General features: G+C 45.4%; 1 protein-coding gene across 4 annotated transcripts; it reads left to right on the forward strand.

The window, feature by feature from the left end:
* Positions 1-10,209: 10,209 nt before the first annotated feature.
* On the forward strand, positions 10,210-39,204 carry Pxdc1 (PX domain containing 1). 4 transcript variants are annotated; one of them, XR_010058897.1, is made up of 6 exons: positions 10,210-11,148; positions 26,643-26,734; positions 27,486-27,603; positions 28,431-28,620; positions 35,802-35,913; positions 38,153-38,190. XR_010058897.1 is itself a non-coding variant. In XM_063276584.1 (6 exons), exons 1-6 carry the CDS (start codon positions 10,893-10,895, stop codon positions 38,268-38,270), a joined length of 792 nt encoding a protein of 263 aa, XP_063132654.1. In that variant the 5' UTR covers positions 10,232-10,892; the 3' UTR covers positions 38,271-39,196. The 4 variants fall into 4 exon arrangements, 3 of the variants coding, with proteins under 3 accessions (XP_063132654.1, XP_006253903.1, NP_001020890.1); XM_063276584.1 differs by having other exon boundaries at positions 10,232-11,148; positions 28,431-28,526; positions 38,153-39,196; XM_006253841.5 differs by having other exon boundaries at positions 10,234-11,148; positions 28,467-28,526; positions 38,153-39,196.
* Positions 39,205-72,089: the final 32,885 nt, after the last annotated feature.

Raw genomic sequence — 72,089 nt, forward strand, 5'->3', positions numbered from 1 at the left:
GTCTGTGAGGGCCATACCTATTCAAACCACATTAATGCTCATACTGTAACACCCCTGAACCATGTGTTCCCTGACATGTGTTCCAGGTCCTGTCACCAAATGATTTCTGCCAGGCAGACTTGACATGTATTAAGGAAGGCATGAATATTGTAAGACCAAGATTAGCAGACAACTGGCAATTAGCTGGAATGTTTGTAACTCAAGACAACTAAGAGGACAATAGAAACACACAGGCCAATTAGAGAGAAGAAAAGGCAGAATTGGAGTCTTCAGTGCTATAGGCACACCTGCACTGAGCGAAGCTGAGTGTAAGTGCAGTAGTCCACACCCCAATACCTGCAGCTTTGCATTTCTCAGTTTCACTTGTGCACAATTAGCTGTGCATCTAAAAATAATAAATCGAGAAGTTCAGAAATAAAAATCCACAAGTTTAAATTTGCATGCCATTCTGATTCTCCCACCCTCCCACCCAGGGTGAACTCTACCTTTCCTCACTGTGTCTGTGATGTGTATGCTGCTCACCCATTGTCACTCAGGAGCCCTCTCAGTCATCAGACCAACTTTAGCTGGGCTCAGTACTTCTTATTTATTTAGAAATGCCACAAGAGTAGTGGTGCTGGCAAATTAATCACAGTGCATTGTTACGCTTGCCTGCTCTTATGATTACAACACTGTTAATGTCTTCCTATCTGTTGTTCATAAATTAAACCTTATGATAGGTAAGTATGTATAGGAAAAATATAGCGATATATAGGGTTGAATACTACTCATGGCTTCAGGTTTCCACTGGGAGTCTGGAGATAATGGGGGATTCCTATACATACACAAACCAAACAGGAAATGACTATCATTTACGTTAAAAGGAAGCATCACCCAGAACTCTAAAGTTCTTTTGATCTGTAAGTAGTAACATCTTCAAGCATTACCTTGTTATGAATGCCCCCCTTTTGTCAAACAAAGGAGAACAAGCATCAAGAATTCAAAGAGGAAAAAATTCCTGTAGCTCTGTGCTCGAGATTCTAGAGACGTGGTCACAGGAAAGACAGGAAGTGAAAGACCTCAACCCGATGTGTGCAGCAGGAAATGCGGTGTCTTGGAAGTGGGTAGGAAGGACTTGAGAATGAAGAGAGCTGACTGGCAGTCATCCATCCTGCTGTGTGCGTGCCAGTCCATGTTTAATGCATGGATCCTGGCCTTTGTGAACACTTGCTTGCCCACTGCCTAACACCTCAATTCACATAACCTGATGGGCACTTAGAAGCGGTCTATGACCTCTCTTGAATGGTCCATTTCCATAGTTCCTCCCAAACCAGAGTAGGTCTTTGAGATCCTCCCAGTGATTGTTTGAGGACATATAGCTTAAAAGGAAGCATCACCCAGAACTCTTAAGTTCTTTTGATCTGTAAGTAGTAACATCTTCAAGCATTACCTTGTTATGAATGGCCCCCTACTTTTGTTAGACCATTTCTCTCCTGAAATGGTGAGATTCCATGGTAAAACACACCACCTATTACACCGCCATGGCTATTTTAATAAATGTAGGCATCTACATTGAATCTACCCATGCCTTGAACTTCAGCCTTGATTTTCTGAACCAAAAGCATTTGCTTAGTTGGTCTCAAGAGATGAGATGAAAAATTAAAACTTCACACAGCCCATACAATATGGGGCATACATATATAAGCAGGTACTGATGAAGAAAACATCGTGCCAAACACTTCTATACAGCTCCTTAAACAACCCTGGAGGACCTCCATCACCTTTTGTTCCCTCAAAGAATAAAACGTTTACTGGGTACCAGTCTAGAAAGTCCATTACGGTTTCAATGAGAAATGTCCCTCACAGCCTCAGATATGTAAATACTCGATTCCCAGTTGGTACCTGTTTGAGAATGTGAGGGAACCTTGCTGGAGGAGGCGTGTCACTAGGGGCAGGTTTAGAGAGTTTACTGCTTCACTCTAATTCCAGTTTGGTCTCTTTGCTTCGTGTTCATAGGTAAAGATGCTTCCTTCTCTGGCCACTATGCCTGCCACTTGCTGCCACCTCTCCCTGACATGGTGGCTCTTAGCCCTCTGGAACCATAAACCTAAAATAAACTTTGTGGCAACTCCACTGAGCCTGCATCATGTTACAATGGATGTTGACTACAGTTCAGTGATCTTAACCATCACTTTCAGTGGCCACGTGAAATGAATCCGTGATTGTTTCATTAAAGATCTCCTTGGGGGATTTAGGTATAAAAAACAATACTCTAGACTGAACTTGCTGAAGGCTCTTGGGCCTTTTGGTAAGCCTGATGTCCCTTAAACTTCGACTTTCCAGGACTACAGAGGCTTTCAACAGAGCAACCACAGCCTTTTTACCTTGTGGATAACTCCAGAAAATTGTCTTGCATGCTCCATGGATGGCCTAGGAAATTGTCTCCCACAATCCACACAACTCTATGGAGCTGTCTCACACATTACACTCCTTGTAGTTCTTTATGCACACTTGGTGAGCACTGCAAGGTTATCACACAGACTGTATGAATCCTTTGTGACATTTTGTAACAGGTTCACAACTCTGTGAACTTGTATTACTTAAAAGATAACGTTGATCGTCTTCCTTGACCCTTCAATCTTTGAATGGTGATATTAATTTTAATGCGCTCCATAAAATCTCAGACATATACATGCCATGTGTTGCAAAGAAACATAGCTTGAATGTGTCTCCCAAATGCTCATTTGTTGAAAATTTAGTTGCCTGACTTAGTTCACATGCTGATGGTATTTGAATGGGGTCCTGGGAAGAGATCTGTTTCAGATGATGAAGGTAGGTCCTATCATGGCTTCTGTGCTTAATAAGAGAGAGCAAGACTGGAGACGGTCTGTTCTCATTTCCTTGTTATATGATACCTTCTACCATGTCATGATGCAGCAAGAGGGCCCTTGCCAGCTTCCAACTATACTGTTGGACTTCCAACTGCTATAATGATATGAAATAATCTTTTTGTCTTTATAAAGTACCATGTCTCTCGTGTTTTGTTACAAGAGCAGAAAACAGATGAGGTCACACCGTACCAAGAAATGGTGGGCAAAGTGTATTTGTCTTGGGAAACGCTCAAGGGTGACATTCTGAAGAGGTGCTAGATTTGAGCTGCAGTAAGGGAGGGAGGAATTCGAGAACCTAGAAAACAGTACCATCTGGAGTAACTGTTGAACTTAGCAGTGTATCTATAGAAGAATGGATCACGAAAGTGTCAGAGTGTCAGGGGATGGAATGGAAGACAGAGAGGTCTGTATGACTAGTGTAGGCCATTCAGACATCTGGGAGCAGGGCTAAATTTTAGAATTTACTTTAGACTCAGGAAGCCACTGGAGCAAGACCACTGTACATCCACAATGATCAGGTGGATAAGCTTCCATGGACTACTTATCTATGTACCAACTTCCCTCGGCTCCTTATTTTTCTACACATTCAGTCTCAAATTCTAATGTATGCACTGTTTTGTACGTCAGTGTGGGCAAGTGATCTTACATCCTTTGGAAGAATCAAACATATCTGTATTATCTTTATATATCCACATCTCTCCTCCTCTATCAACTTAACTTGGTAAAAGATTTAAATTTATCTTGCTTTGTTTCACACTTATATTGCTGTTTAATGAAGCATTATATTAGCTCAAAACAAGACACACATTCAGGCCTGAAGACTTTAGCTCTATAAGGAAATGCTGAATCCTTGTAGGAAGGGTGATATCGGAATAATTCTAACCACACAAAACACAGGCAGTCCCAGTAGCAATACGACGATTCAGCTTGACGTCACTGTTTTCCGACACAGTGTTGATCCATAAACATTTCCAGGTTAAACTTTAGACTTGGTTATTTTCCCTACAGTTTCCACAAACAGACTCACTAGCTCACCTGCTCAAGATGAACTCTGGCAGCCCATGGAAAGTGGGTCAAGCAGTTGCTTCTACCAGGAAGAAACATGAACCCCAAAGATAACACTCATGAGCTCCTGCCAGTGAGGGCTAGGAGAGAGCGGGTGGGGGGAGGGGTACCAACACTGTGTGACCACAGGCTGCTTGCTGAATGACTTTACAGGTTAAATATTAGGAAAAGTCCAAATAAAACTCCAAGTGTCCCTTCCCAATGCAGCTGCAAAGAGTGTCCCATAGTCTTGTACCCTGGACTTCCTGCATGTCCGGCAAGCACTTCATTCTCGAGCTGTATATTCTTACCTGTTTTTAAATTACCATCATTGACACAGGTCTTTTAAAACTGCCTATATTGGCCTTAAACTTGCTCCAGTTTAGGCAGGCCTTCCTGCTTTCTTCGGATATTAGGAATCTCAGTGTTTAAGCGTGGTGATTATATACAAATCTTCACCAAAGCCAGATAATAGTTAGACCTCCATATCCACAGATTCAACCAACCACAAAGGCAAAAAAATAGTGTTTGTATTGAATATTTACAGATATTTCCTTGTGCAATTATTTTCTGAACACTTTGTACAATTATTTAAACACAGTGGCCATCTTATAAATCATTACACGTGGTTTAAAGCACACGGGAGGAGTGCGTACATTCTGTGCACACACTATACCATTTGGTTGAAGAGATCTGGGCATCTTGGGATCCATCTTTGATTGCTTTCTGTTGCTGTGATAAATAAACTCTGTGACCAAGGGCTATGTGGGGTGGAGTTGATTTCGGTTTACAGTTGTCATCCAGCAGGAAGAAATTTCAGACACTTGGAAGAATGCTGCTTACTGAGTTGTTCCTCGTAGCTTGCTCAGTCTGCTTTTTTTAAACAACCCAGGACCACCTGTCCAGGGGTGGTTCCACATGCAATGGGCTGGACCCTTGCACGTCAAACATTAAAACCAAACCAAACCAAACCAAATCAAATCAAACCAAACCAAACCAAACCCATAGACTTGCCCATAGCCTGATCTCAATTGCTTTCCTCTTCCCAAGTGACTAGCCTGCGTCAAGTTTACAAAACAAACAAAACAACAATAACAAACAAAACAACAACAAACAAACAAAAAAACCCTAACCAACATGAAGCATGGGAAGTACGGCGTTTCTCAAAGTACTGTAGGGTGACTGCAGTAATAGAAGAAATTAAGTCATTGTTTCATTCTAATGTCCTCAATCCAAATTTTGAGCATGGAAGTTTTCACTCTTTGATTTTAGGCTTACTTTTCACAGAAAATTTTAAAAAAAAATCTGACCATAATTCCTTAAAAAAAAAATAGGGTCCACCTATGTAACCCTGGTCAGCCTGAAATTCACTATGCAGAAACACTACGCTGGCCTCAAACTCACAGAGATCGGCTGTTTCTGCCTCTTGAGGGCTGGAATCAAAGATGTGTACCACCATGCAACCATTGCACACACTAAGCTTACACTCTAAGACCCCACTCTTGAGGGACAGTAACCATGAACATTGTCCTTTTTCAAGGTGGTTCAATACAGAGGACTTACGCTTCCAGTACAACTCAGGGCTGACAATGAGTTGTGAAAAGGGCGGTTTCTATGTGAAGGTCAGATTGTCCGTCCGTCTCATTCAGTTCTTTGTGCCATTGGCTCACTTGTTCAGCAGATGGACAGTGAGCCTTCAGCAGGTGCCAGGCCCTGTGAACTGGTGGCCCCAAAATGGTTACCAGATGTGGTTGAAGCAAGCCCTTGACCTGTAAAAAAGTCCATTTTAGCCAGATAAATGTGGTAGCTACTTCATGATGACTATGAACCCATGTAGACACCACCGCATCTCCTGGCACCTTCCTGAGTAGGAGAGGCTGTGCCGTGATCAGCTATGCTACCTACACAGAGCAGCTTATAGATGACCAAGAAACTCTAGGTCCCCATCAGCAATGCAGAAGCTCAAGCTCCATCCAGGTTCCCAGGACCTGCTTTGTATTGAGGTCCTGGGAAATTCACCGGCCCACTGCGGTTGAGATGCGCTTGTGGGAAGAGTGCATAGGAACACATAGTTTAGGCAGTGGAGGAAGACCATTCCACTGGGAGAGCCTGCCAGCTCTGAGTGTGGCCCTGAATGGGACGATACTTAGTGTTTTGGGACAACGAAGGAAGGTCAATATTTTGGGAACGTTGAGGAGGATAGTGAGTGAGTAGTCTGCATCAAGTAGGTCCTCAGAGGTCCTTGGTTTGGGGCTAGGTCCCTGCTCTGGAGCCCCACTCTCCCAACTCCACCCCAGCCACTTCCCCCTCCGTCAAGGGGTAATGATCTCTTCCATGTGCCCTTGGGCTGCCGAGACCTGCTTGCGCCTGAAACCTGTCCACAACTCTGAGGTCGCATTACCTCTGTTTTGAGGAGAAACAGATGAGCTGCAGGCTGCCTGTGTACACATCCTACTGCTGCCAGAGTAACCAGCGAGGCAAAAGTCTCCAAACTCCCCAAACAAGGGATGGAATAGGCTGTCTCTGCTCTGCTCCGACTTTGAATGCTGGGAAGATGGGCTACAGAGGTGGGTAGGTGGGGTTACAAAAGCTGGCTTTACAGGATCCCAGGTTTTCCTGGGAAAACATACTCTGGCTCATCCTCACTCCCTAATCTCAGTTGAGCACCCAGGCTTATTTTGCACCTTGGTTTTGGGCTAGGTCCCTGCTCCGGAGGGACCGCAGGCTGCTGAAACTCATACCTGTCAATCCCTGAAACCTGTTTACAACTCTGTGGTCCCTGCTATTAGGCAGTTGCCAAATATATGGGTCACTCAGGGTTAGATGGAATCTGTGGGTCACTCAGGGATAGGTGAACTCTGTAGGTCATTCAGGGTTAAGTGGAATCTATAGGTCACTCAGGGTCAGGTGGGATATATGGGTCACTAGGGGTCAGGTGTGATATATGGGTCACTCAGAGTCAGGTGGGGGGAAAACTTGCAAGCTTTGTGTTTTCTTTCTCTTCACTCTGAAAGATAAGGGAGAAAGAAAGAAGGAAAAAGAACCCGAGGGGGAAAAAATAAATAAAGTAAGACAATCACGGAAGAAATGCACTTGACTATTCAAGCACCCCTCCCGAATCCCGGCTTTGAGCTCTGTGCAGACCTGTGTGCAGGCCTACTCCTTATTCCTGTGGATGGAACTGAAGTATCTGGTCACAAAGCTCCGCCCTGGATGCAGCTCTGTAATCATAAACTTGGCTTGGCTGTGGAGCAGGCAACCCAGAGAGCTCCTGTCTGCTCTCCATTTTCACATCTCTATTATGTAGCTCCCAGCCCGGAATCAGCCAGTAAGCATGACTTAGAACCCGAAACCATGCCGTGTGCTGTGTATCTGTTACTGACATTTATGTAACACAGGCCCTCAAAGCTGTTCGCTACAGTAATGGAGAGCTTTGGAATTCTTGCTTTAAAATCCCAACTTAATTTGAGATGCTATTCAAAATGTTCCAGATTTCAACTCATGTTGGTTTCAAATGGTCAGCCTGGTACTGTCTATCAGAAAATACCTTTGGTTCTAAGCATTGACTAGTGCCAGACTACATCCCCTATAAATTGAGGTGTACAACAGCCATGTCCTGTCCAGAAGTCAGCATACATACCCATGGCTCCTCCCCACCCACCAACTTACATTCTTTCTTCTCCCTTTTCTATGATGTACCCCGAGTCTTAGAAGAGGGGGTGGGGATTAATACAGATGGCTCATCCAGAGCTGAGCACTCACGGCTACTTATATGTGGCACTTAGACCAGCTATCAGTCTCTACATCAACCATTACCCCCTGCAAAAAAAGACTTCTCTAACTAAAGTTGAGGGCAACACGAATCCACAGGCATGACCATACTATTTAGAAGGCAGTTTGGCAACGCAACCCTTTAGTGAGAAAATTATCACCTTTCCCAGGGCCTGTGATCTCCCCAGTAATGAATGGGCTTTGGACCAGGTTTCTAGCACCAGTCATGAAGTCCCTGCAGTGGAACAGGCCTCTCACATGCTTGCATTACCCAGGAATCCATTATTTTACTAATGGGTACATCTCGCCATGTAGGTCAGCATTGTAGCAGTCAGAGCTGTAATTGATTCATGTTTGCAGCCATAGGGTAGACCCCTGTGCTTACCTACCAGTAGTTTACCCACTCCCTCTGGATGCGCATCTACACACTACCAAACAGTACAACCACACGTCTCTTAGTGTGCACACCGAATCTAGAATCGGGAAACATACTCCCTGGAGGACCTGTTGGGCCATTAGTTATACATATTTTTAGTTTTAGCCAAGTCCTGCCAGCTGCCTACCAAAGGCTTATTTCAGGGGAAGCAGCATTATCAATCTCTACAAGTCCACACTTCCCTTAGAAGCAGACACTTTTGTTCTTGTCAAACTCATCCAATTTTCAAAGGTTAGAAATGCAGGTCTCAAATGTTTCTGTGGAATGCACTTATTCCAGAAATTATTCCATTTATTAATCAAGTGGGAAAAATTGAGATATGAAAAAAAAAAAAGACCATTTCAGAGTGGCACATGCCGCCAAACTCAGCACTCTAGAGTCTAAAGCAGAAGGATCAGTGGTTTGAGTCAGCCTGGGCTACAAAGTGAGATCTTAGATCACAAAGAATAGGGAAGAGGGGCTTGGTGTTTATTCTTGTTCTGAGGTGAGAGAGAGAGAGAGACAGAGAGACAGAGAAACATAGAGAGACAGAGAGAGAGACAGAGACAGAGAGACAGAGACAGAGAGACAGAGAAACATAGAGAGACAGAGAGAGACAGAGAGACAAAGGAAGAGAGAGTAAGAGAGAGACAGAGAGACAAAGACACACACACAGAGACAGAGAGACAGAGACAGAGACTGAGAGACAAAGAGACAGAGAAAGAGAGAGAGACAGAGACAGAGAGACAGAGAAACATAGAGAGACAGAGAGACAAAGGAAGAGAGAGTAAGAGAGAGACAAAGAGAGACAAAGACACACACACAGAGACAGAGAGACAGAGACAGGGACTGAGAGACAAAGAGACAGAGAGACAGAGAAAGAGAGAGACAGAAAGATAAAGGAAGAGAGTAAGAAAGAAACAAAGAGAGACAAACACACAGAGAGAGAGACAGAGACAGAGACACAGAGAGAGACAGAGAAAAGGGGGGGAGGGGAGGGGAGGGGAAAGCACTGTGGAACCTTGACTTCCAGTTTCAGAAGGTCTTCTGTCCCTGCCTGGGTTACTTGAATTACATATGTGAGCCACTCCAGACCCGTGCTATCTTTTTTTTTTTAAGTGAAGTTTCTAGGCTGTATAGAAAAGTGATTAATGGATGCTCTACGCGGCATAAAAGATAGTGTGTTCAACCAGTGACGCTCCAACTGTGACTACTGTTCCTTTGCCATCTAGCTTTACTCCCAGAACTCTTTAAGCATCTACTGTTAATATAAAAACACTTTCTTCAGCGCTCAGGAATGACAGGCTCAAAGAGGAGGCCAGCTTCACCCAGCTAGGTCACTTGAGCAGCAGCGAATTGAAGACTTGATTGTTCCCAGCAAACTCTACCCTAAAGATGGGGCGTTTGAAGAGCTGCTTCTGGGGGATCCTGGGGATGGTGCTGGGGGAGGGGACAGCTTCAGAAGGGACAGGGTTCCAGGTAGGAGTGGAGGCTGGCCCAGGAATGCCTCAGCAGAACTTTTTGGTAAATAGGAGGGGTACTCCCTTGTCCAGGAGGTTTCTGCAGCGACAAAAGCGACCTAAATACCAGCCCGCTGCCGGTGTTGACAAGTCAACGGATATCAGGGTCACTGAGGTCCAGAGAAGGAATACCTGTCGCTAGTTTCTAATGTCTCTGTTCCACACTGGGCTTCGCTGACTCTCTATAACCCAAAAGGCAGAGTCTTTTTCCTCTGTTTTAGGCAGAAGAATGTGTCTGGAACCAACTTAAAATTTTTAATGCTAGACACTGTTTTTCAATTGGGCGCAGTGCGGTGCATTCGTTCTCAGTGGGCAGCTCTGCCAAGGGGGACTTCCTAAGCTCCTCCCGAGTTTCTCTCTCCAGGGAGACCCGTGTCCCCTACAGTTCTGCCCCATATCCTTTTAGCAGACGACCCCACGGGTGGCCGGCCGGCCGATCTCCTGGGGGCTCCTCTTCTAAGAACCACACGGTCTTGCCTTCTGGTGGGTCTGTCCCGCCGCGTCCCGGGCCTCCAACAAGCTAAGGCACGACCGGAATGCGCGGGAGGACCCGGGGCGGAGACGCCGGTAACCGATGGGACACTGGGCGGGCCAGCCTGAGTCCCGGCCCAGGCCGGGCGGGTCGAGGGCGGCGCGGGGACCAGCACCAGTCCCACTGTCCGGATCCCCGTGCGGTATGAGCCCGCGTCCCCGCCCCGTGCGGCGCCGCCTCGGGACTCTGGACTTCAGCGACGTGTCAATCCCACCCCCGCGAGTGCCGGGCAGAGTGCTCAACTCCAGGCAGAATCCCGAGGATTCAGAGTAGGAACGAGCAGAAAGTCGCCCTGCGCTCCGGGAGAGCGCAGGACCCGCCCCGCTTAGCAGCGGGCAGACTGGGGAGGCGGCGCCTTGCGTGGAGCCTGGGCCGGGACCGCCCGCGGCGGGTCAGCGGGAGGCAGGAGGGAGGTGCTGCAGCCCGGACTCGACGTCGACGCCCGCACCGCCCGCGATGGGAAGTGCCTTATAAAGCCGCAGCCGGAGCAGTCAGACAGACTCTTGGCGACGCCGCCCAGAGCGCGGGCCGCACGTAGCCGCCCCAGAGTGCGCGAAGAGCTAGAGCACATCCGCGGGGCATCAACTTCTACCCACCGGGACTCTTAACGGCCGTTGCGAGGATCGACCGCGTCCCACAGAGAATTCCTGATCGCCCTTGCCCAGACCCACTCTGCCCAGGCGGACCCCAGTCGGGGGCCGAGGGCGCCCCCGGCGGCAGGGGCATGCGCCTCCCGCGGCATGGCCTCGGCGGTGTTTGAGGGCACGTCGCTCGTGAACATGTTCGTGCGCGGCTGCTGGGTGAACGGGATCCGCAGGCTCATCGTCAGCCGGCGTGGCGATGAGGAGGAGTTCTTCGAGATCCGCACCGAGTGGTCGGACCGCAGTGTGCTCTACCTGCACCGCAGCTTCGCGGACCTGGGCCGCCTGTGCAAGCGCCTCCGTGACGCCTTCCCGGAGGACCGGTCTGAACTGGCGCGTGCGCCGCTGCGGCAAGGTGCGGGGCTGCGGGGCTGAAGGGTTGGGGCATCAGGGGGCTGAGGGAGGGGCTCTGGGGAAGGAACATTGCGACGAGATCGCGTCTAAGTGCAGTGAAATCGGCGGGAAGAGTTTCCTAAAACTCTACCGGGCAACTGACCGAGGACATCTAGACCCTGTCTTCCCTGACTGGGAGCCGGCACGGAGCCTGGGGCGCACACTCTTGGAGGATAAATGAGATGGGTGGGGAAGGGGACAAGGTCAGCAGAACTGTCGCCTGACTGTCCCAAAGAGCGAGCCACTTGTGAAGAAGCGGAGCTCTGCTTTGCCGAGGCGACATCCAGATCTGACAGCTACTGGGTCCCAGCCACCTCCGGAGAACCAGTGGCGGCTGGATTGGGTTTGCTGGAAAGCGTAGAGACAGTTATAGAGTATCAGAATTGGGAAATCTCAGCGGTTATGATCGCTGCCCAGGTCCTGCCCGGTTGGGCCCCATTCGTATTCGAAGATAGTGAGCCTGAAAGCGAGGTGCCACGCAGCAATCTTTTCCACCTCTCCTGGAGGGAGCCGCCCCGCCTGCATCTGTCCGGCCAACCCCAGGGTCCCCACCCCTGAGCTGGGTCCACATTCGGATTTGATTAGCCACAGCCGCCTCCTCCCTGGCCTTGTGACGGTCCTGGTTGGCCCTGACTGTTGTTTTCTCAAACAGCAGTGGCTTCCCCTTTCCCACTGCCAGCAAAAGGACTGGAAGAGTGGAGGAAACTGGAGAGGGATCTTGATAGAGATGGGGAAGAATAAAGTGTGGGGCAGTTAGCTAGTAGGCGGTGGGACAGGAGGGATCAATAGAGCTTCTGAGCAGTGCCTGGCCTTCCAGGGCTTGGAGACCCATGGAACCAAGCCCTCATTTTGGCAGAGTTCTCAAAGCAGCCAGCCTGTGACAGCTTGGGGCGAAGTTACTCAAGGTTAGCCAGTACATGCCTCCTTGGCCGCCTGTCTGGCTAAGGGCTTGAGATAACCTCCGTTTCCCTCCGGTGATAGGTTCCACCAATGTGTGGATTATGGGGATAATTAGCTCCATTCTCATGACACATCCCCTGGCAGACACATCAATTGGATAGATTCCCAAAACCAAGTGAGTGTGGAAGCCGGGAGTGACAAGCCTGGCTTAGATCTCCGTCCCAGCCCCTCCCAGTGCCTGAGCACCATTTTGAGATTAGACCTATTTTTATTGTTTTAAATTTGATATTTTTTTTTAATTTAACAAATGCATGTCTGAGTCAGGAAAGCATAAGGAAGGGGTAGTGATTTACTCAGTGGCTTCTTCTGGAACAAGGCAGGCCATAAACAAGTTGAATTTCCCGACTCTCCCTCTGAGCAGGTCCCAGAGCTCTGCTGTGGCCACAGACAAACTAGAATCATTCATCGTCTATGAGAGTACCTATTGCCCGTGGGGTTTTGTGAGGGGTGAAATGCCTGGTTGTATCTGGTGACAGTGTCTGTAAATGCCACTTGCTTACTGTCAGCACCTTCTTTCTGGCCGGGGGTGCTGGTTGTGGAGAGTGTGGGAAGGGGTGTGGCGTTGGTGTGGAGTCACAGGTGAAAAGGCCTTCCCTGGAGCAGAAGGGAGGAAACCATCTTACCTCTGTTCACCTGGCCTCTTTTGCATTTATGCAACTGTCTGGAGTCGAGTCACAGGCCCTGCAGCGTAGCTGCACAGGCTCCAAAGAGTAAAGTATTTAAAAGTGGTTAGAAGTGGGTGACTATCGTGGAGAAAACCACGGGCTATGAGAGCTGCCTTCAAGTATCTGAAGGGTAGAAAGATGCAGAAGTGGGGGTCAGATGTTCTGACAGAGCTGGCAGGGGCAGCTAGGGTGAGACACAGTGGCTGACAACCTGCTGTGGGACCAGTAGAACTGCCCATCACTGGTGCCAGGTCCTAGCTGATGTAAACCTATTAAGAGGGTCCAGCTAATACTCCCTACATGAAGACGAACCCTGAGAGCAGTAGAGAGGAAACCGTGGATCATGACCCATTCTGGTTCTCCTTTCTCTGCTTCATTCTTCCTTAGTACCACCCCCAGTTTCTTCCGCAAAATCACGAAGGACCCTTTTCTTTCACTGATCCTTTCAAGTCTAGAGGAATCGTGTGCCAAGTAAAATACCCCATAAAACACAAAAGAGGATTCTACCTCTTTTCCATGCAAACTTGTTGTTTGCATTAAAAATCATATCTTCAAACTATCAACAGGAAAGGTGTCAGCCGTGTGGAGTGCTGGCAATTTGATTTCTGTCCATCAGTTTCCCAAATCTGTATTTATTGAAATTTCTGGACTGGATTTGATTTATGTTATCTGGTTTTCATTGGAACATCTTCCCTGGGAAGAGGCTGGTGGTAGACGCTTGACAAGCAGAAGAGTGGGGAGGCCATGGCTCTACCTCATAGTCCCTAATCTTCATGCTGTTGAAGAGGCACTGAGCCCTCTGTCTTGGCTCCTGCAGTATTGCCATGAGAGAGATTTTAGATGGGGAGAATCAGGCTTTCTTCTTCTGTGGTGTTATACTTGGTGGACGTCCACAGCCTTTTTATGTGTCTGACACACAGGCAAGGATAATGGTACCCCTGTGTGGGGTGGAGGCACGGCGCTCAATACCTTACCTCTCTGGCCTTCTGCTTGGCTGAGATCGGGTAGTGCTGATCTCAGCCTTGCTTCTCTCCTGTATGTTTTCTTTATGGAACCAGGTCTCTCCAGTCACTAACTTGCAACAGGTTGGTAGAGAGGAGCTGATGGAGCCACTTCTTGCTGTATTGTCTGTCCTCCTGCCCTGGGAGGGGGAGGTGGCTGCTTCCTGTGGACATTGTGCCTGAGTTGCCACGGCGTCCACCCCCTCTTACTTTTCTGTTCCTTCCACACGGGGCCACGTCTTGTGTCTAAGTGCCCTGTGCTGTGTGATACCTACTGCTTCAGATTGTGAGCAAGACCTCTTCATGTGTTTACCTCTCGCATGTATGGGAAGGCATGTGCTTAAAAGAAGAACGGTGCAAATGTTTCCTGCTGACCAAGATTTGAGACTCCTGGAGTATTTTGATCCTCTTTGTAGTAAGCTCTCATTGCAGGGTGGTGACGTCTGAGGTGGCCTGGTTATCTCTGCTGCTACAGATTCTATTTCAAAGTGGCCACGTGAGCTCAGACTTCCGATGACTGCATTTTGAGTTTACATTCATTTATGTGGTCACATGTCGGCTGCCAGGCACCGTGCGGGTGCTGGGGTCAAGGTAGAGAGTAGCCAGCAACAGCTAAAACTGTTCACTATCCTTTTGGTTCCTGCATTTTGGTTAGGAGAAATGCATTAGTAAGCAGGATTGATACCCAATAAAGTATGCTAGATACTGATAAATATTCAGAAGAAACTACATAAGCCACAAAAGAGGGGATGACTTTAGGGGCTGGGGACATATTTTGTTTTTAGACAAGGGGGTCAAGGATGATCTTACTGAGTTAGAGATTCAAAGGAAAAAAACCAAAGCAGTGGGCACCTGGGGCTTCCAGACAGATAGAGAACACTCTGGGGTTGGGGGCTGGCAGTGGAGAGATCAGTATAGTTGCAGTGGAAAGTGTAGGTTAGGGAGCTGGAGAGGCAGATGGCGGTCAGTCACGATCTCCGTCCTCACTGAGGATTCCGAGCCAGGCAGTTGATTGAACCCCAGCTGATGTGCTGAGATAGACAGAGAGAGATCATGGAGGAAGCGCGGAGGGCTGCTGGGACCAGGGGTGATGGAACAGGCGTGAGAAGGGGCTGCACCCTGGCCTGGAAGGGAATGCCGTGGAGATTCTGAGGGACTAGAATCCTGGCACACTGTGTTGCAATGGAACCACGTCAGGGGTTATGGAGTAGGAAGGGCTGGCTGAGGGGCCAGCCTGGAACCTGGCATTTAGCAGGCCAGATTGTAACGTGAACCCGCGCGTGGTGTTCCTGTGCTTGCTGTGTTCGGTTTCGTCACCAATGCTGAGCACCTTCGGTGTATAGGACACTGTGTCTCCCTGGACTCGAGAGCCTCACCTGATACAGCATGGCTCCACATCCCAGACATGGGCTCTGTTCTCCGGGTCTGCCCCAGCTCCCCATCGTGTCATCCTCACCTGGAGAAGTGTGACGTCACCGGCAGACGGGAGAACGGTGCCTGGTGGACTGACCAGCTGCGGTTCAGAGGCTCTAAGTTGTTTTCTTAGCGAGCGTGCTGTAGGCGGGTCTGGACCTGGACAGCAGAGCAGGGTGAGCCTGGCCAATGATGTTGGGGTGTCAGGATACTTACTGCCTGTGGCGTTTGCTGCACCCTCATCCCCATGTAGAGCTTCCCAGGCACATCTGCCCTCCTATCTGGGCAGCTTTTGCTTCTTGGATTTGGCCATTTCCTCTGACTCACCATTTATTAATTGATTGATTGATTGATTGATTGATTCTTTCATGTATAGAGCCCCCCTGACCCATCCCGTCCTGGGGTGCCTGCTCCTCCTCCTTCTTTCTTGTTTTGTAATTGTTCCCAGATCCCTACCCTGCTGCCCACCCCAGGCTCCACTCTGACACCCTTGACTCCCTTCTTCCATACATGATTTCTTGGCTGCACTTGGTTTCTGATTCCCTGACTTCATGCCCTAGGTCTTGTATTATGACTTGGCCACCAAGACACATGGGCTGCCTTTCCTAGCTATAGATGGAACCAGTTAGAACGTACATAGCTGGCAGCTTGTACCTATATCACAGCTTCTCCCATGGGATGCTGGAGGGAGAAGCTTGTCCCTTCTTCTCCACCAGGCCTCCCTGTGAGCCTGCAGGTAAGGCACCCCTGACCCTGTGGAGTACTCAAGTGGCTCTGCAGAAACTTAGGTCCCTTCCATTTCAAAAACCACTTTGGGCCTGATATTTCTCTGCTGCTTTGGCAGACACTTCCCAGAAGTAAAAGGAGATCTATCCCTGCAGTGTGCATAGTTGACAGAGTAGCATGTGGACAGTAAGGCAGAGAGAATCAGAGATGAGGTACCTCGCCACAGAGCTCAGATTGCAGCAAGTGAGGAGTGTGGGTTTGAACTTGGGAGGATGGGAGCTGGCAGGGAGGTACAAGCCAGCCTGTGTTTTGCCTGAGTGTCTTTGAAGGTCAAAGTCGGGCCACTGCACCTTCCCCTGGGCCAGCAGCAGGCTGGGGACAATCGATTGAAGGCACTGGCTGTCATGGGTTGGCACTGCCATGGCACAGGAAGATAGTTATAGTATTTTTATATGTTGCATGCTGGGAATTGGACCCAGGACATCCCCGTACCTACTCTGCTTCTGAACTAAACTCCCAGCCCCACGGCAATGCTGTTTTTGACATCTTTGGGTCCCAGTATGCATGTACTGTCTGTTTTCAGTTGTCATCACTTAAAAGGTTGTGTTTTGTCACTTCTCGTTCCGGAGAAGACCTTGAGAGCCCCTTGATCTGACTTTTGTCCCTGCTGCTGGGAAGACAAGAGGGGGCAGAGTATGTGCTGTTCATTCCCAGCAGCCACGGTATCCCCCGAATAGGGGGTCTGTGTGCTCCTGCACTGCCAACTGTTCTGATGACACCGAGGGCTGGTGCCTGTCCTTATCCCACCCCTGAGCGAGCAATGATGGCCACAAGCTATTTCTTGGAACTTACACATGCAAACTCCCTTTTCCCATTTGTTTGGAGAACAGACGTCTGCTTACCCTTCGCTGATGAGGAAAACATGTCGCTGTACTTGGACAGAACAGGGAAAGGAAGGGAGTGGAAGGGACTCTGCTTGTAGTGTCCCATTGTTACCTTTCCTGTGTGAGGACATCGAGGGCCTGACAGATTGGGTGGCAAAGCAGGAGACACAGCCAGGTCACCATAGGAGGGCACTGCCTTTGCTCCCAGACAGGTGGGAGCTGCTCTGTGCCTTGTGGCTGTCAGCCAAGTAGCCTAATCCTCAGGGTTTGGGATTTCTGCCTTCCTCCTCCCCTTCCTACTCTTCTCCCTCCTCCCCTTCCTCCTCCTCCTCCTATTTTCTAGTAAGCATATAAAGGAATAGGTTTCATGGTGACAGTACATACACGTATTTTATTCTAACTTGCCGACTAAACTGCCCTCGCCTGTCTTCCCTCCTAGCTGGTGGCTCATTCTTGATATGATAGCAATAATAACATCTGCATGGCAAGGTGATGAGTCCTACTGAGTGACTGTAGCCACAAAGTGCCCAGCACCAAGCTAGACACATGGAGTTGCTGGCTTCCTCAAGATGTCTGTCCTATAACCCCAGGAAAGGGGTTCAGGCAGGAGAATGTGGAGACCGCAGCATCCTAGAAGGCTGACACACCTAAGAAACTTCTCACTGCTCCCAACAGTGCCCTTTGCAGGTGCGACCCCACCCTCCCACTGACTCCCTGCCCTGGCTGAGAGAGCATAGCATTTACCACAGTGGGACTGATTGGGCCTACGTTTATTGCTTGGTGTGGGTCAGACTTGAGTGACTGGGGAATCCTGGATCAGTGTGTGTGTGTGTGTGTGTGTGTGTGTGTGTGTGTGTCACTCTAAGAAATAGAATCTCCAGGCATGTGGCTTGCTTGCTGCCAGAACCTGCCTGGGAGGTCATGGTCTCCTTAAACTCTGTGGGACTTGCCTTTCTCTCCACCTCAGTTCTCACCACTGCACACTCTCCCAGCTTCAGGGCCTTTTGTGGGCCTTTACACTTCCATACTTGTTCGTCCTTCAGACCTCAAGTGAGTAGGGGCATACTCTGTGTAGTCCTAGGGCCTGAGCCCTGCCCACCATGTGCGGTCAGTGTATGCCTCCTGAACACCTTGTGGACAGCACAAATATCCAGGAGAGGCAGGGTTTCTGCCCAGGTTTGAGCTATGACATCCATTCACCAACACGTGGTTTGTGAACTTTAGACAGTGTGCCTTTCCTGTGTGGAGAGGTGAAGACGGGCAGGTATCTTGTGCCTTTTGTTTAAGCCCAACTGTCAGGGGCAAGGGGGGTAGCTTCGTGGTAGACCATACGCTTAGAATGAAAGATTTTAGGATTGATTCCCAGTACAATAGGAAAAGAATGGCAAAATGAATGGGGTTTTTGTTTGTTTTGTCAAATAGGGTCTCATCTTGTAGCCTGGGCCAGCTTCCTGAATGCTAGAATTACGGGCTTGTGCCACTGTGCCTGGCTTGTGAATGGCTTCTGAAAACTGAGTTCTAGAAAGGGAATTTTGCTTAAGGTGGGAGAAAATAATGAGCAGAGAGGAGGGATTAGGAAACTGGGAGAAATCAGAACGTTCAGTTCAGATGCATTCTTATTTCCCACTTGGAGAAAACAGCTCGGCCCCTTTTGGAGGCCTCTGCTGGGAGCAGGATGTTAGAAGAGGAAGGAAGAATGGTTTCCTCCTGTGGATTCCAGGGAAGTCTCTTCCTGGCCCCACCTCTTCTGCCTCTCCTTTCAGCTTATCATCCCTGGGAGAGAAGTGAACAGGGCGGGGGACAGTTCTTACCTCTGTCTCTGTGATCTCTGCAAACCTGGTTATGCTCTGCTCAACGGGACAGAAGGGAGGGGCAGGCCAACCAGCCAGAGTCCTCTGGCACGTGGTAGGACCCAAAGGAACGTTGTGTGTTCCTCGATGTTCTATCCGGTGTCAACACACACTTGCACACGTGCATGATGTGCTACAACACTGAGCAAAAGACTCACTTGGGGTTTTCTAGGACTTTAGAACCTCCACTGGAGGACCTGACCTCTGCCTCTGCTCTGTGAGCAGACAGGAGTGCCTGTTTAGAGGCTGGGGTTCCTGCTCAGTATTGAGAGCACTTGTCTTAGCAGTTCAGGGCCCAGGTTCTATCCCCAGCAGGCCAGCCTACAAGGAAGAAGGAGGGAGGAGATATTTAGAAATTATGGGAATACGTTGTGTCCAGAATCTGAGGTTTACTCAGCCTTTCAGTAACAAACCTCTCTCACAGCACACAAATAAATACGGTCAGCTTTTCCGAGCCCTGTGTTTTTGTGCACAGCCTGTTGATGGACGCATTTGTTAAATGGGCAAGAAGCCATTTCAATGAGGTTTGTTATCTGGCCCCATCAAGAAGTTTCCCCAGGGCTGTCCTTTGTCGGGGAGCCAGAAAGCTTCCTCCCTCTTAAGAGAGGCAGGTGCTGTGAGCCGTACACAACCATTAATACATTTCTTCTCCATTATCCTCTGCTTCATCTGGCCTTTATTAACCAGAATTCCTCTGCAGAGGAAGCACTAATGTTAGAAGGGCTCCGCCAGCCCCCCCCCCCACCTCACCCTAACCAGCCCAAGTCTTCTGCAGAGGAAGCCTGGGGCATTTGTCAAAAGTATTGAAACCAAACTCTGTTTAACAGAAACACAGGACTTCAGACCCAGGTTTCTGAGACGATGAAACTATTTTGTTTATGCTTGCTTCATTGAGTTTTGGTTCCAGGAATAAAGCAGGTGTTTACTTTTGCTAAAAGCAGCTAATTATGAAACAACCACAAACTATGTTCTTGTGAGGCTAAAGCCACACCCCTGGAGTGGAGGGGGGCAGCTCTGGGCTGACTTTGTTTTGAAATAGGGTCTCCCTATGACGTAGCTCTACCGTGTGGAACTCCCTGTGTGAACGAGGCCTGCCTCTGTCTCCTAAATGCCAGGATTTGAGTAATGCACCACCATGACCAAGCAGGCTGGCATTTAGTCCCCCAGTATTTATGTATTTGGGTTGCTGAAATATATATGATATTGTTAATAATTTGTTAAGCTTTTAACTTAACTGCTTGTACTAAGCTTGGATAAAATCCTTTTGCACAAACTGTGTGTTGGGAAATTTTAGAAGTTGAGGTTATATGAATAATTTTTCAGAAACCAGAAAATTTTCAGGGAGAATGAAGACTTCTGGGTCAAATTCTTCCCATGTTGAGTAGTGGGCAAAATTATTTTGTTTGCAAGAGGAAATCCTTAGGCTTATGTGATGTGTTGGCACCCTCTGCTGGTCACCACTGGAACTACAGCCTCCCAGTAACACTTGAGCGCATCTGTTCAGTCATCATTATCTTGTCCACCTGCAGTATCGTTCATTACAATCTCAGATAACAAAATTATGTTATACACTACTTGGAAATCACAGCTCTTATGCCTGCTTCATTCAGGTTTGGTTCCAAGAATAAAGCAGGTGTTTGCTTTTGACAAAACCAGTTAAACACACACAAATTCTCTGTTCTTTTCTTTCAAGGCAAGAAAGGACCCCTGGGCAGCTCCAGGCTGACTTTTCTTAAATCACTAGTGATATTTGGAATATCAAAACCAGAAGCTCTGGGTACTCTAAGGTTATTGTATTTAAATACATTAAAAAATAAAGTTGAAAATTGTGGTTTATGATAGGCAAGTGATATTTGGAAAAGCTGGTTCAAGCCTTTAAGAGCTAAATGACTTGAGTCCCAAGGGAAAATTTAGCAGGTGCAATAGGAAAGGGTGTGAATGTGAACAAGTAGGGCACTGTGCTAGTAGCCCTCCTGCTTGAACCTATGGCTCCTGTCACCTGTTCCTGAAAAATTAAAGCAGACCCATATGTGGACTGCCCTCAGAGCTCTGCCTTTCACAGCTGGTGCTTGGAAAGCCTGATTATCAGTAGTATAGTGACATCGGAAATTTGGGGATCCCACCAGCTGTGAAACTAAGAAACCCCAGGGGTGTGAAACAATCAGAAGTTTCCAGAGGAAAATTTATTTCATTTTCTGCATTGTAGTCCTGGAATAGTGGGAGGTAGGTATGTGTGTGTGTGTGTGTGTGTGTGTGTGTGTGTGTGTGTGTGTGTGTGTGTACGCACTCATGGATGTGTTCATTTCATGTCAAGATACTTTTTGATAGAAAACATTTTATAATTGATTGAAGGGAAGTGATGTCCAGGACCCCAAGGAAATGGCCCTGTGAGCTTTGGGGTTTGGGGCTGTCAGAAGCCAGGTGGACTGGTGGACTCATCTGTGCCTTGTTGGCCTGGAGGTTGATAGAGATTAAGATCAGGGATGCTGGATGCTGGCTTTTCCTGCTTCTTGAGGCTCGCTCCTTAGCCCAGGAGCTGTAACTACAGCGATGGTCATCAGGTTGTAGTGCTGTTAGGAAAATGTCAGAGAAATCCACCGTTTCGCAAAGCTGCTGTACCACCTGGGGAAGGCACAAGTGCTCTTTGTCACTCAGCGAGAGAGGTTCTTGGAGACAGGATGTGGCTCCTTAAGAAAACTGACCTAGACAGTCAGCTTGATTGTCACCAGAGAGCCGGCACGCAGAAGTAATGGCCGAAAGCACCTGTCTCACAGCTTGAGAGAATCACCTGCTGCCTCTTTGCTCACATGTGAGGGTCCCACAGGCTTCCTTCCCAATTCAGATGCTTCCCGTTTCAGGTCTCAAACACACTTGCTTTTCCAAAGAACACCACTTGGCTTTCATTCAGAAGCACAAAGACTGGTCTAAGGAAGCAGATGCAATCAAACCAAATCAGACTTGTAGTCTGAATGCCCCTGTGTCCCGGATAGTGCTCTCCTGGCCGCCTGTGCCAGACACAGGCTGCACTGTGGGCATGGGAGACCTGTTGGCCAGCAGGATCTGTTTTCTCAGTGCTTTCCCAGAGCTGTGAGAAATGGCATGGAACCAGTAAGGTATTCTGGGATCACATCCAACAGAGCCAGCATTCTGATGCTGTTTCCAGAGGCCCGAAGGACACCCTTGCTTTTCTCTACTGCATCCTGGGAAACGGAACACAGCAGAAACAGAGCACAGGGCATGAAGTTCATGTTGAGCATGAGACAAACAGCAAATGTATTTTCAGTAGACAAGCTGTTACTATTGTGTTCCTCCCGGCTTATCTGAAATTCACAGTTCACTCAGTTGTGAAATCTGGCCGGCTTGAAAGACTGATTGTTGTTAATGCCTTCCTATTGCTGTGATAAAACAGTGACCGAGGCAACGCATGAAAGGAAGAGCTTATGTAGCCTTAAAGTTCCCGATGGGATAGCATGTCAGCAAGCAGTGGGCATGCAGCAGGAGCAGGGAGCCCAGAGCTCACATTTTGCGCCATAAGCAAGAAGACTGAGAACTGGAAACAATGTAGGTTTTTAAACTCTTGGTAGTTTTTTTTTTTTTTTTTTTTTCGGAGCTGGGGACCGAACCCAGGGCCTTGCGCTTGCTAGGCAAGCGCTCTACCGCTGAGCTAAATCCCCAACCCCAGGTTTTTAAACTCTTAAAGACTGCCTCTTGTAACACACTTCCTCCAATAAAGCCACACCTCTTAAACCTCCACAAACAACGTCACCAACTGTTCAACCATCCAAGCCTATTTGGGGATGTTCTCCTTCCAACCAGCACACTGGTGTGAAGCCGTGTGTGTTTCCCTCCCTGTTGGAGCCTGTGAACCCAACCAAGAGGTCTTTCACCACTGTGAAAGATCCATATGAAAGATTCATCTAATGAGCAAGAATCAAAGCTCGTCGTTTGAGAATTCAGAATTGGATGCTTCTACTCAGTACAGTGGTGTGGGCTGGCCATGCACTGGATGCTCAAGACGGTGGTCTCCTACGAGTCATTCTTTCAGAGAATAAGCGTAGTTGTTGTGTCGGTGTGACGGGCCCAGAATGAGGATTGTAGCTCTCAGAAACCAGAGGGTAGCTTTGCCTCTTTGATGAGAGCAGCTCCCAAGGGACTGTTATGTGGTTTATTTGGGGAGGGGTGCATTTATTTCTCTTTACAATAGTCCCAAGGAGTCCTCACTAGGCTCAGTCCTCTGTAGACTACTCTGTAGCAAGGAAGCATGTTCAAAGCAATCTACTGTAAGCATAGAACCTGCATCCTTCTGTACACACACAGCCACACCCTCTTAATGATAGTGATGCTGAGAAAGGTGTCTTTGAGAGAATTCTGTCACTGTGTGACTATCAGGAGTGGATTTACACAAACCGAGCCAGCTATGCTGTTACTAGGTGATATCTCTTATAAGACCAATGTGTCATATATGTCACATATGTCCAAAATGCCACCCTGCCATGTCTGTCTCTGTCTCTGTCTCTGTCTCTGACTCTCAATCTCTCCCCCCTACCCCTTTCTCCACATAAACATTTGAAATCTGCTTGAGGAGCTCAGGGCTTTGACTCCTCTGGTACACTGGTATTTCTGCTTTGCCTTTCCCTTCCTTCAACAGACAGGGGTGGGGTGTATCTTAGGAAGAGCAGGAGGGGGTGGCCCAGTTCCTTCCTCTAGTGATGGTTGGGGTGTTGTGCTTGAGTGTATATAGAGGCAGCATATATGAAGCCTGAAGTTTTCCAGTGAGCCAGTCACAACCAACTCTGTCACCTCTGAGTTACAGTCATTGATGCAGGTGTCAGCTGATGCAGGAGGTCATTGATGCAGGTGGTCATTGATGCAGGTGGTCAGCTGATGCAGGAGGTCATTGATGCAGGTGGTCATTGATGCAAGTGGTCATTGATGCAGGTGGTCATTGATGCAGGTGGTCATTGATGCAGGTGGTCAGTTGATGCAGGTGGTCAGCTGATGCAGGAGGTCATTGATGCAGGTGGTCAGCTGATGCAGGAGGTCATTGATGCAGGTAGTCAGTTGATGCAGGTGGTCAGCTGATACAGGAGGTCATTGATGCAGGTGGTCATTGATGTAGGTGGTCATTGATGCAGGTGGTCATTGATGCAGGAGGTCATTGATGCAGGTGGTCAGTTGATGCAGATGTTAGCTGATGCAGGTGGTCATTGATGCAGGTGGTCATTGATGCAGGTGGTCATTGATGCAGGTGGTCAGCTGATGCAGGTGGTCAGTTGATGCAGGTGGTCAGTTGATGCAGGTGTCAGCTGATGCAGATGTCAGCTGATGCAGGTGGTCATTGATACAGGTGGTTAGTTGATACAGGAGTCAGCCGATGCAGGAGGTCAGCTAATGCAGGTGTCAGTTGATATAGATGGTCAGTTGATGTAGATGTCAGTTGATGCAGGTGGTCATTGTTACAGGTGTCAGTTGATGCAGATGTCAGTTGATGCAGGTGGTCATTGTTACAGGTGTCAGTTGATGCAGGTGTGAGTTGATGTAGATGGTCTGTTGATGCAGATGGTCAGTTGATGCAGGTGGTCATTGATGCAGGTGTCAGTTGATGCAGGTGTCAGCTGATGCAGATGTCAGCTGATGCAGGTGGTCATTGATACAGGTGGTTAGTTGATACAGGAGTCAGCCGATGCAGGAGGTCAGCTAATGCAGGTGTCAGTTGATATAGATGGTCAGTTGATGCAGATGTCAGTTGATGCAGGTGGTCATTGTTACAGGTGTCAGTTGATGCAGGTGTGAGTTGATGTAGATGGTCTGTTGATGCAGATGGTCAGTTGATGCAGGTGGTCATTGATGCAGGTGTCAGTTGATGCAGGTGTCAGCTGATGCAGATGTCAGCTGATGCAGGTGGTCATTGATACAGGTGGTCAGTTGATGCAGGAGGCCAGCCAATGCAGGAGGTCAGCTGATGCAGGTGTCAGTTGATGTAGATGGTCTGTTGATGCAGATGATCAGTTGATGCAGGTGGTCATTGATGCAGGTGTCAGTTGATGCAGGTGTCAGCTGATGCAGGTGGTCATTGATACAGGGTCAGTTGATGCAGGAGGTCAGCCAATGCAGGAGGTCAGCTGATGCAGGTGTCAGTTGATATAGATGGTCAGTTGATGCAGATGTCAGTTGATGCAGGTGGTCATTGTTACAGGTGTCAGTTGATGCAGATGTCAGTTGATGCAGGTGGTCATTGATGTAGATGTCAGTTGATGCAGGTGTGAGTTGATGTAGATGGTCTGTTGATGCAGATGGTCAGTTGATGCAGGTGGTCATTGATGCAGGTGTCAGTTGATGCAGGTGGTCAGTTGCCCAAATCCCTAGCACTTTACCTTTTGTTAACAAAACCAAACCAGAGCCTGAGAGAAACTTTTCAGGACTGACCATAGTTCTGGGATCTAGGTCTCTGGGGTTCTGTTGCAGACATAGGGATTGTGCCATGCTGGTCATACAGAGTCCGGAGCAAAGCTACCATACAAAGGACTCTTAATTCCATCCCTTGAAAGCTGGTGGGAGAGGCTGAAGTGAGAAGTCCTATCTTTACATCGCTCATGGGAGACAGTAAGCTCCACATATGGCCTTGAGCTATAAGACTTTAAAAATAAAATACTGCACAGACTAACAGCCTGTCAGAGCCTGTGGTGACCACTCTGCAGTGCCTATAACAAGTACCGATGCTTGGGTTCCGGAGAGGGCCATGAGTCATGCCCACATGGGTTTTCCCTGAGATCTATTTTTCCTTCTGAACATTACATTTAGATGCTTTGCCTAAATATGGGCTCCGTTTACACAGGCCTTGTGGTCTGGGCAGCTGTCATGGGCAGAGTGAGTCCTCTCCTGTGTCATTAGGGGTAGTGGATTCTGGGACACCCACCCCTTGTGCAGTCATCGTACTGGTGGCAACCGAGGGGTCTCTGGCTAAGCTGTGCTGTGTCTAGGTGTTAGTGACATGGCCCCAGAATGTCCCGCTGCAGGAGATCTTACAGCCCTGTTATACTTCCACTGTTCTATGTGTGACATCAGGATGTCACAGCAGAATCATACATTACAGATAGGCTTCTTGGATGAAAGTTAGCAAGGACCTTATAGGTTAGCGCTTGACACAGGAGGCCAAGCCAGTCCTGAATTTCCCCTATCTGAGGCTTTGTTTCTTGCTCTTTTAAGTCAGAAGTTCTCAAAATAAGCAATTTCTATTTGTTTTCAAATTCCATGCCATTCTGGGAAGCACAGTGAATTGTTAAGCTGTCCGTCCCACCCTGTCTCCCCTGGGATGAGACTGGTTCTTTTGTCTCGGGATATATATATACACGCATATATATGTATATATAACCTGAGCACCAATCATTAGCCATGAGCAGCTGTCTTGACTATTGGGCCTCTCATGTTTGGTATCTCAGTGCTCAGAGTCCCATGAGCCCACTTTTGTTTAATGCTGGTCATAAAATGGGAGAGTAGCTATGTTGGCTGTTCGGGCATGCAAAGAGATGCTATGGATTCTCTCTTCAAAAGAAGAGGTGGATAGTTGCATCTGAATGAGGAAACCAAGACCCAAAAATGCAGGCAGAGGGGGCTACAATCTACAGTAGAGGGTATCATCTGTCCGTGAAATTGTGAAAGCGAAATTCACGACAGCTTTCCCATCTCAGTTTAAACTGCAAGAGCAACAGCCATGGGTACGGCTGTGATTTGAGCTAAATTAGGGTGGAAAAGGCTTTGTCCTTTTAGGTCTGGCTCTATCTGTGGTTTTAAGAATTCAGGGGAGGCACTGAGATGTGTCTACCTTAAGAATAGGACATTTTGCTGTGGAAGGTGACATTGGGGTGGTGTCTTCGAGGGACACCTGTTGTGTAGCTGGTGCATATTTCATCATAGCCTGCTCGCCTGACTGACCCGGCCATTTCTGTCTCTGTTCTAGGGCTGCTTGCCATCAAGGGTGCACATGACATAGAGACCAGGCTGAACGAAGTCGAGAAGCTGCTGGAGACGGTCATTAGCATGCCGTGCAAGGTGAGCAGGGAGGCCAGAGTGACCCATCACCAGCAGGCTTAAAGACAGCTCCCTGCATCTCACTCAGTGTTTCCTTCCCATCAGAAGTCCTGTCAGATCTAGGGAAGGGAGATATCTCTGGGCTCCCTGCTGGAGTCTTTTCTTTCCTGGGGACAGAGTAGAAGGAGAGCTATGAGGTGCGAAGCAGGAGTAGACAGACAGAGGCTTCTCCAGAAGCAGAGGCCTTTGCTCTCTTCCCTCCCCTCAGAACCCTCTCTTCTTGCTTAGATTCAGAGCAGGTACCAGAAGCTAAGAGCAGGGTCAGCATCCACACTGGCAGCTCTGCATTCAGTTACATTTCTTTATAACTGAGTCTGTGAGCTTGGTGCAGGAAATAAGAACCTGGAGGGTCAGGCAGAACTCCTTAGCTCTTAAAGGTTCTGTTTCCCCCGCTGGAAAAATGGGGCACATAGAAGCAACCCAGCAGAGAGTAAAGGAGGCAGCCAGGTGTGATATACCAGCTTCATGCAAAGCATTCCACAGAGCCACCCGCCCCAGCGAGCGGCCTTGCCTGTAGCCACCTTTAAACAAAGAAGCTACAGTGATCCAGTCACCGGGCACAGGCCATCAACCAGCCCCTGCACAGGTCTGGGGCTGTCTCCTGAGCATCACATTAGTTGGGGTCACCTCTGTGCAGAAACACCATCCCAGCACACACGTGGGACCTGCTGTGGAGAGGTTTACCTCTTCAGTAATCACTGGTTGTTCCCAGTATTCTAGGTCTGAGGTTGTCCTCACCTTCTTTGAAAGATCGCCTCTGGATCAGGTGTTAAAAAATGATAACGTCCATAAAATCCAACCCAGCTTTCAAAGTCCTGTGAAAATATCAGGTAAGAGCCTTGCTGGAGGCCTGGGAGGACTGCGGTGAAGGTGTGGGAGGACTGCAGTAAGGGTGTGAGGACTGAGGGGAAGGTGTGAGGACTGAGGGGAAGGTGTGAGGACTGAGGGGAAGGTGTGAGGACTGTGGTGAAGGTGTGAGGACTGAGGGGAAGGTGTGAGGACTGAGGGGAAGGTGTGAGGACTGAGGGGAAGGTGTGAGGACTGAGGGGAAGGTGGGAGGACTGAGGGGAAGGTGTGAGGACTGAGGGGAAGGTGGGAGGACTGCAGTAAGGGTGTGAGGACTGTGGTGAAGGTGTGAGGACTGAGGGGAAGGTGTGAGGACTGAGGGGAAGGTGTGAGGACTGAGGGGAAGGTGTGAGGACTGAGGGGAAGGTGTGAGGACTGAGGGGAAGGTGGGAGGACTGTGGTGAAGATGTGGGAGGGCTGTGGTGAAGATGTGGGAGGACTGTGGTGAAGGTATGGGAGGACTACTATGAAGGCACAGGAGGACTGTGCTCAGTGACTGTGGTGGTTGCAAGACCTTTCCAGTGTGGAACTGGAGGAGAGGTTCAGTCTCCACCCTTGGACTCCAAAAGGTCACTTCCCCAAAACAGAGAAATGATCCCCGAGTTCTTACTAAGCTGTGTAAGTGCCTTCTGCTTGGTGACTGCTGGGTATGTCCTTCTTACTTCCAAAGGGGTTAGCTTGACATATTAGTTAGAATTTACTTAAGATAGAGTATAACAATGATGAAAATAATTAATGAGGCATTCTTTTAAAAATATATTTATTATTTTAATTCTGTGTCTGCCTATGTGTTTTGTCTGCATGTCTGTAGTATATATATTTACATGTGTGTGCCTGGTGTCCACAGAGGCTAAAGAAGGCATTGGATCCCTCAGAACTGGAGTTGTAGACGGTTGTGAGCCGCCAGGTGGGTGCTGGGAACTGAGTGTGGGTCTTCTGGAAGAACATCAAGTATTCTTAACCGCTGAGCATTTCTCCAGCCCCAGGAAAGCATTTCTGAGGTAATGACTGGAACCAGTAGGCCGACTGACCTGCGGAAGTGAGGGAGCCCCTGAAAGGCAGTGTTGAATCTGGCAATCGGCTTTAAGGAAGCTCTTAGCTTTGGCACTCTGGACACTGACGTTTACTGTGCCTTCTAGCACCGAAAGGCAGCCTCTGTAAGGTGGGATCACCATGGCAGGAGCTACGTAGGAAGGAAGGAGCCCATGACCTGTTTGCTGTTTTCCTGAGAGCTGGCTCTACTTGTGCAGAGAATTGTATTTTGTTTCATGTTTTGTTTCTTCAAGAGGCTAACCATTAATTCACTACATAGCCGGGGCTAGCATTGAACTCACAGCAGTCCTCCCCAACTATGTCAACCTCCTTAGTATTGGAATTGTAGGCAAACACCACATGCAGGGTGGCTTTGGACCATGGTACCGAGGAATAATACTTTGTAGGAAAAAGAGCTCATCCTGGTGGCTTCCAGGACTGGGTTAATCAGCTGGTGGCCTAAAGGGTGACACTGGCGTTTATAAGAGGAGAGGGGGACATAAAAGGAGATCCAAGATGGCCTGACTTGTGGAAAGGAGGGGAGAGGAATCTGTTGTCCATCACTGCCTTTCTAAATGGTGAGAAGCTGATGGAACAGGCGCTCAGAGCCGTCTGTGGGAGAGGAGGGAAGACCGGAAGGGACAGAGTGATGTGCTATTGTGTCTTTGTCACACAGGGATGAAAGTCACATTTGTGTGCACAGGTGAACTGGGTGGATGGGTTCTAGGACCTGGCGAGGGAGAGTCCATGACCGTGAGTGCACAGGGTGGGTGCCATTGTGTGGCAGCTTCCTGGGTTGTCTTAGAGGAGAGTGGGCAGTTTAAGGTCCTAGGAGACCTTTGTTAACCTGTACCTGGGCTCTAGAAACTTCTATCCAGATGATTGCATGTAGTGAGACTGTTTGTCTGGATTGTCTAAACAATGGATGACTTTTGATCTTGTCATATCATCTCCAGATCTTGGGTCTCTTCCACTGGACTCTGGTCATTGGTTGTGCTGTGACCTCAAGGGTCACCAAGGCAAACCCTCCCCCCCACTGTCATTCTCTCCAAGTCTTTCCATTTAAGAAATGGATGTTGATGGCCAAGGCCTACACTGACCTTTCTCTCCTTCTTTTGGGGGATTTCTTCCTGCACTCTGACATTTGGAGAGATGGTGGGTACCGTGGAGTTGGCACAGAATCCCCTCTCTGGGGATGGGGATTTACGGAAACTGGGCCTTTTGTGTCCTATCTTTTCTCTTTGAATGTTGAGGCTGTAGGTGGTGAGGGCTCCACCAGATGGCAGCAGGCACTGATTGTACCGAGTATCTTCAATATTCTGGTGCCTTGGCAAAGATAGCCACTCAGATTTAAGCATTCATTTCCTGTGTTGATCTAAATGTTTATCAAACCCAAGGGCACAGAGATCTTCAGTGTTCTGCGGTGCTGCTGGGACTACACAGCACAAAGGAAACAAAGTTCTCAGCTTCACCTGGTCACGCTAGTAGAACCGATAGAATTCATCCTCAGAAGTGGGTTGTTCCCATCAAGGTTTGAAAGGAAATACATTTTTTTGTTGTCCTTTAATCCACTATCTATTTAATCTTAGCCATAATTTTTACTATATGGGGATAGAAAAGCCATCCAGTTAATAAAAGGATATTGTTTATGTGTTCATTCTGTTGGAGTAAACTGATACTATAACACCAGGGAGGACTTAGGAGGGAGGAAGACTCCTGCGAATGCTTCCGAGGCTGGAGAAGAAAAGGCTGCAGAAGTAAAGGGATCACAAAGTTGGTGACCTGGAAGGGTGGTGGTACAGGGCCCATGTAAACTTCGCCTCAGTTACAAATTAGGAAAATCACCATTGCCACACCTTGTACACTAACTGGGGAATGTTGCAAAAAATATCCTTTGAGGAAGATAAGCTAAGACCAGTGGGGGGAAAGGAAAAGGAAAACCAGGGCTTTCACAGTGTCAGGCTTACTTCAGGGACACCGGGTTAGCATCACCAGTAGTCCTGTGCACACTGTACATACAAGCACGCCCCATACTTTCACAGAGGGTCGCTCAACACGCTGTGTGGGATTCCTCCCAGCGACATATCACCGAGTTCTAACCACCTGGATATCCAGCTCCAGGAGGTGTTGTAAAGTAGCTCCTTACAAGGTGTGCACGAGAAACAAGAACAGACCAGAACCGTCAGAGTCAAGGAGATCAAGACACAACAGCTCAGCGCAGCAGGGTCCTGGGTTACATCTGTAGCAGAAGCAAGTGGCAGTCATGAGTCACTAGAGAAACCCCACTGAAGGAGCTTTACACTCAGCGGCATCGTCCCCTTGGCATTCCCTGGATGTGATGAGGGACCCTAACTGTATGAAGTACTGACAATGGGGTGGGGGTGGGGGGCTGCTGTGGGTCATGTGGGAGCCCTGTCTGTGCCTCCATGGCTTACCTGCAATTCTAAAGTTAACTATTAATTAAACATTACAGAAGATGAACACAGGAACATAGAAGCATCTTGTGGTCTGGAGAATGGCTCAGTGGCAGAACCAGCAATGCGAGGCCTTGAGTTCGATCCTTGCACAGGGCGTGGGGTTAACCTGAAAATGAACTGTTTCTAGAGTTAGGGTTGGAGCCTGAAAATTGAACTAGCTAGTGATTTTTGCTGTGGATCTTAAACTGACATGTGAGAAACTCATATCTTGAGTTTGTTTGAAACTGGGCTGCAGGCACTGTAATATTTCCTTAGTTACAACATTTTCTTCAGTTTTTTAAATTATTGTTGTTGTGCGACCACAGGTGGAAATCATGACCAAGTGTCATGGTAGTAATTAGTATTATCTGAGACTTAAGTGTTTGATAGAGTGATAGATAAAGTGCACATATCACCTTGTTTAATGTGCAGCTGAACTCTGTAAAGAGGCTAGCAAGCAGAACTAACCTGTTCTCCAGGCACAGATAGCAGGAACAGGGTTGGAAACACGATATACAGGGGGTCAGTGTGCACACGTGTGCTATAGTCTGCAGTCCCATAACATGAACATCAACAAGGCCTTACTGAGCTTAAAGGCACAAGTCCTTGGTGGACAGCACCCCTGTTGGTTACTTTCCTCATTACTGTCACTAAATACCCCACCAGACACAGCTTAAAGGAGAGAGGGTTTATTTTGACTTCCAGTTTAAGAAGGGACACGCCCATCCTATGGAGGGAGGCGAGGTTGTGGTGGTGCGTTACACTGTATCAATAGCCGAGGGGCAGAGTGGACAGGAATTAGGGCCAGGCTATCAAACTACAAACCTAACCCTAAGTGACTCACTCCAGTGAGGCTCCCCTCCTAAAGGTACCCCAACCTTCCAAACCAGCACTGCTGGCTGGGGATTAAGTGTTCAGACACACGAGCCTACAAGGGGATATTTCACACTCAAGCCACAGCAAGAGTAACTTCCCATTCAGGAGGCTGTTGTTCAGTGTGTAGATGGTGTCTGGGGAGGGCAGTGCTGCAGGCCTATTAGCAGAGTGGTCATTTTAAACCGATGGCCCCCTGCATTGAGACACGTGACAAACTCACACTTCCTTTATTGTAAATTTTGGATAACCCTTCTTAGGTTTTTAAGTGATAACTCTTCTTTTTTTTAAAGATTCATTTTATTTATATGAGTACACTGTAGCTGTCTTCAGACACACAGAAGAGGGCATCGGATCCTATTTCAGATGGTTGTGAACCACCATGTGGTTGCTGGGAATTGAACTCAGGACCTCTGGAAGATCAGTTAGTGCTCTTAACCACTGAGCCAACCCTCCAGCCCCGTGATAATTCTTCTTAAGGCATTGTTTTTTAAGTGAATGAAAGAAATGAAAATATAGATGTCACAGAATCTTTGCTCCAGTGTTAGCTAGCTCAGGCATAGGGAGACCAATGTGTGTCTGGGTAGGTTTTGAGCCTGTTTTTGTACCTGCCTTTGTGTTCGTGTTTCTTGGTAAGCCATCCCTTTCCAAGCTGGCTTGGAGTGGATGCGTTGAAAGTTGATAGACTCCATCTGTGTGCTCATGAGTTTGAGACTGGTGGCTCAGCGTGATGAGGGTAAGGCTGGGGATCCATGAGGAACCCGGGGCTTCTGGGGACCATCTTTGATAAAATACTAGCAATTTGAGCAATATCCCTCTGAGGCTTGGATCTAGGACTTTGAGAGACTGAAGACTAATATGCCTTAGTGTCCTCAGGGCCCACCTGGCCTTGGGAACTCTAGATGTCAGTAATGTTTCCAAAGACTGTTTGTCATAGACATCTGAGGAGTGACTTGCTCCAAATCTATTCTGGAAGAACCAGTAAAGATTCCATATCCTTGACTCTGCAGTTCACAATCAGCAAAGATTCGGCATGCCGATGGCTTCAGGAGTTTGTACAGGAGTCTCTTGTATCCCAGGATCCCTTCCCCACCCCGGATTTCCTGGGTAGAAGGGAGAAGGAGATGTGAACTGTCAGTTAGCAGTGTGGAGGCTGTACTGGGGCTGCCTGCACTTCCTCAAAGAGACAGATTTGGGTCAGAGTTAATAAGAAGGGTAAAGAAAGTGGCTCTCTGCTGCCACGCCCTCTGAGTGGGGAGGTGAGAGAATGGGAACTTGTGTGTGGTTCAGTGATTTTCAGTCTGACCGCTCACTACCTGAGCATCTTCCCTTCGCTCTTTGACACAGAAATGACCCAGCTGACCCGAGTTCCCAGACTCCTTACTTATTAGTTTGCTGAGTCCCTCCCCAGTGCTGCAAACCATTGGGTGGGAGGAGCAAGGAAGACGGCTGGGGAGGGAACCACAGCTGATATCCCATGAGTGTAGCTGAGGGAGAAAACATGCTGCAGGCGACACATGACACATGCTCACCCCTTCTCCAGAAAACCAGGCACACATTTCAGCAAGTGCTTAGCAAACTGAAGAAAAGTCATTTTGTGAGAGTGAAGAGGAAACCTATTTTTCTTTATTTCTTTCTGGGTAGCTCCCTAATTCTCTGTATATGGACAGAGGTTCTCAGAAATGCCTAGGAAGGTTAAAAATAATCAGTAAGTGATCATTTTCATCATGAAAAAAGCAAATCTGCACACTCAGGAATAAATTAAACTATGATCTGGTGGGGAGGGGGCTAAGATAATCCTTTAGAAACAAAGGCATCGCATTCAGCAAAGATTAGGCAGGGAAAGATGCTCTTGTTGGCTGTGTGGGCCTGTAGAAGAGGAAAGGCTAAAGTCAGCTGTGTCCCTAACGTGAGGATTCAATCTGTGGGCTACACGTACCCAGCATGTGGGGTATGTGCTAAGTGTGTCTTTTAGGGAAAGAGCCTTGCTGGCGACTTCAGAGGTGGCCCTGAGCATTGAGCTCAGCTGCCTGAGAACCAAGGACAGGAGATGAGTGAGGCTCACAGAGAGGAGGAGTCAAGGCCAAGATGGCAGCAAGCCTAAAGGAGAGAGATTCAGTTCCTTCTGAACTGTCAAGGCTACAGTAGGTAAAAAGAAGAGAGCCAAGCCACACCAGGTTCTTACAGTCAGCCTTCTATGTCTGTGGGTCCCGAGTCTATGGATTCAACCAAGCACAGGCCAAAATACTGGGGGAAAGTACTAGGTCCACTGATCATGTGTAGCCCTTTCTCCTCAGTCATTATAACAATGATTTACATATCATATGCATTGCATCAGGTATTATAAGTGATCTAAAGATGGTGTAAAGCCTAGCGGGAGGATGGGTGAAGATTCTAGAAACACCACCCCAGTTTGCATTAGAGATTTGAACATCAAAGGTTTTGATGCTCAAAGAGGGTGTCCGTAACTAAATGGACGGGATCCAGGACATCGTAGGATGCTAGAGTGAGGCAAACCTTTGGACATTCTCAAATGCAAACCTGAAGGTTTCCCATAGAGAAGAGTCCCAAGGCCACACAGCTGCAGTGTACACCTAGTGCCAGCTGCCAATCTTCCACTTCAGCTCTTTCAGCCATAGAAGAGCCCTTGTAAACTAACTACCAGTGTAGATACAGGAAGCTGCTTTTGTTTGTTGGTTTTTCTACAGTACCCACGTCTGTGCTTATTGGGGAAAAATATTAACGTATATATTTTATGATGCAAAGTTGGCAAGCTGCTCATTTAAAATGCAATCTGATCTCATCCGATGCTTAGCACCACCCAGGATGAAGTTTCTGTCAGCTCTGTCTCAGCTACAGGCTAGAGCTCAGAAAGGGCAGGGATGTGACTGTGTGATGTCACATGTCTACTTCCCTCCATCCTCCACTGTAAACCCACAGGCAGAGCACACATGGAGGTGCTCCGGTACCAGAGGATCTTGCTTAAGGGATAGACATACTGCTCCTGTGGCACTAGTGTCAGCCTGCCTGTCTGAACACTAGAGGGATTCTCTGGGCACCGGGAGAGAGAGCTGAGGACAGTGGGTGATGGGGAAGGGGGAGAATGATATACACTTCAATTCTAAAATTTTATTTTACACACACACACACACACACACACACACACACACACACACACACACGTACACGCATACCTTCTCATTACAAGTTCACCCTCCTATTTTCATGTCTTTTTATTTTATTTTTTTAATGATACATGATATTTAGAGTTGCTGTTGTGACCACAGGTAGGAGGTTACTTATTGAGCAAGGGTAACTTGACTGTGTCTGCACTGCTGAGAAAAGTTGCTCCCCCTTCCATGGTCCCCATTAACTACTGATAGCTCCTCGGGAAAAGGTGGGACCTTGTAAGTCCCTCTTCTGTCCATGACAGAATGTTGCTGGGCCCAGTCTTGTGCAGTAGACACTGTTGCTGTGAGATCCTGGGTACAATGGCTATGTGTAGTCCAGAAGAGAGCAATTCACAGCCCTCCTCCCCATCCTCCAACTCTTACATTCATTCTGCCCCCTCTTCCACAATGTCCCCCGAGCCTCAAAAGGGGTAATTGTAGGTACCCTGTTTAGGCCTGAGCACTTAGCAGTCACTAATCCTTACCACTGTCTTCGATTATGAGTTTGCATTGATAACTGTGATAGCTGCCCACTTCAAAAAGAAACGTCTCCGGCCCCAGCTGAGAGCAGTCCATCTATAATAAATCCTGAAATTCTAACCTCCAGTACTGACCTCTCCTGAATACTTACCTCATGGCTTTGGTTTTCAGAAATCATGAGGTCCAACGGATTTTGTTTGGCAAACACAGAAACAATAGTCATTGACCACAGCATACCCAATGGGAAGGACCAGCTCCTGGATGCGGATTCCACAGAGCATTTGTGAGTGCATGTTCTCTAACGTGTTTTCATACAAGGGGTTGAAAGCTGGGGTGGGGTGTGCAATGCTCTACGGCTATGGTTCTCAACCTTCTCAATGCTGCAACCCTTTAATACCATTCTTCATGTTCAACACAGGTCCTCGTGACTCCAGCCATAAAATTATTTTCATTGCCACTTCATAACTGTAATTTTGCCACTGTTATACAAGATATATGATATGCAACCCCTGTGAAACAGTCATTCGACCCCCAAAGGGGCTGTGAGCCACAGGCTGAGAACAGCAGCAGACTCTGCCAGTTTGGGCCTTCCTAGTTTAAAAGTCTCTCTCACAGTCTGGAGAGAGTTTGGTTAATTGATCTAGGGGAGGAATAGTCACCCAATCACCAGGTGTGAGGGGCATTCAGAAGAAGTTACAAAACTCCAGGATCAGCTTGTGTTGGCTCTGAGGCGTGAAACACAATCCTCTGGTCCAGAATCCAGGATCCACACGCCTCCACACTTCCCGGACAGGGACTGTGACATTTGTCTTATAAGTTGATGGGTGATCCATTAGAACCCTAGTCTTTGATTACTGAGGAGCTTTGATTACTGATGGCTGGACAGCCAAAGGCCATTGTTGCCTGCATTCTTCACTCCCCTGCAATGGATCTTCTGACTAGAATGTACTGTAGAGAGCCTGCCACCTAGAGCCCAGCGGGAGCAGCTACCTGCTTGCTTGGCTCCTGCTAGTCAGGAGGTCTAGCTTTGTTGCTAGGTATTCCTGGGGACACAAAGGGGTCCCTGGGAGTGTCCCAGAGGCAGACCTAGGCCCTATAGCAACTGGTGATGTGAAAGGGTCTCATATATAGCCAAGGGTGGCATTTTCCAGCATCAATAGGAGGAAAAGCCCTGGGTCCTGTAAAGGGTCATTTCCCAGTGTAGGGTAACGCCAGGTGTTGAGGTTGGAGTGGGTGGGTAGGAGTGGGGGCATTCTTATAGAAGCAGGGAGAAAGGGGGGAAAGGGGATAGCATTTGAAATGTCAATACATAAAATATCCAAGAAAAATAAAATTAAAAAAAAAGAAGAAAATGTCTCCATCTGACTCCTCTACCATGACATCTCACACAAAGCTGAAGGCCTTTCCTTCTGTTAACACTCATTCAGTGTGCACCAGCGTGCCATCCCTGCCAGCCAGAGGCCCCCAAGAAACCATATGTGGTGGGTGCAGCATCCCACGTTATCTTGGCGAGGTAGGCCAGGGATTGTTCTGTTCACACAGTTTCTCACCATATTCTCATGCAAGCTTCTACTTCCATGCCTCTGAGAAAGTTCTTCATTATTCCTGGGAACGGTACCCCACAACAGGCATCAGCCTGTGGTAGGCTATTGAACGCTCAGAGACTGGAAGGCTGGTGGCGCTTGAGACTTACCCTATGGCCTTGGCCTGGGCGTAGTGAGTGTCATGCAGTACAATGGAGTCTCTGCAGAGAACATCCAAATTTGGCCAGAAGGAAGATGGGCACCAGTGAGTGGGCACTGAGGGAATGGAGTAGGAGGCCCAGCAGGAACCCTGGCAGTGCTGGTTCCAAGGCCTTTGGTGGTTCTTCCTTCAGTTTCTTTCATCCCATCTTCAGGACATCCTCTGCTTTGAGGGGAGGTGCAGAAGGCAGAGTGGGTGGTGGGAACAGCCCTGTGCACACACTATGTAAGCTTCCCATACCCGCATAACTTCCGTCCTTCTGAACCTGAGTCATCCTACATCAAACCAGGCTTGGCCCCCGTGGATCCTGCCTCCCTGACCCTGGGGAGGTGAATCTTCCTTCCTCCATGATCATAGGGAGTCTCCTGTAGTGTCCCTTCCTGGTGTCCTTGCAAGCTCCTGAGGACCCATCACCTATACCTGCCTGTCCACTGCTGATTTCTAAGCTGACACAGGGCCTGACACAGAACAGGGGCCAGGATATCACTGTGAATAAAGGAAGCATGAAGGCCCTACCACCTTATAGACGCAGAAAGTAATCGCAAAGATGGCAACGCTCTGAAGTGTTGCCTAGGCGGTACCACCCAATTTTAATAGTTTGTGTGTTCACAGTTCTTCCCACATTGCCTGCCACGGGCCTGGAAAGGACCCCATCTCATTGATGTCCCTTTTCCCCTTTCATAGAGCCTGAAGCCCTCAGTATTCTTGTACTTCCCCCTTTGTTCTCTCTCCTAGCTGGGGTTCAATATGGTGGCCTTCACCTCTGTTGTCTCTTTCAGGTTTGAGAATGGTGGTGAGTTCACCTCAGAGTTGGAAGATGGTGATGACCCAGCAGCTTACGTCACCAACTTGTCCTATTACCATCTGGTTCCATTTGAGACGGACATTTTGGACTGAGCCTCTCCACAGGGCCTTGTCTGCCTCTATTCTTGACTGCATGTCCTCTTGCTATCTACTGTGTGTCCCCAAGGGCCAACGCTGCTGTTCACCTGGGCCTCTGAGGGCCCTGAAGTTCAACAGGCCTGGGTTTTTAGAAAGCGGAGGAGGCACAAGGGATCTTGATGACCACAGGCAGCTCTGAGGGCCTTCTCCCTGCACTCAGCCTGCCTTTTATGGGACACACTATTCCTGCAGACCATGCTTCCTCTTGTCTCTGCTGGCTTGGGGAGCATTCCTCTTGGTCACATGGCCCTGACTCCCCACTTTTCTCTTGTGTATCAAAGGCACTAAGCTTTTCAAGAGGATTTTTGGTAAGTTACCAAGTTCCGGACCTCATGGGCAGGGGATATTAAGTAACTCAGGACTTTCCTGAGAAGAAGGACGTGTGTCTTCTCTTTTTCTTCTTTACATCTGCTCCCTGGAAACTGGGTTTGGGGTCAGTTGGAAGGAGAGTTTACACAACATCAAGCTTGGAGAAGATTGCTGGCTTTAGGGCGGGGAAAACATTCACAGTCCGGTGCATATGAACCAGGTGTAAAGTTTTCTTCCAGAAAAGAGAGCTCCCTCCTCTCTGCCGGCACCTGTCAGCTCTTCTGCCAGGCAGTGATGTGGTCACCACTGCTTAGGGTGCTCAAAACCCCTCCTCTGGTAAACTCCATGGCATAAGTGCCATGGTGAACCAGAAAGGAAGGGCTGGGGAGTAAGGGAAGCTTACAGCTTGGACCGCAGAAGGTCTGGGTCCTGCAAGCTCATGTCTTCACTGTGTCTACTAACGACCAGCACTTGCTAATGTAAATAATAGTAAATTATTGAAAATTCTAATTCTTTTACACAGTCTGTTTTTAATCTATTTTAATGAAATAAAATCTATTGTTCTACTTTGATCTATTGAGGATGTTGTGTGTCAAAAAGATGTGGTTCATTTTATCGACTGCCTAGGGACAAGAAAGAAGGTGGATGATGACCTTCACCCCAGCCCCACCCCACCTCCATCCTGAGACCTGGCTTTAGCACTCTTCCTGACACACTGGCATTTAGGAAATGTGTTCTCACCCCAGAGAGCGAACTATTTAAACCAGATAATGAATGGGCTTGCTTTCATTTTGGCTCAGGGGTTTCCCCTGTGCTGCTTTCCTCTTTGGCAGCCACAGGAAGTGTCTCTGGTGACCCAGAGCTACAGAAAAATACAAATGGTATTTCCGTGGATTTTGCCTTCCAGCTGTGTCCAAGGTAATGCATCCTGCTTTTCATATATGCTCCGGAAGCACTGACTGGGGTCAACCAGTAATCTTTGTTATCTTACTGCCAAATTAAGATCAGTACAAAGATAGTTTCCCTTAGCAGTTAACATTGAAGGCAATGTTTGTGGTCACCCATGCCTTCAATCCCAGCACTAGGGAGGGAGGCAGAGACATGGGGATCTTTGTGAGTCTAAGACCAGTCTGGCCTACACAGTGAGACTCTACCTCAAAAACAAATGAAAACAAAAGTAAAACCAACCAAAGAAGCCAGCGTGTTCAGTTCCTTCCGATCCATGTTTTGGTGCTCTGCTGCATTGGCCTTCTCCATTTATCATATTCTATAGGCGTGCTTCTCAAACAAGCATTTGGCCAATGACTTTCTCTTCTCTGTTCAAACTATTGGCTCAGACAAGTTCTCTATTACACAGTGAGTTTAGTTCCCCAGCCTCTTTCAGGTTTCCCCTGAGGAACTGTCATTTTTTTATTTATTATTATTCCAGAAATGCACAATGGAGCCTCTAAAATACAGACTAAATATTTTGGTGGGTTTTGTCCTATCAAAATAGCCCATTCTTTTTTTTTTTTTTTTTTTTTGTGGAAAACTGTGCACTTCAAACAAGTTTTTCAGGTTTCCATATTGCAAAGAATCATATAAGGTAGGGGGGTTGTTGAAGTTCACTCTCTTTCTACAATACTTAACCACTTAACCTATCACATACAAAGCCCTGGGTTCAGTCCCCAGCACCGCATAAAACCAAGCACGGGAGCGCGTGATAGATTTTTAATCTCCACTTTTGTGAAATAGAAGTAGGAGAATCAATTTATTTTTGGATCTGTATGGAATTTAATGATACACAAGATTCTGTCTCAGCTCTCTTTTATCACCCTCACCCTAGAAAAGAAAAAGTCAGAAATATAAGTGAATATTTCTTTGGATTTTTTTTTTTTTTTTTTTTTTTTTTTTGGAGACAAGTTCTGGCTGGCATGGATTCAAAGTCCTCGTCCTTGTTCTCCTAAGTTCTGGGATTGCAGATGGGTATTCCTCACAGTATGGTGGCTTAGATAGTGACACTCAGCACCCTCATGGTGGGGGAGTATTGGACGACAGATGTGGTAGGCAAGGAGCTTGTTGACACACTCAGGAAGCTACCGCTGCTGTTTGGTATGATATACCACTATCCAATCAACACAGAAATAAAGACTGACTTCTTAGGTGAAAGACCCCAGTTGTGAGTGTGGGCACAAAACAAGGACAAGAAACTTGACCAAGTAAAAGTGAATTTGCAGCCTCTAAATGGTCAATTCTGAGATTCACCAAGGGGCAGGTTCAAGTGTGAGAAGCACACTCCTTTCATCACCATCCTCCAGAGAGCTGCTTCCTTGGAGACCAGGCACAAGCGCACACTTGCCACCTGGCCATTCAGTGAGCCATTGGTTCATCAGAAGCATGCAGTTCTCACCTACAGAGCACACTCTTACAGGGGTGTTTCTGGCCAACTTGTCTTGAGCCATGTATCCCTGTTTGGGGCACACACACAGAGAAGCACTAAGAACAGGAATGTTAATCATATGGGGGCGTCTTAATGAAGGAGATAAAAATAAAATACTGGCATTCCACTGGGAAAGCTGGATTTTTTTAATGACCCAGTGACCTTTTTACTGTCTGTGGAAGCAGACCTCACACACCTTTTGCTGTAGATGCAGATATCACCTAGATTCCTCATAATGATTATCCCAGACACTTCCCTCCCTAGACCTTAACCCATCCTTAGAGGAGATGGTGCGTGTATTTCATGGCCTGCTGACCTCTATGCTATTGGTCAGAGACCACATTAGATTCTAGGCCTTTTAGCTATAGAACCCACCCTCATGGTCACATGTACGTTGTACAAGAGTTTCTGAGTAGTCACGCTTTAAGCTTTATTGTGCACCTGGAATTGGAGTGATTGGGCTGATTGTTGCCTGGAAACCTTTTCCCAAATGGTACTGTTTTGAATATGCTGACAATGAACTAACTGCCTGGCGTTAGTCTCCTCCGAGTCTGAGCCAGATTGACAAAGTCAGTCTGCACTGGGTTTTCAGTCTTATCTCTTCTTGAGGTTCGCTTCCCTGTATTGCAGGGACCCCCTCATATCCTAACCTTTTTTACTTCCTCCTCCTGGGGAAGGGTGGCATTCTTAACTTTCTCTTCAGAGGACATTCTGCCCCATTCCCAAGAGTGATTTTTTTTTCGTCCTGTATCTATGACCAATACACCGCATATACCTCTTGTAGACCAGTATTTTATCCTTACTATATTTTTAAGTGTAGATTTTATTATTATGTTGGCATGGACAGGCCAATATATCAGGAGGTTCAAGCCACTGAAGGGATAGTGTTATCCTTGCAGACCCTCCCTCCCCCAGTGGAGAGGCACATGCCATGGGAGCTGTATAAGAGAGCCCTAGCAGAGACCTAGCAAGAGCCTTCAGCATGGCTTCCACGAAAAGGAGCAGGTAGGGCGTGGGGGAGGGGCCCCAAAGCATAGACAATTGAATGCTTTCAGGGCCAGAAGGCCAGCCCTAGTTGTTTGGTATCTGGGCTCAGGCTGACTAGGTCCTGTGGGTAGTGCCCCATAATATACAAGCCAGTAAAGGAGGTGGCTGTGGGTGTGACGCTGGCTCAGTGAATCCTTACTATGGATCTCGAAGAACTGGCTAACCCATGGGCAACAGTCTAAGTCCATGTGTTCCCAAGATACTAAAACATCAAATATAGAACTATGAACCTAGTCTATGGGGGCATCTGGTTTTACCACAATTAGGGGATACCAAGAAAACCCAAAGTGTATAGCATGTCTATATGCCTCATGATAAAATCTACACCTTGCACAGGGTTCCATGCAGCTGCTTTTTCAATTTTTCTTATTTGAGTGGGTGATTTATTGTCCTGGTCCAAGATTAGAATAAAGAGGTTTTCAGTGTTCCTGCCTTCACCCTGCCCCTCATAAACATTGCTTAGTTAGTTTCTAGCATAACCATCACATATATGTGAAAATTTTCATTACTGGGGATCAGACCCAGGACCTTGCACATTAGGAAAGCAGTCTACCTGTGAGAATATCCTCAGCCCTTTGGGTTTTTGAAATGGAGTTTCTCTCTCTATAGCCCAGACTGGCCTCCTGGCCTCTAACTCACAGCCCTCAAGTCCTGAGTACTGAAATTACAGGTGTGTGCTATCATGGTCAGCCCATCTAATAACATTATATAAATACTAAACGTAGTTCTTAAGCAGCAGCTAGAAATACCCTGTAACTATATAACTTGTCATTTGTGATCAATAAAGAAGTCTGGAAGCGTTTGTTCTACATGCACGTCAGAAACAATTTTCTCACGTGTGTTAAATTTTACCCCTAACCTAAAAGTATGCATGATGTGTTAGTCATTTGTACCACTGTTACAAAGCAGCCAACACAAACACAGGGGAAAGTTGGTTTTAACCTCAGGATTTCAATTGTTTCTGGGCACATGCATGTTGAGAAAGAGTCTCGTGGTAGGCAACATGTCATGGTATCCATTTCATCACAGACTAGAACCACAGAGGTAGAAAGAGGCCAGGACATGATACACTCTTCCCTGATGGTCCACTTTCTCCAGTCAGACCCTCCATTCGCTGTTTCCACCACTTCCCAGTGTCCATTCAGTTTTGAATCTATCAATGGAGTAATTCATCAATGAGGCTAGTACCCATATGATCCAGTCACTCGCTCAAAGCCTATCCCTAGAGAGTGCACGAGGGACTAAGCTTCATACACTCAAGCCCAACCATACCAGATTGTTTAAAGGTTTAGCTAAGAAGAGAACTTGATCCTTTAGTTATGTTTAATTTTCCAGACTTCCAGGTAATAGATGTTCTGTTATTTGCTCCTGTCTTATGGGTCAGGTGAACATAGAGTAGTGGAAGGCTGGAAAGAATGGTCAAATTACCACAGGCTAGGGGTTTCTGTCAGACTTACAGATGGTAAATGCCAGTCTCTTGTGGGTACACACATACTAGACTATCTTGAGCTAGATGTCCAAACACATGTTGAATGTCTCAGAAATCAGAACACTATGGATGACCAGTGTGCTTATCTACTTATTACCAATAGAACAGTCAAATGGACCTAAAAGCTACAGGAATTAGAAAGAGAATTAATTAGATAAATACCCCCTGAAAACAGCATTGGTATCGATGCTTTGGAATTTTCCTGGAAGGCATTCCTTAGCCCCATCCTCCCAGGATCCAATAAATCGGTAGTATAAGGAATTTTGTCCATTGCGATGGCGCAGTAGGTGGAGCCCCTTGTGTGTGGGCCTAACAACCTGATATCCCTGGATCATACAAGGTGGCAGATGAGAGCTGTTTTCTACTCTCCACACATACTCTGTGGTACATACTATATAGTGAGTAAATCGTTTTAAAAATGACTATTCCTGTTTCCATAAGTGAGTGAAAAGTTGACATAGACAGGCAATGAATTTATGGGAAGCCTTGAGGCAAATGAAGAGGCAATGGGGGTGCTGTCAGCAACAGGAAGGTGAACTCTGGCTTCTCCCCACATAAGTAACCCTGCTTAGGCAGATGTGACTGAAATGAGCAGACAAGCAGCTAAGAGGGAGGACCCTCTTCCTTGTCCTGGAGCACCCTTGATCATCAGGAAGATGCTTCTCCAGGAGAAGTATGTCTATGGGACAGTGAAAGGGGACACGTTTCATGCTCTAACCATGTCCTTGTGGGTGAAATAGCCAATGTCTGGATCTGATTATCCACGTTTGTTACCTTGGTCAAGCTCTTTCTCTGACAGCTGGTGTTTGATGCCACTGAATAGCTTTCCTCAGTGTCACTGCAGCTGACTACTCTTCCTGAGTTATTTATCTTATTTTTTTACATATATTTATTGAGTGCATGTGCATGCACACATGTGTACAAGTGCCAACCGCATGCTTGTGGAGTCAGGGAACAATTTGCAGGAGTCCACTCTCTCTTGCTGCCAAGTGGGTCCCACGGATTGAACTCAGGTCATCAGCAAGTGTACCTTTACCTGCTGGGCCATTTTGCCAGCCCCTCAATAGCTGAATGTGATCAGATGGATCTTACACTCAAGTTTTAGGATGATGTCTTCCTAACTGAAGACTATGCAACTCATTCCTCCTCAACTGAGTGTTCCTCTGTGACTTGCTAGTCCCAGATGCTGCTCTTAGGATTTTATTCTAAAATTTAAATTAATAGATATTGTTTGCATGTGGTACAAAATTCAAGAGTAAAGTGTTGCCCATTGAAATGCTAGTTCCTGCTAGCCCTTGCTCCCTAGTCACTCACTTTCCTTATTTAAGAACAGCCATCACCATCAGTTTCCTGGGCAACACCCCGAGAGCATGCAATTTTGTTAAAAGCTAGCATACCTGTTCATGCACCTGTATTTCACACTTAATGATTTGGATGCATATTCCTGGTAGAGCTGTCTCATTCTTTTTACTGACATCTTTTATTTGTCTAAGCTACGCTTTTTCTTTTATTTCCTCACAAAACTTTCTGTTCCCTTTCTCTTTTAATTAAAATCTGAAAGCCGGTAACCACGTACTTCAAAACATTATCCATTTACACACCCACGATTAATTCGAAAGATAGGTACAAGGTGTCGTCTGCAAGGACACAGGCTGTTCTAGCACTGGGAGTGTAGCAATGAGCAGTGACATTCGTTTCTAGCATATGGGGAATGTAATAGAGGAGTGAGCTCTACGTGTAGAAGATGTTTAGAAGATTCATGGGAGACCTGGAAAAAGCTGAAAAAGAATAGTGGATGCAGAGGTAGCAGTACGGTTTGAAATGTGGTGACCAGGCAGGTTCACCTGGGAAGGTAAAATTTGAACCAATAGTAGGAGGTGTGTATGTGGGGAAGTGGGTGGGTCACACAGGTCTTTTGAGAGCCTTGAGACATAAGAACCATTGTAGACTTTAGCTTTCTTCAGAGTGAGATAGGAGTTGCTGTAGGTCTTTGAGCACAGACAAGGCTGTGTGTAAGGATCTTTCCGGGTTTGAGGCAGAGAAAAGATTTGAGGGGGTGAGGCTGAGGAGACTGAGGCAGTCCGTTTGAGCTGCTATAACAAAATGCCTTAAGCTGGGTAATTTATGAAGAACAGAAACTCATTGTTCACAGTTCTGGAATCTAGAAAGTCCAAGATGAAGAAGCCATTGACCTGAATCTATTGAGAATTCTCCTCCTCGTCTGTGTTTCTGTAGAGCAGCAGGGAGCAAACAGGCTCCCTCCAGCCTCTCTCCTAAGAGAACCAATCCCATTCATGAAGCTGGAATCCCCGGGACTAGTTGTGCCCCAAAGGCCCCATTTTTTAATTGAGCTACATTTTTTATTATGTTACCTTAGAAGTGTCACACAGTAAAGAAATATGAAATTGAGTGACAGCAGAAAGGCAAACAGAGTCATGAGGCCTGAGTCGGGGCAGGGTGTAGGTGAAGGAATAGGTGATTCCTACTTTGGAGAAAATGAACTTGTTTCAGGGAGGTGTTCGGCTATTCAAGAGGCATAGAATGATTTTCATCTTGTTCTTAGTAAACGAGCAAACAAGCAATAGTGAGAACTGAAAATTCCTGATGCTACATTTAATGTAATACATTCGAAATTTAATTTAATTTAATTTAATTTAATACATGAGAAATTTCTGGAGATGAAAATCGGCTCCATTGGAAGGAGAAAGATTCCAAGAGAAATGAGATTGGTGATTCTCACAGTGGCGTCCCTGAACTGTCAGCTTTGGAGTCATGAACGACTTCATGGCTAATTATAATAATTGCGATGAACCAAAGGCAGTGGAGATAATACAATGATACCAAACTTCCTTTATCTGTATGAAATGTTAGGAGAGGTTATTTTAAAATCAAGATAGATTTTGATCAATTAATGTTAATTAATGCTCAACAGAGATTAAAACTGATAAAATTATTTCATCAAACCTTAACATAATTATATTAGCTTAAACTTTTCAATATGAAACTATTTCTCACCCAGGTTCCAGTATCAATTTAAGTGCTTCTTTGGAAATGAGTGGGAACTTTTTCAAATAGAAGTACTCCAAAAGAAGAGACAGCCATACCAGTTGTAGAAGTGTTAAATGCGTAAGAAGGTTTGCTTCACATTCATATCAAACTATTAGGAGGGAAACCCGGGGCAGCTGGCAGACAAATTCTCCTGGTTTGTTTGCTGTCTTGGTTTGTGAGCCACTGAGTTTCATTAGGGTTAACTGTAGGAGCATGGGCAACTAGCCTGTGGCTACACCACAAATGAAACCCCACAGATGAAGTGAAGAGGACTTTTATAGAGTCCCGAACACCATGCAAGGACTCTATCCTAGGATGTGTAAGATGCTGTCCTCTAAAGACAAGATAGCATGTTCAAATCTCATAGAAACATAGCTTGAAAGAGAAAGAAGGGAAGGGAGATGAGATGGGGAAGAAAAAGAAGAATAAAACCTCTAACTTACAGTAAAAACTTAGCAACTGTGCCGACACAGTACCAGGTCACCTTAGTCACTGTAGAGAATGTTTCCCGTTTCATTCTCTGATTAGCCTCACAGAGAAGACATATGCTTACCCACCCATGCCTGTAGGACTGAGATCCACAGGCCGTGTAGCTTTTACCTTGCTTCTGGCCACACTCCAGGCTCAGATTTGATTGGGCTTAGCACAGAGTCAACCTCTTCTGGAGTGTGACTGGCATCCAGCTAAAGAACAACTCGAAAGGCTCAGAACTCAGTCATGCTTAGTTCTGATAAAGGGAGATCAGAGAATTAAGAGTCATGCTCATCCTACCCAATCCATTCCCAGCCTTTGGAAATGGCATCTTGCATGAGAGAAGGGCTGAACAGCCATGTGCAGAAGAAACATGTGTAAGAAACATGTAGCCATGTTGTAATGGCTACCAGGAGTCCTTGTTTTCTCTGTAATCCAGTTGGACTTGATCTCTGGGAGGAAATTGCAACCCCTGGGCCCCAACCAGGACCAGGAATAATGTCTTCTCTTACTACAAAGAAAATAAGAAAGACGGGTGCCCTGCTTATGTGCTTCTGGTCTGACTCATCTACTAGAGGAATACCAGAGGATAGCAAGAGTTCTTGAGGTTTGGGAAATCCCAGCTTGACCTGTGGGTGACAGCCGCATATCCTCCACAAGCTTTGGCAGAGGGACTGTGAGTTGGGTGCTCAAGATCTCTAGTTCCTAACATGTTGGCCCAGTGGGGAAGCTGGCCTCAAGTCTGAATTTGCTGGAATGGCCAGGCATCTGACAAGGTGAGACCTTTTAAGAATGCACTTGTATGTCCTTCAGCAGATACCCTTTCCCCTTGATCCACACTGAGGTTGGATGCCCTCTCTGACCCTGGGACCCACAGAACTAATGTCCCTGCCATCCACTAAACATTGCATCTCTGTGATGTTCCTGATCTACAGTGGACTTACCATCCCATGTGTTCTGCTACCCGTCCTGTTGGAAGCTTCCCTCCACCCCTCCAGAATCCACAGCAAAGTAGAAGCCTAGTTTGAAGATTAATTCACTCAAACACCTTTAACTTTAACAAGTCTCACAAACATCCAGCAGAATTGACTAGACTTCATAATCTAGATAATCAACTGGAAACACTGACACTGGACAGAACCTAAATGACATTGGTCTAGGTGAACTGGTGACCTGGCACCACATGCTTTTTCCTGCTGTCATACAGATCCAGGCTGCTCTTGGAAACCATAGCTCACTACTTTGCTGCCTTTCAGTGTTGACTTGGATGGATTCCAGGTTCTTATGTTGTTACTCACCATTAATAACTGTCATCGTACCTCAGTAGTAAAGTAGTTGTTCACACACTTTTCTTAAGTATTAGTAAGCATCACCACTGTTATGATAAATCACCAGACTTCAGTGTTCAGACTGGCCTGGGTTCACATGCTGGCTATACCACTGAGCATCCCTATAACTTTGTTTTATTTTTTTAGAGACTATAATTTAATTGCAACATCTCTCCATGTCTTTACCCCCTTCCAAACCCTTGCACAAACTCTCCTTCCCTGCTAGCATTAAAAATCCATGGCCTCTTTTTTCAGGAAACTGTTATTGCATGTATGGGTGTATTTACACACACACACACACACACACACACACTTCATATATATATATATATATATATATATATATATATATATATATGAATACCTGTTGAATCCATTTAATATTACTTGTATTCATGTTTTAAAGGCTGGCACCAGACAACCAATTAGGGATAACCACCTCTCCCAGTCCCAGCTTTACTCAGTTACATGTACATTTTTTGTGTAGGGCTGAGGCCTCGTGGGCATGGTTTAGTGGTAACCACCAGCTCTCAAATGGAACTTAAGACCCACTCAACGAGAGGGTACCAATCATAGAACTGCAAACCTAGGTAACTGCTCAGTGCTAGAAAAATCACAGTTTTTGGAGGAGAATCTACAACCATTAATTTATTAAACCAACACAATCCCTAACAGTCTATAAACATTGTGTGTGTGTGTGTGTGTGTGTGTGTGTGTGTGTGTGTGTGTGTGTGTGTGTGTATCCCCTTTGACCTCATCACACAGCCTCTTTGAGCTGGTCATATTATCTCAGTTTCCTCAAATAAAAATAGAGATAAAAATAACTATTAGCATTGATATGACAAATAAAAGATGCAAAACTCTTATCTGTGTCTGGAATATGTGGCCAATAAGTGACAGATTCTGTTATTAGATTTCTATTTTTCAGTTGGTGTTAAGAGTTTGGTCTAGAACAGCTTATATTTGTTTCCCTAAAAGTGAAGCAAGCTGTTCTTGGCTAAAAATACACACATATATATTTCCAAATGAGTCTAGAAAGGGTCATAATAATTCAGTATATGTACTACTGGTTCCAGAGGGAAGTCAGAAAGATGGGTCCAAGCCCTGTTCACATCTGAGGTTGGAATAGACTTCCTCTGCCCAAGGATCCCAGGCCCTGTTAGTAATTAGCAGCTTCAAGGGCCACTTTGAAGAAGGGCTTTTCTTGTGTTTCTGTGGGTGGTTCCCATGGAAACTTAGCAGGTCCGAGGGTGTACTTAACCAACAAGCAGAGAAGAATGGGGTGGGAGACATCAGTTGGGGACAGTGGCTTTTGTTCATCACTGCTGGGAACAATGTCCTTTGGCACGTGTTGAACTGCAGCCTCTTTGGTAGGTGATCTTCTCTGGGAATTGAGACCTGAGAGAGTGTCTGGCCCAGACTTACACGCTCATCTGCATAATCACTAATGCAACTAACAGAAGCAGCTTAAGAGGGGATGGTCTTGGAGGCTTATGGTTTAGGCGTACACAGTCCATCATGGAGAAGAAGGTATGGCATAGCTCATGGTAGTGGGAGCATGAAGCCGAGACTCCTTACATCTTGATGAATTAAGGGGACTGTTTCCTGTAGGTTCCAAATATGCCACCAGCCTCCCCAGTCCATGCTGTCTGCTGGGGACCAAGTGTCCAAATACATGAGCTTGTGTAACACATCTCATAGTCAAACCACAAAGGGCTCTGACTACGGGATTTCAGGGTTCAGCCTGGCTGCAGCAGGGCAAAGGCTGGGGAACAAGTCATCACAAGAACCAAGGCCTAGGCCTAGTTATAGTGACTTCGAAATAGAATGTTGAAGACAGACATTGAATCATCACAGCAACACTATGATGGGTTGTTAAAGTTTGCCTCTGAACTAAGTGGACGGGAACACCAATTCCCTGGTGATTGGATTGAACAGTGACAAGTTTGTTACCTCTCTCTCTCTCTCTCTCTCTCTCTCTCTCTCTCTCTCTCTCTCGTGAGTGTATGTGGTATTCATATGTGGTTGTGTGGTTGTGTACATATGTGCATGTGGAGGACAGAAGTCAACAATGAATGTCTTCCTCAAACACCCTTGCACCTTATTTTTCAGAGAATGTCTCTCACTATACCTTTAGCTAGGTTGCTTTGGCTAAACTGGTTGGTAAATGACCTCCAAGGATCCACTGGTCGTTGCCTTCCTCTCCCCCATCCATGGGGTTCCTGAGTCACTGGGCTCAGCTTTTTGCATGGGTGCTGGAGATCTAAACTTGGGTCCCTGCACTTGCACAGTTGGGTCTTTACTAATGGAACCATCCCCCTCTCCAAAAAGCCTTCACTCTGAAGCGAGGGATAGAGTAGAGATCTATAATCTCAGCACATGGAAGACTGAGGCAGGAGGATCAGAATGCTACAGCCAGCCTTGGGGACACAGATTGAATCTGAGGCTAGTTGGGCTACATAAAATCCTATCTCAAAGAGAGAAAAATCAAAACCAAAACTCTTGGTCTGCTTACCATTTCTTCTTGAAGCTTGTAGAAGTTCTCAGGTGGACAGTGACAGTTTAGCCACCCAATATCTCTAGCCATGATTTCCAAGTTCTTTGGAGCCCAGGTGATGGGAACTTAAAGTGCATTCTCGTCTGCATTCAGTGGTTCATCTCCTAAGTACGTACAGGGCAGCTATTCTGCATGGAACCTGGGCTTACACACAAAGGCAGACGAGGAGCCGACCCAGAGAACTGTACTGTAGCCACAGGGGCATCCCATACAGTGCTGGGTTACAGCTGGAACACGTATCCAGATAGGAGCATGGACCACAGAGGGTGCCAGTGTAACTGAGACTCTCAGGGGCTCTCCTTAATGTGTGATCATTGAACCAGAATGTGGAGGGGATTAAGGGGCCTTAGGGAAGAGCAGCTGGAGAGAGTGAGCATAGGCCAAGGTCTTGAGCCAAGGCAGGATTGATCCAGAGTGTTGCACACTCGGCTCACTGTCATCTTTCCACGACTGTTCAAGAACGAGCTAAAGAAGACGGCACGTGTGGAGTGCCTTGCCCGGAGCTGGTGTCTCCTTCCAACACGTGCCCACCTTCTTATAATTAAAGGCCCAGTTCACTCCCTTCACCAGCAGTGAACACCTGGAATTTAGGTCGATTGTTCAGCAGCTGGGACCCAAGACCCCTGGAAAACACCAGGAACTGCCTGCTGTCAGGCTGGACTGTGAAATTAGGAGGTGCAGCTGTGATTTTTAGCAGACTGGTGGGTGGCAGCTGGCTGTTGCCTCAGTAAGCTCCTAGGGGGATTGCCTCCAGGGATCAGGTGCTTCTTCTCTGTCACATTTCTCTGTCAAAGAATTCTTGGTTTCTTCCTCACACAATAGGAATTCTCAATGCTACATCTCAGCTGAACTATAGCTATCCTCACGGGCTGGATTCATTATCCATGTGGAGCAGTCACACGTGAAGCCAGTGGGTAAATCAGTAAGATGAGCCACAGTGGGCATAATAGGCAGAGCCTGCTGTCTCCCTAAAGACAGAAAGGCTCCCTTAGCCTTCACTTGCACTTAAAGCCTCTGTGTGTGTGTGTGTGTGTGTGTGTGTGTGTGTGTGTGTGTGTGTGCGCGGGCGCACGCGAGTTGTATACTCTCTTCTCTGCGTGTTGGGAGGAATCCTATAGTACCTTCTATACCAGGAGGAGAGGTGTCACCAGGCACCTCCTGGGAATAGTGCCTGAGGCCAAAGTGAGCTGATCTCAGATTGATTATAACCCTCCCTCTCGAGACTACTTCATGTCTTGTCTTGATCATCACAGTGAAACATGTTCACTGGCAAGCACAGCACACAGCTTTAGCAAAAATTCTCATCTCAGCATAGAGTATGTAAAATTAGAAATCGTCAGAGTCGGGAGAGGGGGCCTAGCCTCTACACAAATGTGGACTACAGAGACATACCACCAGGATGGCAGAGAAACCTCTAAGGCGCATCTGGGCCTTGTCCTCAGCCTAGCAAAGCCCTCATTCTCTCGGGAGCTCCACTTTTCTTGCCCTCTTCCAGGTAGACAGCTCATTTCTACAGCAGACAACAAGCAGACGAGACCCTCCCAGCTCCACATCATCACATACCTAAAGCCCTCAGTAGCTGTCTTTTCCCCAAGCCTACTTATTTACAGAGGTTCTAACTGGGAGGTTTTATCTCTGCATTCCTGCCCCACCCCCAACTGGTATTCTTGAGCTTCCCTAAGACCCAAGTCCTCCCATGCCACGCCCTGAACTTCTGTTGGACTCACACACCCTCCCAGATGATGCAATCAGGCGACCCTGAACTGTGTGCTCTCACTTTCTTGATGATTCTAGCAGCAATGAGATGGCCATGCAATGCATGAAACATAGTGCATATATTATATGCATATTGTCTTAGTCGGGGTTTCTATTCCTGCAAAAAACATGACCAAGAAGCAAGTTGGGGAGGAAAGGATTTATTCAGCTTACACGTCCACATTGCTGTTCATCACCAAAGGACTGGGGCAGGAACTTGGAGGCAGGAGCTGACACAGAAGCCATGGAGGGGTGATGCTTACTAGATTGCTTCCCCTGGCTTGCTCAGCTTGCTTTCTTATAGAACCCAAGACTACCAGCCCAGAGATGGCACCACCCACAATGGGCTGGGTCCTCCCCCCTTGATCACTATTTGAGAAAATGCCTTACAGTTGGATCTCATGGAGGCATTTCCTCAACTACGGCTCCTTTCTCTGTAATAACTCCAGTTTGTGTTAAGTTGACACACAAAACCAGCCAGTACAGAAATTATATAGAATATATGTGTAAGATTAAGTGGGGAATTTGTGTCTTATGTTATAATGGTTATGTGAAGTCAGTAAAAATGGACTTAGAAACCTGAATTTGGATTTCCCCCCAGACTATAGGTCCTCCTTGTTGGTGCTAAGCAACACCAATGAGCTGCAGCTCCCATTCAGCCCATGGTTACAATAGAAAACACATATGCAGACATGTAAGTACACACACTCACCTGTGGACACACACTCACCTTCAGAACGATGCTTACAGGTGGGCACTCAGATACACATACTCATATGCGGATACACATAGACTGATACATAATTACACACATAAATAAAAGCTCAGACACAGGTATTAGCACATAGACACACAAATATCGCACAGGCGCACAAATATGTCCATGCTCAGGAAACACATCTTTGAAAACTCTTCTCTTTCTTTTAAATTCAGAAGATGCAGAGATGGAGAGGACCTTGGTCCTCATGGTCTGGAGAAATGAAGTGCCTGCCTGCTTTTTGGTCCCCACCCTTAAGTACAGTTGAGCCCACTCCAGGGTCTGGCAGCCTCTCGGAATGCAGAATACCTTCCTGCTAAGATTCATAGCATACGAGTCAACCCCATGGCAGCCATTGGTGAACAAGGACAGAGCAGGACTCGATCAGCCCCTTCTCCCCCAGCCTGGAGGACAGTGGGAGAGACTAAGGAATTCATGGCTTGTGCATCAGTGGGAACAGCTAGAACTAAGGGGCTAAGGGTTAGAGAGTTCCTGGTAGGCAGACAGATAGGGAAAGCAGCCATGGCTATGTAATAAAGGTGGTGAATTTCCAAGATGGCTGGCTTCTTCTGCTCCTCCAAACCTGAGACAAAAGCCTGGCCCCTTAAAACAAAGGCCATGTATGCTTTTCTCTCTCTCCTGCAAGGAAACCCCTGCTGATGAGCTGGCTCAATACAGGATCAGGACACGTTACACAACAGTTCTGGGCCAATCAGACAATCTCTCTTCAAACTGGCCATCAGAACATCAGAATAGAAAGACCCTTCAGAGATTTAAAAAACCCAGCCCACAAGAAGACATGGAAGTTCCCCTGCATTTGAAGAGAGTTCTCTCTGTGTCTCCTCACCCTCAATAAATGCCTTCCTTCATGTGCTGCTTTTGTCTGCTGCTGCTTACTATGCTCAAGATAACTGACAGATCAAGAGCCCTAGATGGCAACAGCATTACAGGCCAGCAAAGACCCTGGTGGAACAATTCAGATTCACTGTGAATTCATTCTTTCCCTGGTCATCAATCCCCAGGTATCGTCCTACTGAACTCAAGAACTAATGTTGAAGACTGCTCTGTGTTAAAGATTTTACAAACCCTTCATCGCTGCATGCTTCATAATGACCTTGTCAATTGGGCAGCATCACCTTCATCTTGTTCTGGTGAGGAGAATGTTCTGGTAAACTTAAATGCTTAGCGTTGGGTAGCTTTCAGCTTCCGAATTCACACCCAGCTGATTCCCAGCTTCTGCTTAGGCCCAGCCCTCCCAGGGCCTGGGGTTGGCTGCTTCTCAACCTCTGCTTGTCCCTTTGGGGCATTCTCAGAGTAACATATTTTCCTGTTTTGCGCAAAGGTGCAGTATGGGTCAGTGTGTGTGTGTGTGTGTGTGTGTGTGTGTGTGTGTGTGTGTGTGTGTGTGTACATAAACTCTAGCATTAGCATCTTTCCATTGTTATTATTTTGTTAGTATTAATATATTTAATAAAGTATTTTGTTAATTTTTTAAAAAGAATTTTATACAATGCAATTTGTGTTGATTCTGCTGGGTGAGAATAAGACCATAACCACAATTTCGAACCCAGCTTGAAGCAAACTTTAATTAAATACTGGCTAAGATAATGGACTCTGGCCACGTCCATTCCTGAATCTCAGAAAATGGCAACCAATCCCATTTTGCAGGGGTTTATAAAGGGACACCCGTGAGGCCACTATATTTTCCATAAGGTTCAATCAGGGGGAAGCGTATAGCCTGACATACTTCCTGCATTTGTACTGCCTGCCTATATCCAATCAGGGGTGAGCATATGTCCTGCGTATTTCATGCCAACATGAGATCTAACACATCTGATGCAGTTGAGTCAAATATACTTGTTTCAGGGATGAAAACCTATGACTTGTTACTTCCCATAAACAATAGCCTCCAGTATTTTGGGACGTATCTGTCCTTGGGCAAGGAGTTAACAGGTTAGAGGTATTTTGTTTCATGAAAAAATGTCTTTGTTTCTCTTAGGCAAAGTAATTAAAACTTAGATCATAACTTTGTTCTTTCGTTTGACCCCTTCTAGCCCTGTCTTCCTAGATTCTCTCAGATCTACCCCTATCTTCACAGCCATGATTCTTTTATTAAAATAGAGATGCTATGGCACAGGACACCATAACTTCTCATGCCCTTAATCCATGCACCTTGTCATCCACTAAGCTTCTCTCTTTTGATGGTAACATATGGAATGCGTCTACCAAGACATATCTCACATAGGAAAGTCCCCTTAAACCATGAGGAAGAGGGTTTTTTTTCACTGTCAAGATTAACAAGTTTCAAGGCCCTCCAAGGCACTGACAACCAGCACCTTTCTCTGAAGCTGGGTAGCCTGCATCTCCCTTGGTCAGTGTTTACTTCTTGTTTCTCCATCCCCTTTCCTTCAATTCAATCTCTTGCCTCAGAGCTTGTACTCAGCCTGGCTTTGTTTCCATAACCACTGACACAAGCTTAGCAGATCCTCCAGTATCCTTACCACTGTACCTGTAATATCCCATTTTCTTGTCTATCTGTGTTTCTGGAATCAGACCAGGAGCTTCAAAGAAATTTCAGACACTCCCAGATGGTTTTCATGTTGCCTTCATTGCCTAGAAGACTGCCATAGGGTGATGAAACAAGAGCTTATCACTGTAAAGCCTTTCATCTAGTACTACATGCACGGAGACCTCTAGTAAGAAAGTTTCTGCTTTTCCAGGAGTGAAAGCCTGGTCAAGTTAGTTACCATCTCCTGGATTCAGTAGTCTTACCTCTCAAATATGGATCATAACAAAATGCTACCACACAGATTTATTGCATGGATTAAAGAAGGCAAGTGATGAAGTGGGCTCTTGATTCAGTCCCATATAAATGCAGCCCTCAGCACACTTAGCCAAGTGTACAGCTGCAACTATTTTATTATGTTTTGTGAGGCATAGCATTTACTCTTTGAATGTAACAGACACATCAACAAAGGAACTATAGGCCATGGGTACCAAACAAACTAAGCAACAGTGAAGGTCAGGCTTAGAGCTTTAGGCTCAAGTTGGGATGGGTAAGGTTTAAGGAAATGTGCTGGGTCTCTGTAAGCACCAGTCAGCTGAGTAACAATTCCCATGAGGCAAGAAGGAAATTCAATTCATCACAACTCAATAGTCGGTGTTGATTCAAACTTCTAAAGTCTGACACTAAAGTTTACTTTATGCATATTTAATCACAGCAGAGTTTTGGAGGAAAAATTCTCCTCATGATAATTAACTCAATGCCATCAATAACAAAGCTTAAAACATGTTTACATTGAAACTCTTTACAAAGTGCACATGGCCTCTTTCATAAAGATGGGTTCTGTTGACTCGGAAACAATGCTGAAGATAAGGGTTAGAGAGAATGACTTAGATAAACATAAAGGTCTATAGGAGTCAGGCATGGCCTGGTCCTACAGATAGCACAGAGTTTAGGTTTGCTGTTGTAAACTACTTGTGGCATCTCCCATAAGAAACTATGCTCAAGATAAAAGTCTAGGGAGGAAGAGTCTGGGATAAACATAATTAGTCTGGGTGATTCAGGAGTGGCCTGGCCCTATAGATAACACTGTTAACTACATCCTTTCCCAGGTTTCTGGGAAACAGGTGTATATTTTCTTCCATTGAAGACAACCCTGATTTTTTCTTCATGGTGGCACAAAGGCATATCATGTCATGGTCATATTCACAGTCCTGGTTTACCTATGCTTGTCTGTGAGCCAAGGACATTATGCACTCTACAGGGAAGGTAGGTTTGAGTTGGGTCTGGAAATGTGTGTAATAGTCAGTAGAAGTGAATGAATTGAGAAACAACATGATGTGAGAGAGAAGAAATGGAGACCAAGAAAGTCATAAATATCCTTGGTTCTCAGATGAACGTGCTTCTCTGCTCCTCAAGAACCTTCATTAGGGTGATTTGCCTGTGAACTGAAGTCGTTGGAGAAGTTGTATCTACAGGGAAGATCACATGTGTGGCTTGACCTCAGTTGACTGGAAGATCATCATCACTGTTGACAGATAAGATGTTGTAGGTCTACAGCCCAAGTTATCTTGGGCTCTCTCATGTCCTTTAGTGCACTACTTCATCCTTTGCTTATGGTCTAACATTCTTATGACCAACTGGTAAACTTGTTAGGATGCATAACTTAGATTCAGAAATCTCTAGTTCCTCCTGTTCTGAAGTCAATAGTGCCTATACAGGAGGGTGGGTCTCTTCAGAGACTTCCTCCATGACAAAACCTGTCATTTTGGTAACTTAAATCTGTGTTCCTAGCTAGAGTCACTCATATTTGGTTCAAAATTAATTCTTTTTTTTCTTTTAAAGAAGAGTCACTATATTATATTTGTGTGTTTAATTTTCTGATGCCAAATCTTAACCCCAGCAGTATATTTATAATTAAATTCAAGTCGTACATCATGCGTTTGAAGTTTTAACATAGATCCTAGAAGTTCAATGTTATAGTTCCATCAGGACTACCCTCATTTCAGATGCCAACTGGTGTCGCAGGCCACTTGTACTTCTTTCTGATGAAGCTGCAAATTCAAGTGGTCCTATGATTTCTCTTTAGGTTCACTAATTTGTGTAAATGATTCACAGAAGCTAAGAAAGCAGTATATTTATAATTACATATTTATTATAGGGAACATAGATGAGAAACGACCTTGTGGGGAGACCCCTGGGCCATGTATAATTGATAACAAAGAGTTTCCATGCTCCTGTGTGTCTGGATCTAGCTTAATCTGCCTGACGCCGTCTTGAGTGATGATTCTCATAATGCCCCTGAGTGATTCTGGCCTGATTTCTACCTAAATAACCTGCCCAGGATCCTGGCACCATTTGTACCTGGGAAAATCAGGTTCTTTCAACTTGGAGTTTTTCTTCTATCATACAAAGCACCTCTTTCATGTCCAACCTCAGAAACCCACTCATTTTGATAAAGATGCATGTGTTGTGAATAAGTCCGCAATAACTTGCACTCTGTACATTCCTGTATCTACCTGCCTCTTTCTTTGGCTTCATCCACTGGGACAAGAATGTTCCCCAACACCAGCTACTTTATCATCATAAAAAAAAGTTAATATGTTCACGGCCCGGAAGCTCCACTGAGTCTCCACTGTCTCCACTGGGACATTTTTATTAAGGTTTCATGCACAGGTGTGGTTGATTGAATCGTTGGCCACAAGATTGAGCACAATGTTCAAGTTCCCTCTATTCCACGGATATTGAGCAATTGAAAATTCCAACTTCAATTGTGGGTTGGTCCTCTGGTGGGCAGCTTCCAACCAGACCCACCTGAAGTCTCCAGGGGCCACCTCACCAGTAAAACAAATGTATTCCTATCCTTGGGGAAGTACAAGGGTTTATGAAGCTTTGTGTTTAGCATCTGAAACGCAGACTTGCCATTCTGGTCACCCAATGCAATTGTGACAACTAGTTTGTTGCACCGCCCCCACCCCCACCCCATCCTCTTTGTGTTAGTCACTGTTCTGATACTACGATGCACAGGAGAATTTGACATAGTGAATCATAAGCACACTTCTCAACATTACCTGGATGTTATTCTCCTCCTAAGTTCCACACTGGGGCAAACACTCTTGCCCCCCCCCCATACATTTCTTGACTCTAAGCTGCTTAGATTCATTGTAGAAGAAGAAAGACAAACCATGTTGGTGAATCAAGATGGTGCCCTGTTTTGATTTCATTGCTTCTTCTTTCCTGATGTTTTTATCTACTGTTTGAGATTGGTCCAGTCTTTGCTGAGGTTCTGAGGTAGATGTGCTACTGATGAATAGCTTCCTCACCAGGAAGCGAGGGGCTCTCTCGGATTTCAGTGGAATTGAAGGGGCCTGGTCCAAAGGATCTTCTGGAAAGCAGGGAATTCTGTGTCAGGTTCCACCCATCCAGGCTTTGGTGCCAAGACAGAAGGGTGTACTCGTCTTTGCTTTCCTTTCATATGACTCTGTGACCCCCAGTAATAGCAAAACCTTTTTCATGACTGAATAATGGCCAGCAAAAAACTTTCTTTCTATATAAGCTTCTGGTCTCTCTCTCTCTCTCCCTCCCTCCTCTCTCCTTCCCCCCTCCCTCCCCCTCCTCTCTCTCTCTCTCTCTCTATATATATATATATATATATATATGTGTGTGTGTGTGTGTGTGTGTGTGTGTGTGTGTACGTGTGTGTGTGTACGTGTGTGTGTGTGCGCATGTGTTTACTAATATGCATAAATGACCTATTCTTTTCCATTTACCTGTTCTTAGGTTAAATCACTGCCAGGTAGATGGGAAGAATCTCGACTAAGGTTGCATTGTTATTTGTACAAATAGCTGTCTTCCAATGCTCTAAGGCAACCATGCTTGCTTGTTATTTAACCAATTAGTCACCCCAGAACGTGGAACAACAAATATAAATATTTTCATGCTGTCAAATGAAAGATGTAATATTCAATTTAGAATAAAATTTTAAAGATTTGCACACTAAACTGTCATTACTTTAAAAACTCTAAATTCTTCTCTATAATCTGGTGATTACTAATTCATTTAATCCTACCTAGGTGTCCCTGTGCTTTTTATGCTCCTAAAAGTCCCTCTCCCCTGTTGACAGTTGTCGAGTCTCAGAAATATCACACACACACACACACACACACACACACACACACACAGAGAGAGAAAGAGAGAGAGAGAGAGAGAGAGAGAGAGAGAGAGAGAGAGAAGTGCTTACACTGAGATTCTTGTTAGTCCCACAGCTCCCCTTTTCATTGTGTGTGCCCTTCTCTGTGATTCTTCTTATTGCTGTGCCCCAGCTCAGAGCATTCCTATGCACCTTCACCCAATGCCACCCCCCAAACAACTGTGTAATAAATTCATTAGTAGAAACTCTGGTGAAGGAAGTAGACTGCTACACCACAGCCCTGTGTTCCCGTTTCCCTAGCCTCTGTAGACGCCCTGCTTTCCAGTACAGAGTCCAGGATTCTAACACCTACCTCCCTATTCCCACCATTTCTGATGGCTCTCTAGTCTTTGCATGTCTTTCATGACCTTAGCATTTGGTGTTTTACACTTAATTTTATCTGTGCCGGGGTGCATCTGCATCTGGGTGCACATGTGAAGGTCAGAATTGGAGTTGATTCTCTCCTCCCACAACATTGGTCCCCAGGATCAAACTCTGGTAATTTGGCTTGGTGAGAAGTGCCTTTACCCACTGAACTATCTGTAGCCCACTTTGACACTTTTGAAGAGTATTAACAAGCCATTTTTGTAAGTTATCTCCTCAGTACAAGTTTTGTCCAAAGTGTTCTTTTAACTATGTTAAGGATATATATATATTTGAGGAGTATAGAATTCCAGCACATCATATCGAAGGGCCTGGAGTCACTATGTACTACTGTTCACGTTCTCTTTGGCTGCTTGGTGAAGGTAGACACATATCTACTGGCCTTCACAACTCAAATATCCCTGTCACTCTGTCTGTGGCTGCTGTTGGGAGAAAGGTACACTGAGATTATATGGCCATCCCTACTCACTAGCTCCCACCAGTGAATCATGGCATATCATTTGCACAGGCGATCAAGGGATAATTTTTTTTAATTCTTGGCAATATTTACTAATTGGAATGCTTCTGTAAAGAAGGATTATGTCTTTTTTGTCTGATATTTTTGTTCAATAAGAATATTTTCCCATGGAAGATATGAAACCTGTGCTCACTCAATTGTGTATCTATCAGGATGGACTCACAGATTTCTGACTTTGTTCTCCGGTACATAACTCACTACTGTGGTTCTTTATTTTATTCCTGGAATAACTTGTGCTTTGGCCACCAGTTTTTCCTTGAAGGCATCTCTGGTATCTGCAAACACCCGATCCTTTTTGTATTTGTCTTTGAGGATATTCTGGGCACTTTATATTATGTTTATGTTTTTGGTAGGTTTTTTATGTCCTTGCTCTGGAGCTAACCACTTCTTTATAAGCGTTGGGCTCTTTTGGTTGCAAGAACTGGGCCATGGTCATGTTCACTGCTTTGAAGGCCCTGTAAACATATAGAGGAAATATATATATATATATATATATATATATATATATTCTACCTATCTATCTATTGATCTATCTATCTATTGATTTATCTATCTTTTATCAATCATCTATCTATTGATCTATCTATCAATCAGTCTACCTATTGATCTATGTATGTATCTATCTATTTATCTATCATCTTCATATTAAAATTTATGGGTTCATATCAATGCATCCTATATATTACACACCAGAAGGTTAATATTTTACTAATTTGCAAGCTTTTTAAATATTACTGTATAATGACAATCACATTGCCTCATTCCTGCTCAGCAGTTTAGCTACTTGTCACAAATGGTTAAGTATATAACCAGTCATTTCTTTTGTAGCTACTGTTAGATTATTATTTTAAGAGTTTAGAGCTACAATATCATGGAGATAAGGCATAGCGTGCAGGCATCTGGTACATTTTGAAGGACATAAAATGTACAGGCATCCATGTGGTTTTCTCAAGAGCTGGTTCATGACTATCTGGCCCTAAAATCACACTCATTACACAATGAGGAAGAGAATCACAAAATGACCGAACAGAACATTTTTGTTTCCCCATCAAATCTATTTCTGTCCCACTCCTAACTACGCTACCAACAGCTGCAGCACTACCATGTAATTGGCCAAGACTTTAACTCTCCCTCGTGACCTCAGAAGTCAATCTGGATAAACCTGAATTCTGAGGAAGGAACATCTCCCTTGGAATTCAAACCAGTGAAAGAAGAATAAACTACATTAGGAAGCCATTTTTTCTAGCATACTAAGCTTACTCTTAAAAAAATTTAAACCTGAAAGTAAAAATTATATGAAATATAACAGGATCTGGACTAGAAATACTTTTTAAGGACTGGAACTTTAATGTTAAGGATGAGGGTCAAAGTCTTAGTAACATCTGTGATGATATTTTTCCGTGAATTCTGGAGCCATAGTAATAGTGCTGTGTATTGAATCGACGCCAGGGAAATCTGTTTGATTTTCAATCCACCCAGTCAGTCATGGGCTGTGGGTAGAAATAAAATCTCAGTTGTGAGAAATTGGATGTCATAACTTCTACTGAGTGGTCAGAATTCTCAAAACCACTTATGCAGGGCTAGAATCTCTAACAGAAAGCTATTGTAGCTCTGGAAGAGTTTTCAAGGTACTGGGGAAGATGTCCACAGAAAGCCCTTAGCAGCCTATGATACATATGGAATCCTCATTTAAGCAATTCCCACTAGATCTGAACTAAGAGGGAAATATTACCAGGTAAGTGTGATAGGTTCTCTTGGTTATTAAGTTGATTATATCAAGAACCAATTTAAACCCAAACTGCTAGGTACTCTCTTCAGAAATTTTTTAAATGAGATTATTTGAAGCAAGAAGATGCACCCTAAATCCAGGCAACATCTTCTGGTGGCAGCCCACATAAAAGGACATGCTTTCTTGTTGCCTCTTGCTGGCAAGTTCATTTATCCTGCTGCTGTGGCTGGTGTTATATCCAATGTCTTCGGGACTTCAGTGGTGAATGAAGGCCAGCTACTCCTCAGGAATTCTCCAGGACTCCAGTACCAGATTGGGATTGTAGGCACATTCAGCATCATGAACTGAACAACTGCCAGATGCTTAGCCTTTGCATCCTGAGCCAGCCATTGTTGGACTTAAAAGACCATGGCCTGCGAACTACTTTAATACACCTCATATATACGCATTTATATATTCACCTTATCAGTTATGTTCCTTGGGAAAACCCTGACTAATACAGCAGATAAAGAATTCAGACAAAACATTGGTATAATGCTGTAGAATAATTGGTATAATATGGTATAATAAATAGAAAATATAGAAAGATAACAGAGCAATCCAAACATAACTTTTAAACAAACGAGAAATAGAACATATACAGCAAAAACACAAGGCATTATTTAAAAGAAAATCAACATTGGATTTGAAAATAAGCGAAATAAAATTCTAGAGAAAGAAACTGTTCCCTGAAACAATAATCGGTTAGTTGAACAATAGGTTAGATGCAGCTAAAGAGAGAACTAATTAACTGGAAATGAAAGCTGAAGAAAGAGCATTTTAGTAAGAGATGTTGTTGCTAAAATTCATTCCCAGTGGGAGTCATAAAGCAAAGTCTATTCCTCCTCCTAGGGTCCCGGTGATAAACTGAGGTGCAATTCCATCCAAGTTCACTTAGGGAAACCAATGAGTATCAAGCTTCCCAACAGATCTCCATTTAAAATATAAACTAAAAAATTACATGTGAATGTGGTACCAACAGAAGAATAAGGATGAAATATGTAATTTATTAAGATTATAGACAATGGGAAAAAATAAAAATTGAACCCATAAAAACAGGGAGAGGCTAAAGAACAGAGGCAGTCACAGTCATTGCCTCCTGTCTGCTGTGTGGTAGGAGCAGTATTGTCCTGCAGTCATTATTTCTGCCCCACTACATGGAGTCAAGTGAACCCTCAAGGATAAGGATAAGTTGGCCTGCAAAGACAGGCTCCTAGATTATCTGATGAACTTTGCCCCTGTCTTCCTTATGACTGTCCTAGTGTTCTCTATTGTCTTTGGGGCCATTGTAGAGCAGATCACAGTTGCAGCTTCTCTGTCCATTGATGTGTCTCCAGTGTCTGGGTAACTGTGACAGCAACCAGTTACCAATGACCTTGTCGTTATTTGTCTAGTCACAATGTGACTAGTGACAAGGCAACCATTATAAGAGAAAGTGTTTACCTGGGGGGCTGGCTTACAGTTTTAGAGCTTTAATCCATTATCATTATGGTGGGGAGCATGGAGGCACAAAGGCAGACACTGGAGCAGTAACTGAGATCATGATCTTAATGGAGGGAGGGAGAGAGGGAAAGGGAGGGAGGGAGGGAGGGAGAGAGAGAGAGCTGGCATGGGCTTTTGAAACTTTAAAGCCAACTCACAGTGACACACTTCCTCCAACAAGGCCACACCATCTAATCCTTTTAATCCATTCAAACAGTGTCACTCCCTGATGACTAAACATTCAAATATATGACCCTATGGGGACCATTCTTATTAAAACTACCACATCATGCTCATCTTATATGAGATCTACAGTACTGTGGACAGGTAGCTCAAAACAGCAGTTTAGAAAAAAAATATGGTAGATGAGTGCTTGATCCTTAGTAACTACTTGCCAAAGCCCATGTTTGCCCTCCTGACTTCTATGTGACATCCTTCAAAGGGAAGGTTTGTCACAGTCTGAGATCTATGTGTATGTGGTCATTGGTTATGTGCATGCAGTCATTGGTTATGTGCATGCAGTAATTGGTTATGTGCATGTGTTCCCTGGTTATGTGCATGTGTTCATGGGTTACTGCATTGATGATCTTGGATCTGCCCCACAGAGCTCTCCATTCCTCTCAGAATTGTCACGAAGGGGATACACAGTGAACACCTCCATGCCTTTGCTGTAAGGGGTTAGTTTAGTTGTGCCAGACTTTGAGCAGATTTTCACGTAGTTTGCTTACTCTGCCTACTCTTCAGTAACTTTTCCTTGGAGATAGGGGCCTCTCGCACCGGCCTTGCTTGCCAATTTTACCTGGAGTGTTTGTGGCTTACAAGGATTCACTACTTTGCCCAATACGCATAGCCAGAAGTAGCAGAGCCAGAAGTTAGACAACTCAGACCTGAAAGTACATAATATTTAAACATTATTTGTCTTCCCAGTGCATAAGTGGGAGGAAACTCAGTAAAGTGGAAAGATGGATATGAAAGTTTGGAGCATAACAGAATCACTTAGGAAACTCCCTGGGGAGAAAATGTGTCATACGCAGTGTTGGGAGGAAAAGGAGGAATAATCAGCAAGGCAGATAATGGGCTGTTTCCTCTGGAGCATCTCTCCTGCCGCCGTGGTTTATGTGTATTTCATAGAAGAATGCTCTAACAGGTTGTGCGTGGAAATGCAAATCAACACTGATGATGGAACAAGTTACAATCAGTCTGTAGATCGAAGAAAACTGAAGCCCTTTCTGTCTTCTTCTTTTTTTTATTTTTATTTTTTAAAAAGGCTGTTTCCAGCTAGTCAGGAATTTCTGAGCCAGGGAATGATACAGGGGACCTGGGTGACTCTAACAGGTTGGATTGACTCTCATGAAAATCACTTGCAGGTTAGGCCATTCTGGGATGTGACTGTCAGAGAGTCCCCATAGGGTTAGTGGAAGATTTCTCTGCCGAGGATTTCCTGGGCACTGATGTTCCAACCCTCCCAGATAGAAACTTGACTAATAACTTTAAAAAAAATGGTAAACATGAAACACAGAAGATGATAAAGTAAGTCCACATCTATAATTTTATAAATGTAACTGGGTAAAACTAATACACTTCAAGATAGAAATAATTGAATAGTTTGTTTGTTTTAAAGCTGGGACTAGAGAGATAACTCAGTGGGTGTGTAGGAGGAATAGCGGGAACCTTTATGTAAACACTAGGGCTGTGCAGCCACAAAGGCGTCTCCTGTAGGAGGACCTAATTGAAGACTGCCTGAGAGACCAAGGATTGCTGATGCAGACGATGCCAGGCAATTGGGAGCTGCTGTTTAGAAGAGACGCTTTCTTGGGACCAATAGTGCACAGGTAGAGGGTATTAAAGAGCTTACAGCAGCGTTCACATGAACTTCCTGAGGCATTTCTCACCTGCTCCTGGAGTCTGTGTCATTGACTCCACGCCCGCCCCTCCAGCCCCCAAGGTCAGGTAGGGTCAGGCAGTGAGTAGTCCAGGGCACAGGCAGCACAGGTTAAAGTGTTTGACATTCAAGACTGAAGATTTAAGTTCTGATCCCTGGGCTCATGTAAAAGCCTGGTTCAGTCACATGAGTGTGTAAGCATATGTAATCCTAATGCTTCTGTGGTAGATGGAAAGAGGCGGGGACAGGAAAAGCCCAGCAAGCTCACAGGCCAGCTAGCCTGCAAATACAGCAGCAATAAGCTCTATGGGAGGCGAGGACCAGTACAGACCCTGTCTTCCAACCTCCATAAGTGCTTGCTTCATAGCAAATGAAGATCTGCCGTACATACACATAAACATGAACATGTCCTACATGTGTGTATGTGCTTGTGTGCAATGTGGACACACACACACACACACAGAGTTGACTTTTTAATAAAAAATATCAGTTAATTGTAAGAAATACACTGAAAGTACTAAAACTAGCTGAAAAGGAAGGTAACACGTGAACACCATTGTCAGGAAAAAAGAAATCAAATATAAGAGCACCAAAAGGATGACAACTCCATAATTGTAATAAAAGAAACACTCTGACAACAAGTGGTGAATTCGTATGCTTTTATGTTTTCTCTCTTTTCTTTATTTCCTCTATTTTTCTTTTATTGAAAATGGATTGTTTTTCAAATAATGTATTCTGAGTATGGTTTCCCCTTTCCCAACTCCTCCACTCCATAATCCTCTGCCCAGTTCTCCTTCCATCCTGATCTACACTCTCTCTGTCTCCCATTAGAAAACAAATAGGCTTCTCCATAATAATAATAAGATAAGATAAAACAGGAGAACAAACCAGAATATGATAAAGCAAACAGCAAACAAAAGCACAAGAAATACTTCTAGACACAGATACACATGTTGATATACACAGGAATCCCATAAAAACATAAAATTGGAAGCCATGATATATACACAAAGGACCTGTAAGATTAAAAAAATGCCCCAACAAAACATTATGAGACAAAGAATCCCCAAAGTTGTTATTGAGTTTGTTTTGTGCTGGTCATCTACAACCTTAGATGGTCTTTATCCCTAGAAAGACTCCATTGGATAGAACTAATGGAAACATCGGTGAATGGTCATCAACTGGAGACAGCTTCAAGGTTAGAGTCGGGGCTTGTGTCTACTCCTCTGATCACTGGGATCTTATCTGGGGCAGACTTGTGCATGTCCTGTGTGTGTTGTTGTAGTCTCTATGAGTTCATTTGTACATCAGTCTTTCTGCATTTAGAAGGTTAGAAGGCCTTGTTTCCTTGTTGTTCGCCATCCCCTTTGGCTCTTACAATATTTCTGCCTCCTCCTCTTCTAGGTTTCCTGAGCCTTGAGGTGAGCGATTTGATGGAGCCATGCCATTTAGGACTGAGGTTTCCAAGAGTTATTGCTCTGGGCACATTGTCTGGCTATGATTGTCTGTGTTTGTTCCCAATCTGCTGTAGGAGGAAACTCCTCTGATGATGTCTGAGCAAGGCACCGATCTATGAATATAGTAGAATACAGTTAAGAGTCATTTTATGGCCACATTCCTTTAGCAGAATAGTAATAATTCATCTTTCCCTAGGTCTCTGACCAACCCTACTATCTGACTATTCGTGGCCACAGGAGCAGTGTCAGCAATGAGTTCCATCTCATGGAGTTGGACTTAAATCCAATCAGTGTTGATTGGTTACTCTGATAAGCTTTGGACCACAATTGCACGAGCGTAACTTGCGGGCAGTCCATCTTTATATGTTGAAGAGTTTGTAACTGGATTGGTGTCTACCTTTCTCCCTAGGCAGAGTACCTTGCAGTACCATGAACACTAGTTCTTAGCGGTGAGGTTTGAGGGAGGCAGTAGCTCAACTTATCCACGTTCAATGAGTTTTATGGGTGTTTTCACCTCTAGGGCCTTAGTTTCAGTTTGTAGTGAGCAGCCTGAGTTATCTGAGGGAGGGCTCCTATGGAGTCTTTGTGGCCAGCAACTCAATTAGCTATAATTCAAACCCAGCACTGGAATCTTCAGTTACTGACAAGAGATGTTCATTTGGGATTACTGTCCCCCATCATTTGGCTATTTCATTTAGATCACTTTCATACATGTATATATTTTAGGAAGCTTGTACTGTATTAGGTTTCTATATGGCTACACAAATGGACCTCGATTTTAGCTGTCTCTCCCCATATAACCTCTTTCATCCCCCTCTTTCCTCTCTGATATCCCAGTTCCTGTCGACATCATAATCTATCCATAACCATCTGTTCTATTTCCCCTTCTTAGGGAGATCCATATCTCCCTCTGTTTCCTTATTCTGTACATAACCTCTGTGGTTATATGGATGGTGACTTGCTTACAGAACACTTAACAACTAACATCCACGTGTAAGCTTCTGGGTCTGAGGGACCTCACTCAGAATGGTTCTCTTCCTAGCTTCACCTATTTACCTGTGAATTTTTTAACGGATGAATAATATTCCATTATGTAAATGTACCACATTGTCTTAATTCATTCATTTATTGATGGACATCTGGGTTGTTATGAACAGAACAGACGTGAACACTATTGAGCAAAGTGTTTCTGCATTAATATGCAATGTCCTCTGTGTATATTCCCAAAAGTGTTATAGGTGGATCTGAGGCAGAACTATTCCCAGTTTCCTAAGAAACAACTACATTGATTTCCACAGTGACTGTACAAATTTGCACTCCTACCAGCAATGAATAAGTGTTCCCCTGTTCCCACATCTTCCCCAGCATGAGCTGTCACTTGTTTTATTGATCTTAGTCATTCTGACTGGTATAAGATGAAATCTCAAAGTAATTTTGATTTTGATTTCCATTACGACTAAAGACGTTGCGTATTTTGTTAAGGAGTTCTCAGCCATTTGAGATCTTTAGTTTGAGAATTTTCTGAACCCTATTTTTTAACTGGGTTATCTGTTTTCTTGATGTCCAGGCTTAGACTTTAGGACTCTATCAAATGTATAGTTAGTTAAAATCCTTTCCCATTCTGCAGGCTACCGCCCTGTCCAAATGACAGTGTTCTTTGCCATGCAGAAGCTTCTTGGTTTCATGAGCTCCTGTTTATTAGTCGTTGTTCTCACTGCCTGTGCTAACAGTGTTCCATTCAGAAAGTCTTTTCTCATGCTAATGTGCTCAAGGCTATCCCCCCACCTTCTTTCTATTAGATTTGTGTACTTGGTCTTTGATCCATTTGGAGTTGACTTTTGTGAGTTTGGATCTATTTGCATTCTTCTAGGTGTAGCCATCAGCACCATTTGTTGAAGATGCTGTCCTTTTCCCCAGTGTCTATTTCTGGCTTCTTCATAAAAACTTGGGTTCCCAAAGGTGTGTGAACTTATGTCTGGGTCTTCAATTAGATTCCATTAATCAGTGTGTTTGCTTCTGTGCCAATATCCTGCTGTTTCTGTTAGGATAGCTCTGTAGTACAATTTGAGATCAGGGATGGTGATACCTACAGACATTCTTTTATTATTCAAGATTTTTTTTTAGCTATTCTGTTTTTTTAAAGAACATTTCCTTATGAAGCTGAAAATTATCCTTTCAAGATCTTTGAAGAACTGTGTTGGAATTTTGATAGGATTGCATTAAATCTGTAGATTACTTTTGGAAGGATGGCCTTTTTAACTATGTTAACCCTACCAATCCATGAGGATGAGAGATTTTCCATTTTCTGATATCTTTTTTATTTCTTTCCCTCTTTTCCCAATCTCTTAAAACTTAGCACACAAGTCTTTCACTTGCTTGGCTATTGCGAAAGATGTTTCTCTTACTTTTCTCTCAATCCATTTGCCATTTGTCTATAGGAAGACTATTGATCTTTGCATATTAATTTTGTATCCATGCAGAGAACCATGGAGTTGGCTTGACCTAGCTGCTTGGAGAGCCATGTGTCATAGTTTTTTTTTTTTTTAAGTTAGAGTCTGTGGCTCCTGGGGACTTCCAGTTCCTGAGAGACCAGTGCACTTCCCCAGGCAGAGAAGCCCTTAGGCTGCTTTGTGTTTTTCTGTATGTTCCCTTAGTAGTCAAGGGAGCATGGAATCTTGAAAGGACAATTGGTCATAGACATTTATATTGCATAGCCCCTATAATTTGCAAATATCATTATTTTCTGGAAACTACAACTGTATTGATCCTAGTAATTGCCATTATATTCTATTTCTTATAAAGGTAGAAAAATGTATGATTGATTTCAATAAAATTGTCACAGCCTCAGGTTTTCTGTGGCTCCTGAAGCAGGCCTTGTTTAATTTATTGTGCTCATGTCAGGTAACCTTGGCCTTGTAAGTATGGATGCTTACATATCCTGATACTTTGCTGAAAGCGTTTATTGGCTGTAGGAGTTTTCTGGTAGAATTTTCAGAGTCACTTGTATATACAATCACATCGCCTGCAAATAAAAATATCTTGACTTATTTATATCCCCCTGATCTCCTTCAGTTGTCTTATTGCTCTATCTAAGACTTCTAGTACTACAATTGAATAGGTATGAAGACAGTGGACAACCTTGTCTTGTTCCAGGTTTTAGTGGAAATGCTTTGAGTTTGATTAGGTTGATGTTGGCTGTAAATTTGTAGTTTTATTTTGACATATGTCCCTAGTATCCCTAATCTCTCTATGACTTTTATCATGAAGGGGTGTTGGATTTTGTTAAAGGCCTTTTTTGTATCTATGAGATGATTATGTGGTTTTTATCTTTCATTCTATTTATATGGTACATTACATTTATCAATTTACATGTGTTGAACCATCCCTGCATCTCTGGAATGAAGCCTATTTGATCATGGTGGATAATCTTTTTGATGTGTTCTTGGATTTGGTTTGCAAATATATTAGGGAGAATTTTTATTTATGTTCATAAGGAAAATTCATCTGTAATTGTCTCCTTTTTCTCTTGGGTCTTAGGTGGTTTAGATATCTGGGTAATGGTGGCCTTTAAAAAGAATTGGGCAATGTTTCCACACTTTTAAAATGACCTTCAAAGTACACAAAGCAAGAAGGGACAAAATCACAATGGAATCAATCAACTCTCAAGGCTAACTGGAAGTTTCAAGAATGTGTCAGGCATGGTTAGCCATCTTTGTTTGTTTTGTTTTCCTAAGGTAGGATATATGTTGCTACATAACCCAGGGTAGCTTAAAAATAACCTTTCTACCTCAACTTAGTAGAAATGCTGGAGTTACTAGTTTGTATCACCACTCCTAGGTAGCTGCCATCTTACTTACTTGATATCAGAACTTTGGAAGAAGCAGGAGACTTAATTGCTCCAGGAAATTCTTGGGCTGAGCCACGGAAGAGGTTTCTATGTAGATATGCTAAAACTGTCAAGTACTCATTCACGGTAAGAGTATTTTGCAATAAACTGAATTCACATGGATGGTTCAATCCTTGTTCTTTCTTTCAATTTGTATTAGGATCAAGCAGAGTCTTAGGAGGGCTGCTCTGAGGTTGCTTATGTCTTTTATTTAGGGCATGTAGTCTTGCATTTGAAAGTCTCAAAATACCAAAATACCAAAGCCCCTTTGGAGCAAAGATCAAGGGCAAGTGGCCATGACTCTGAGAGTGTCCCTGACTTAGCTGAAGCCATACTGCACAGTAACCAATGGGCCAAATAAAATTTGGACAGCTAATCTAGGACCAATTCCTTCTTGTATCTCCTCATCCCAAGTTCTATCCTCTATCTTTCATTCCTACAGGCCCCACCCAGTTACATATTCAAATTTCTGAAATGATAATATTTTGTGAGTGTTTAAAAGTATTTTCTGGTAAGATTGGAAGTT

This window comes from Rattus norvegicus, chromosome 17 (genome assembly GCF_036323735.1).
Source record: "Rattus norvegicus strain BN/NHsdMcwi chromosome 17, GRCr8, whole genome shotgun sequence".
NCBI classification, from domain to species: domain Eukaryota; kingdom Metazoa; phylum Chordata; class Mammalia; order Rodentia; family Muridae; genus Rattus; species Rattus norvegicus.

What these genes read in the sequence shown, in the direction of transcription:
- Pxdc1 (XM_063276584.1), top strand. Translation starts at nt 10,893, where the DNA reads ATGGCCTCGGCGGTGTTTGAGGGCACGTCGCTCGTGAACATGTTCGTG. An exon ending in TCATTAGCATGCCGTGCAAG is followed by an intron (nt 26,735 to 27,485) that starts GTGAGCAGGGAG and finishes GGTTGTTCCCAG; the next exon opens with TATTCTAGGTCTGAGGTTGT. An exon ending in AAGTCCTGTGAAAATATCAG is followed by an intron (nt 27,604 to 28,430) that starts GTAAGAGCCTTG and finishes GCATGTCTGTAG; the next exon opens with TATATATATTTACATGTGTG.